Source organism: Oncorhynchus kisutch, linkage group LG3, assembly GCF_002021735.2.
Source record: "Oncorhynchus kisutch isolate 150728-3 linkage group LG3, Okis_V2, whole genome shotgun sequence".
NCBI lineage: Eukaryota > Metazoa > Chordata > Actinopteri > Salmoniformes > Salmonidae > Oncorhynchus > Oncorhynchus kisutch.
Window position 1 is genome coordinate 53,380,511 of NC_034176.2, and position 72,089 is coordinate 53,452,599.

General features: G+C 43.2%; 2 protein-coding genes across 2 annotated transcripts; both read right to left on the minus strand.

Moving 5' to 3' along the window:
- Window positions 1-3,285: 3,285 nt before the first annotated feature.
- Window positions 3,286-15,775, minus strand: LOC116358128 (TBC1 domain family member 10B-like). Its single transcript, XM_031808132.1, has 6 exons — window positions 15,625-15,775; window positions 10,490-10,584; window positions 9,967-10,032; window positions 5,600-5,699; window positions 4,901-5,053; window positions 3,286-4,594 (listed from the first exon to the last, which is right to left on the minus strand). Exons 1-6 carry the CDS (start codon window positions 15,737-15,739, stop codon window positions 3,999-4,001), a joined length of 1,125 nt encoding a protein of 374 aa, XP_031663992.1. The 5' UTR covers window positions 15,740-15,775; the 3' UTR covers window positions 3,286-3,998.
- A 1,318-nt stretch (window positions 15,776-17,093) lies between these two features.
- LOC109884748 (USP6 N-terminal-like protein) lies at window positions 17,094-55,569 on the minus strand. Its single transcript, XM_031808142.1, has 9 exons — window positions 55,340-55,569; window positions 51,234-51,307; window positions 32,629-32,714; window positions 32,509-32,548; window positions 31,756-31,836; window positions 31,412-31,519; window positions 20,453-20,562; window positions 17,514-17,562; window positions 17,094-17,302 (listed from the first exon to the last, which is right to left on the minus strand). Exons 2-9 carry the CDS (start codon window positions 51,297-51,299, stop codon window positions 17,147-17,149), a joined length of 696 nt encoding a protein of 231 aa, XP_031664002.1. The 5' UTR covers window positions 51,300-51,307; window positions 55,340-55,569; the 3' UTR covers window positions 17,094-17,146.
- Window positions 55,570-72,089: the final 16,520 nt, after the last annotated feature.

Sequence of the window (72,089 nt, forward strand, 5' to 3'; positions counted from 1 at the left end):
TCTCGACAAAGAAATCAAGAAACAATCAAAATTTAGAAACATGTATTTGACAAATCATTATTGAACAGTCTCAGGGGTTCATTGCATAGATTATACACTAATCATAATCACATCTGTTTTGCTTTGACTGTCAAAAACCTTACAACTAAGGCATATCAATGTACAAACATGAATGTAGAATTCACACAAAACCTTTCTCCCTTAGCCTGTTTTCCTGTAGATGAATAGCAAAGTGCAAAACATTACCGTTGGAATTGCTGTAAACCTAGACAGCTTAGTCTATAAATAACCTTTCAATTTCTTTAAAGGTAAATAAATAATGGGCTTCTAACAACAAGTTTATGAGTGATGATTATAATAGTTTAGCTTATGATGAATTGAGGGAACCTAAGTAAACTTTGTATTCATTTAACCAACCAACATCTGCCAGTGGACAAATGAAACACTATTACGCAAAATGTCCACTAGATGTCAGCAAAATAAGTAAATCACGTGGCGCTAAAGTACAATATACCACTAACCATTTTGAAAAAATGTTAAGGGCTACTTCAACATCATTATTAGGCTATTTACTACTACATAATCTCTACAGTCAGTATTTAGAACTTCAGTGTGTTTATTCTACAACACAATGACTACAAAATATCTACATATTGCTTTTCTTACAAATACAAATTACCAATAAGCTTTATAATACATTACAGCAAAGATCCAATAATCTTAAAATACATTTTTGCTAGATCAATGATAACAGAAAATATGTTTTAATTTTAAGCTTAAAAATTCCAAGTATAGAAAATGAGATTTAAATATGAATTATTGTTGCTAGATGACAAATCTAAGCCCAAAGTCACATACAGTTGAAGTCGGAAGTTTACATACACCTTAGCCAAATACATTTAAACTCAGTTTTTCACAATTCCTGAAATGTAAAAATTCCCTGTCTTAGGTCAGTTAGGATCACCATTTTATTTTAAGAATGTGAAATAGTAGATAATAATAGTAGAGAGAATTATTTATTTCAGCTTTTATTTCTTTCATCACATTCCCAGTGGGTCAGAAATGTACATACACTCAAATACTATTTGGTAGCTTTGGCTTTAAATTGTTTATTAACTTGGGTCAAACGTTTATGGTATCCTTCCACAAACTTCCCACAACAAGTTGGGTGAATGTTGGCCCATTCCTCTTGACAGAGCTGGTGTAACAGTCAGGTTTGTAGGCCTCCTTGCTCACACATGCCTTTTCCCACAAATGTCTTATGGGATTGAAGTCAGGGCTTTGTGATGGCCACTCCAATACCTTGACTTTGTAGTCCTTAAGCCATTTTGCCACACCTTTGGAAGTATGCTTGGGGTTTTGTCCACTTGGAAGACCCATTTGCAACCAAGCTTTAACTTCCTGACTTATGTCTTGAGATGTTGCTTCAATATATCCATGTAATTTTCCTTCCTCATAATGCCATATATTTTGTGAAGTGCACCAGTCCCTCCTGCAGCAAAGCACTCCCAGAACATGATGCTGTCACCCCTGTGCTTCACGGTTGGGATGGTGTTCTCCAGCTTGTAAGCATCCCCCCTTTTCCTTCAAACATAACAATGGTCATTATGACCAAACAGTATTTTTGTTTCATCAAACCAGAGGCCATTTCGACAAAAAGTATGATCTTTGTCCCCATGTGTAGTTGCAAACCGTAATCTGGCTTTTTTATGGCGGTTTTGGAGCAGTGGCTTCAGGTTATGTCGATTTCTGTGGATATAGATGCTTTTGTACCTGTTTCTGCCAGCATCTTCACAAGGTCCTTTGCTGTTGTTCTGGGATTGTACTTTTCTCACAAAAGTACGTTCACCTCTAGGAGACAGAACGCGTTTCCTTCCTGAGCGGTGTGACGGCTGCGTGGTCCCATGGTGTTTATACTTGCGTACTATTGTTTGCACAGATGAACGCGGTATCTTCAGGCATTTGGAAATTGATCCCAAGGATGAACCAGACTTGTGGAGGTCTACAATTTTTTTTCTGAGGTCTTGGCAGTTTACTTTTATTTTCCCATGATGTCAAGCAAAGAGGCACTGAGTTTGAAGGTAGGCCTTGAAATACATCCACAGGTACACCTCCTGTCAATTAGCCTATCAGAAGCTTCTAAAGCCATGACATCCTTTTCTGGAATTTTCCAAGCTGTTTAAAGGCACAGTCAACTTAGTGTATGTAAACTTCTGACCCACTGGAATTGTGATACAGTGAATTATAATTGAAATAATCTGTCTGTAAACAATTGTTTATATGCACAAAGTAGATGTCCTAACCGACTTGCCAAAACTATAGTTTGTTAACAAGACATTTGTGGGGTGGTTGAAAAACGAGTTTCCATGACTTCAACCTAAGTGTATGTAAACTTCCAACTTCATCTGTACAGTAGAACCAATTGCCTTCGCCTATGCTTGTTTAGTTTTTTTGTGGATGACCAATACAAAATCCATCTATACTAGGCCTTTGCCTAAAATATTGGGTATTTGGCCACAAGTGACCTCAAATGATGGACTAAGAGATGAGGCCCCTTGCTGCCTTCTGAAGTTCTGAACCCCTGGTATAATAACGCTAGAATGGGACTCTATCCTGTCGCGGATTTGGACAACTCACCATCTAAAAGGTCATTTCAGACTGAGCCTTTGCTCTAGAAATGAAGATACACTAAATGGCCAAAAGTATGTGGACACCCCTTTAACTTAGTGGATTTGGCTATATCAGACACACCAGTTGCTGACAGGTATATAAATTCGAGCACACAGCCATGCAATCTCCATAGCCAAACATTGGCAGTAGAATAGCCCGTATTGAAGAGCTCAGTGACTTTCAACGTGGCACCGTCATAGGATGCCAACTTTCCAACAAGTCAGTTTGTCAAATTTCTGCCCTGCTAGAGCTGTCTCAGTCAACTGTAAGTGCTGTTATTGTGAAGTGGAAACGTCTAGGAACAACAACGGCTCAGCTGCGAAGTGGTAGGCCACACATTCACACAGAACAGGACGGCCAAGTGCTGAAGTGTGTAGCGCATCTGTCCTCGTTTGCAACACTCACTACCGAGTTCCAAAATGCCTCTGGAAGCAACGTCAGCACAATAACTGTTCGTGGGGAGTTCATGAAATGTGTTTCCACGGCCCAGCATCGGCACACAACCCTAAAATCACCATGCGCAATGCCAAGCGTCAGTTGGAGTGGTGTAAAACTCGCCGCCATTGGACTCTGTAGCAGTGGAGTGATGAATCACGCTTCACCATCTGGTAATCCGACAGACGAATCTGGTTTTGGCGGATGCCAGGAGAACGCTTCCTGCCCAAATGCATAGTGCCAACTGTAAAGTTTGATGGAGGAGGAATAATGGTCTGGGGCCTTCCTGAAGATTGAAATGGAACAATTCACTTTCTAGCGGACCAAACTAATGCACAGTACACTGTGGCCTGAGCCAGTTATCACTTTGTTTTCTATTCTTTTTAAAAAGTTTTTTTTAAACACTCCCAGAAGAGTGGAGGCAAAGGGGGGACCAACTCCATATTAATGCTCATGATTTTGGAATGAGATGTTCGACAAGCAGGTGTCCACATACAAAAATAAAACTATACTAAAATAAGACTATACTAACAAATATTTTACAAAGGCTCTCTAAGCAAACATAATGTCCATTGTTAGAATATTACAAAACTACTAAAATGAAGTAAGCTGTAATGCTTTCACTATGATGGGAGAGAATGTGGCACTGTCATTGGCACTCCACTATGGCAGCTTCTCCTACAACATAACACTATGTTTCTGCAATGTCAGTCTTGTAGACAACAGGGGGTGACTTAGAATGCATTGCAATGCTCTAGAATCGAACTGGCCATTCTGGGTCTCCTGGCTCTCCTTTTTCTCCTGTCTGGGCCCTGTGTTTAGGCAGAGCCATGGCCTGCTCCAGAAGCCTGGCCAGGTACACATCCTCCGCCCTCTCCCCCACTGAACGGCTCTCACTCTGGGCCAGACTGAGTCCGGGGGACACTGCAGGGTGGCTGGGGAGGGCTAAGGGATGAAGGGGCAACTGGGGCAGTCAGGGTCGACTCCTCCATGGGGCTTTGTGGAGGTGTGTTTGTACCCTGTTGAACTACGACCTGTGTCTCTGGTAAAGCCACTGGACCAGAGGAGCTCTCAACATTTTTTTCTTTGTGGAGTACCATAAGAATGGCAGGTTGTCCCATAACATTGGGCTCATTACCCCCTGGTGGCTCATAAGGTGGTGGCCCAGCCCCAGCCTGGGGAGGCCCATCGGGGGTAACTTGAGCCTGGATGGTGTGGATGAGAATGGGGTCTGGAGATGGAAGAGAGACTTCCTCCTCATCCTCTTCCTCCATATTGAGAGCTTCCTTGTCCTTCCTGTCCTCCTTGGAAGGGCTGTCGTCTTGGGAGATGATGTCTGGCTGGTAGGTGATGATGTGGAGACCCAGACCCCCTGCTCCTGGTCGTTTGGATCCCTGGTCAGGGGAGACTCCCCTGGGGGGCTTGAGAGGGGTGAGCAGAACAGGTAGCTCCAAACCCAGGGCCTTCTGTGGCAGCTCATCTGGCTTGGCTAGAAATAAAACACAGGAACATTAAAACTGAGGTAAATATAGGAACTATGCTTTGCTTTACAGTTCTGTTTCAGTTGTTAAGTAGGTGTTTACCTGTTTTATGCTTAAATATTAAATTGTAATTATGGGTACTCTCTTTCAAAAATACCCCACAACTACCTAACCAGTATCAAACGGTCATTATATGACCTAATGTCTCTCCACAAGGGGGAGCTCATTGAAAAGCCCTCATGAGATGTTAGGTCTCTGCATTTTCTACTTTATCCTTGTCAAACAGTACATAAATCAGCTAAGCAGTGTGTTACCTGGGGGTGGAAGGTCCAGCTTCATCTTGCGTAGTTCCGCCATGGAGGCCTGCAGCTGATCGATGATGATATCATCGCTGTTGAGGAAAGACAGGGCGATCTTCTCCTGAAGAAACTCTCTCAGGTCCTCCAGATTCATCTTCAGGAGACGTTCTGTTGACACACAGATACAGAAAACAGGAAAGAAGTCAACATCATTGACATTATTACCCAAATGGTGAACATCTACACACTACTCACATCACGTTGCACCCCCCCCCCCCCCACCCCCACCCACACCACTGCCACTCTCTGTTGTCATCTGTGCATAGTCACTTTAATTAACTCTACCTACATACTCCCTCAACTGACCGGTGCCCCCGCACATTGACTCTGTACCGGCACCCCCCTGTATATATTGTTATTTTTTACAGCTCCTCTTTAATTACTTGTTACTTTTATCAGTATTTTTTGAAACTGCACTGTCAGTTAGGGGCTCGTAAGTAAGCTTTTCACTGTAAGGTGAAAATACTGTTGTATTCGGCACATGTGACTAATACAAATTGATTTGAACTGCTCTAACACAGACACAACACACAGGACAGGAGTCAAATATGCATAGCTGAGAGCAATATTGTATTAGCAAACAGTTACGTAATGAGTAGCTAATAGGCTAAAGTAGCTAAAAGGCTACTTGTCAAAGGTAGATGCACTCCTTACTCTTAAATATTCGAAGGATTGTGTAGGACATGGCAGTAAGAAGTTTCTCTCCTTCCAGAATGTAGATGTCCCACAAGCGTAGAGTCAGGGTGAACGGGGTCTATGAGGAGAAGGAAAAAAAGATCTCTGACTTCCAAGAAAAATGATTTCCCATTCACAAAGTGGTAAAAGTGTTCATAAAATCAGTGGTGTCCAAAAAGACCACAATATCACAAGTAATGAGTTCACATACTGTACATTAATAAGATTTTGCTATCTGTAAGCGTAGGCTTATCATCCCCCAAATTACAATTATCGATCAATGACATAATCATTGATTACTAGGCAAATTCTTTGTTTGTCTTCATCTTACTCTTTCTCTCCCTCTCTCCCTCCCTTCACCCTGCCTCCAGTCCATTGGTAGTGAGGGGGGCTTGGTGGCGCCCTGCCTAAAACACAGCCCCATCTCTGTGGTGGGCCCCAGCGGTACTGAGAAGCGCTGACAGCAGCATGTCTCTCTCCAAACCACCAAAGCCACAGGATTGTGTGTATGAACAGAGTCGAGTACACACAGAGTAGTTATTAATCCTCGTGATTATGCTTATGTTATGTTTCCTTTATACATAGTTAACAACGCTAATAAATGCTGAAATAAGTTATCTTATAAGTTCATCCTGCTTAGAGTTGTGAAATGAATGAACATCTATGAATACAATTGCAATTCTGCTATTTTAAGTTATTATTGTCAGTTGAATATGAGGCTCGGAGGATCAATTCTTTGACTACTTTCTCCTCTGCTAAAAGTTACAATATGTGACACGTTTCAGGAAACTAGAGGTATGTCGCGGGTCACTACTTCACAGGAGAGCCGTTTGAACGTAAACTTGAAAAAACTATCTAAAAGCGTTTTTGTTGTTGTTGCAGAAATGCCTTCTCAATCATGTGAACTTTTATGTGCCTTAATAACAAACTTGTATTCCATCTGTAAATACGAATACATCTTTTAAAAATACGAGCCTAGTTGGTTTAGCCACAGAAAAAGCGAGCAACCTTCCCGCTAGCCATGATTGGCTGAGATAATGAGTGGGCTGGATATACCGAGAGATGAGTTTGGATTGGTCTGCCATAGAGTACGCTTCTATCTATTTGAGCTGGTCAGTATGTCTAAGTAATCCTGTCTAACGCAATTTTGTTTTAGTGTATCACGTAGTAAAACTGCATAAGTGTTGCTCTCCACTTTCTGGAGGACCGAGTTTTGAAATAAGTGGAATTTGAGTATGATAGCTAAGGAGATGGAGAAAAACACCTGTCTTCGTATTACATCTTCAAACTAAGGGTAACCATGGCATCTGACAAGAGACGTGTCCCATCCATGAATGATGTAAAATAGTCTAGCTAGCTACATTCTCAGATATTGGTTAGCTACCTGCAGATTCATGCAGGGTAGTAACGTCATGAGTTGGGATTATGGTTCATTGTTTAGCTAGCTAACTAGTGACATGTCTGAACAAAAGACTTCTCTATGCAAGTATCCATTTCAATAGAATGTCACTGTGACAACTGTTGGTTAGCTACTGGCAGATTCATGCAGGGTAATAACGTCATGAGATGTGATTATGGTTAATTGTTTAGCTAGCTACAGGTCTTAACAATGTCATGCATGGTAGTTACATGTCTTAACAAAATACTCCACTATGCAAGTATCCATTTCAAAAGAATGTCAGTGCGACAACTGTTGATAGACGTTGGCTAGCTACCTTCAGATTTATGCAGGGTAGAAATGTCATGAGTTGGAATTATGGTTCATTATTTAGCTAGCTACTTGTCTTAACAAAAGACTCCACTATGTAAGTATCCATTTCAATAGAATGTCACTGCGACAACTGTTGGTTAGCTACCTGCAGATTCATGCAGTGTAATAACGTCATGAGTTGTGATTGTGGTTAATTGTTTAGCTAGCTACATGTCTTAACAAAAGATTCCACTATGCAAGTAACCATTTCGGGTGTGTTCGTAAATTCAGTCTGGCCATCTACTTCTGATTTCCGAGCCCTCTCGTCTGAGTGTGCCAGAGCGCAGAATAACTGATGAATTTACGTACGCTCAACACCCGTTGAATATGGTGTCAGTAAATGTCGGCAAAAAAGCGTAATTCAATTGTTGCCAGCAGCAGAGTTACAGTCACCAACGCTCTGGATGACATGAAAACAAGGTAAAAAAAATGGTCAGAGTTTGGGTGGGGGCTAAAGTTTAAGAGGGTGTGAATGATGCTGAATAAAACTGTGAAGGACCTCGGCGTTACTCTGGACCCTGATCTCTCTTTTGAAGAACATATCAAGACCATTTCGAGGACAGCTTTTTTCCATCTACGTAACATTGCAAAAATCGGAAACTTTCTGTCCAAAAATGATGCAGAAAAATTAATCCATGCTTTTGTCACTTCTAGGTTAGACTACTGCAATGCTCTATTTTCCGGCTACCCGGATAAAGCACTAAATAAACTTCAGCTAAATACGGCTGCTAGAATCCTGACTAGAACCAAAAAATTTGATCATATTACTCCAGTGCTAGCCTCTCTACACTGGCTTCCTGTCAAAGCAAGGGCTGATTTCAAGGTTTTACTGCTAACCTACAAAGCATTACATGGGCTTGCTCCTACCTATCTCTCTGATTTGGTCCTGCCGTACATACCTACACGTACGCTACGGTCACAAGACGCAGGCCTCCTAATTGTCCCTAGAATTTCTAAGCAAACAGCTGGAGGCAGGGCTTTCTCCTATAGAGCTCCATTTTTATGGAACGGTCTGCCTACCCATGTCAGAGACGCAAACTCGGTCTCAACCTTTAAGTCTTTACTGAAGACTCATCTCTTCAGTGGGTCATATGATTGAGTGTAGTCTGGCCCAGGAGTGGGAAGGTGAACGGAAAGGCTCTGGAGCAACGAACCGCCCTTGCTGTCTCTGCCTGGCCGGTTCCCCTCTTTCCACTGGGATTCTCTGCCTCTAACCCTATTACAGGGGCTGAGTCACTGGCTTGCTGGGGCTCTCTCATGCCGTCCCTGGAGGGGGTGCGTCACCTGAGTGGGTTGATTCACTGTTGTGGTCATCCTGTCTGGGTTGGCGCCCCCCCCTTGGGTTGTGCCGTGGCGGAGATCTTTGTGGGCTATACTCAGCCTTGTCTCAGGATGGTAAGTTGGTGGTTGAAGATATCCCTCTAGTGGTGTGGGGGCTGTGCTTTGGCAAAGTGGGTGGGGTTATATCCTTCCTGTTTGGCCCTGTCCGGGGGTGTCCTCGGATGGGGCCACAGTGTCTCCTGACCCCTCCTGTCTCAGCCTCCAGTATTTATGCTGCAGTAGTTTATGTGTCGGGGGGCTGGGGTCAGTTTGTTATATCTGGAGTACTTCTCCTGTCCTATTCGGTGTCCTGTGTGAATCTAAGTGTGCGTTCTCTAATTCTCTCCTTCTCTCTTTCTTTCTCTCTCTCGGAGGACCTGAGCCCTAGGACCATGCCCCAGGACTACCTGACATGATGACTCCTTGCTGTCCCCAGTCCACCTGGCCATGCTGCTGTTCCAGTTTCAACTGACCTGAGCCCTAGGACCATGCCCCAGGACTACCTGACATGATGACTCCTTGCTGTCCCCAGTCCAACTGGCCATGCTGCTGCTCCAGTTTCAACTTCCACCTGACTGTGCTGCTGCTCCAGTTTCAACTGTTCTGCCTTATTATTATTCGACCATGCTGGTCATTTATGAACATTTGAACATCTTGGCCATGTTCTGTTATAATCTCCACCCGGCACAGCCAGAAGAGGACTGGCCACCCCACATAGCCTGGTTCCTCTCTAGGTTTCTTCCTAGGTATTGGCCTTTCTAGGGAGTTTTTCCTAGCCACCGTGCTTCTACACCTGCATTGCTTGCTGTTTGGGGTTTTAGGCTGGGTTTCTGTACAGCACTTTGAGATATCAGCTGATGTACGAAGGGCTATATTAATAAATTTGATTTTATTTTTATTTTTTTTGTCAAAGAAGAGCTCTCCAGCAGGTACCAAAACATTCAAAGGACAGTTTCTCAAAAGTGAGGTTACAAGTAAAAAAAACTTTCAAACCAAATTACTTTCCCATTGTTCCTCAAATGCAGTGTATGATAAACCATTTTGTAGCTCTGAGTCTCTGCTTTTATCCAATGTAAAAAAACACAATTGCAAATTTTGCGACATAAGACTGAATCAAGGTGGTCGGTCACATATGGCAATCGTTGGTCAGCAACCCCAGATCCCAGATTGTACCTTTAAGGAGAGGAGTTCTTGTTTGTCACGGGTCAATAAAAATAAATAATTATTTAAATCAGCTAAAAATGGCACCGGTCCTTTAAAACACACTTTCTCTCACCCTGTCAATGAAACACTGCAGGAACCATTTAGTGCTGTAGATCCCACAGGACATCTGTTCCCTGTCCTAGAGAGACAGAGGGAGAGAGGGATGGAGGGAGAGAGAAAAAGAGAGGGAGAAAGAGAGGGAAGGGTAGAAAGAAAGAAAGATGGACAGTTCTACACAGTAACACACATTTCAATGTAACTATATGCAAATATTGTAATAACCTCACTATTATGAAACATAATAATGCCATTACGCAATGTGTGTGCACATGTATGTATGTGCATGTGTGTATGTGCGTGTGTGTATGTGCGTGTGTGTGCGTGTGTGTATGCATGTATGTGGTTGTGTGAGTGTGAGTGAAGGCAACCTAAACAATGATCTATGTAAAATGTGTATGAAAAATGTGTATGTACAATGTATGTACAGGTAGCAGAAAAGCTGTAAAAAACAAACAAGATATGTGTCCTCCGAAGAGGGGGGGGGGGTGATGGATGGATAAAAAAATATATATATATTTCAAAAACAGTGATCTAACCAAATGTTTCTTCAGCTTGGGGATGAGTTTGGAGAGAATCTGATCGTGGTGCGCCTGGAAGCGCTGCAGTTTGGGAAACCCAGGAATGAAGAAACCTTAGAGGGAGACGGAGAGTGTATGGTTAGACTGCTTCATTACCTTGTGGCTAGAAGTCCATAACAGAATGTACTTACTGGTCAATAACTGTAATTCCATGTCTTTATTAAGATTGTATTACATATTCATATATTATTCCACTGGTAATGTAGCTGATTCCTATTATTGTTTGGTCGGACCACAATGCATGACATATCTGTTTGGTTGAATCTGTCGGCCCCGTTGCCTAGTCAACGCCATTTTACCTGCTGTTTGTTGTGCTAGCTGATTAGCCTCGCCTACTGTTTTAGCTAGCTTTCCCAATTCAACACCTGTGATTACTGTTGTGACGACCCTCCCACTCTGTCTGCCGTATTCTGTCTTTGTTCTTGTTTCCTTATTAGGATGCCGTTGGGAGGGTCGTCAGCTTCATGGGAAACACCTGGGCCATGTGTCTCCCAGGATAAATAGACCTCTTCCACATTCATGGAAGAGACTCTCTCCATGCAGACACCTTTGTAGATTGTGTTGTGGTTCTTGGTGGCCTTTTGTTTGTTTGCTTTGGCACCTTTCAACACCCTGCATTATCACATTCATGCATGCAAAACATTCACTTACACTACTGATTACTGATTACACACACCATTGTATATTTTCCTTAGTTGCTTTAGTTAATAAATATATATTTTGTTACTCCTTATCTCCACGTTGTCTCCCTTTGTTACGGGCTTTGAGCCGGTTCGTGACAAGTGGGGGCTCATCCGGGATCTTTGAACTATTGGTTTGGGAGACCGTGGAGGTATGTGTTTGGTTTGCATATTGAGTTTGATAGGCCCAGTATTGGTTGCCTTTGTTGTTTGGTTTGTGTGCTGCATTGGAGAGAGAATGGTTAGTTTCCAGGCCCTGCCTAGCCTGGAAACTCTTGTTCTACTTTCTGTTGGGAAGTCAGTCTGAGGAGGTGAGTAAATCGGCTGTGTACCTCAGGAGATTTGTGTAGGGTAGTGGAACTTGCTACCCGGAGCTATAGCCTTTTTCCCCTGATAAGCTTAGCGACGTGTTTAAATTTTGGACATGTTGGGCATGGTTAAATGTTTGTTATTTTTGTGTGGTGTCTGTGGACTGAGCAGTTGTCTCGGGGGCACATCCGTGGCTTGGTGGAATTTGCCAGCATGCTGGGGAGTTCTATTTCCTTGCCAGCGGGCTACAGTGCGTAAATACCCACCGCAAATCTGCACGAAGACTAGGGTTGAGTTATTGTAGGTTTTGGGGAAGCTCCGTATCTCATCTCTCTTCTGTGGTGCTCAGGGTGATTGTCATTTCTCTGGTTGTGGTCTGATGTGCTCAGCAGAGGGGTTGAGCAAGATTATTTACTTATGACTATGGTGTCTCATGTATACAAGTTCATTCGCTTTCCATCAGAGGACCTGATAGAATTATGTACTAAAGAACAGCTGTTGAAGATCGCTGAACACTACAAGGTTAAATGATTGAAATTAGTGAAATTCTGTTTCGTTGGAAGTGACTATGAATCGTTGGAAGTGACTATGAATCGTTGGGAGTTGTAAAAATTAAGAAGGACCCTGATGTTCTTTTCGTTGGAGTTTGTAGCTGTTGGTCTTTTGTGCCATGTTTCTGAATGTTTACGTGACTGACCATTGTTTCGGGTTGTCATGTTCTATCTTTCCTGTCTGTTCCCTCCTGGTCTTGTGTTCTTCCCTCTTAAATATTGCTTCCTATGCACAAAGGTTGCTGAGGTCTGGGGAGGAGGTTGGTTGGTGCAGGTGGAGGTGTGAACACATAACCCCTCATAATGTCTGTTCCCTCCTGGTCGTGTGTTCTTCTTTCCTCTTAAATATTGCTTCCTATGCACAAAGGTTGCTGAGGTCTGGGGAGGAGGAGGTTGGTTGGTGCAGGTGGAGGTGTGAACACATAACCCCTCGTCAATTTGGGACGCAGAGGCTGTGTCAATTTGGGACGCAGAGGCTGTGTCAATTTGGGACGCAGAGGCTGTGTCAATTTGGGACGCAGAGGCTGTGTCAATTTGGGACGCAGAGGCTGTGTCAATTTGGGACGCAGAGGCTGTGTCAATTTGGGACGCAGAGGCTGTGTCAATTTGGGACGCAGAGGCTGGTATGATGTTCCGGGGTCCTTGTTGGTCCCCGGTTTTATGTGGGGGAATGTGACGACCCTCCCACTCTGTCTGCCGTATTCTGTCTTTGTTCTTGTTTCCTTATTAGGATGCCGTTGGGAGGGTCGTCAGCTTCATGGGAAACACCTGGGCCATGTGTCTCCCAGGATAAATAGACCTCTTCCACATTCATGGAAGAGACTCTCTCCATGCAGACACCTTTGTAGATTGTGTTGTGGTTCTTGGTGGCCTTTTGTTTGTTTGCTTTGGCACCTTTCAACACCCTGCATTATCACATTCATGCATGCAAAACATTCACTTACACTACTGATTACTGATTACACACACCATTGTATATTTTCCTTAGTTGCTTTAGTTAATAAATATATATTTTGTTACTCCTTATCTCCACGTTGTCTCCCTTTGTTACGGGCTTTGAGCCGGTTCGTGACACTGTATGCCTCGCTGTATGTCTCTCTCAAATGTCAATATGCCTTGTATACTGTTGTTCAGGTTAGTCATCATTGTTTTAGTTCACAATGGAGCCCCTAGTTCCACTCTTCATACCCCTGTTACCTCCTTTGTCCCACCTCCCACACATGCGGTGACCTCACCCATTACAACCAGCATGTCCAGAGATACAACCTCTCTCATCATCACCCAGTGCCTGGGCTTACCTCCGCTGTACCCGCACCCCACCATACCCCTGTCTGTGCATTATGCCCTGAATATATTCTACCATGTCCAGAAACCTGCTCCTCTTATTCTCTGACCCCAACGCTCTAGACGACCAGTTTTGATAGCCTTTAGCCGCACCCTCATACTACTCCTTCTCTGTTCCGCGGGTGACAGTTCGAACTACTAATTTTGAAAATTACTCTCTCCAGAAATAAGTCTCTCACTGTTGCCGCCTGCTACCGACCACCCTCAGCTCCCAGCTGTGCCCTGGACACCATTTGTGAATTGATCGCCCCCCATCTAGCTTCAGAGTTTGTTCTGTTAGGTGACCTAAACTGGGATATGCTTAACACCCCGGCAGTCCTACAATCTAAGCTAGATGCCCTCAATCTCACTCAAATCATCAAGGAACCCACCAGGTACAACCCTAACTCTGTAAACAAGGGCACCCTCATAGACGTCATCCTGACCAACTGGCCCTCCAAATACACCTCCGCTGTCTTCAACCAGGATCTCAGCGATCACTGCCTCATTGCCTGTATCCGCCACGGAGCCGCAGTCAAACGACCACCCCTCATCACTGTCAAACGCTCCCTAAAACACTTCTGTGAGCAGGCCTTTCTAATCGACCTGGCCCGGGTATCCTAGAAGGACATTGACCTCATCCCGTCAGTTGAGGATGCCTGGTCATTCTTTAAAAGTAACTTCCTCACCATTTTAGATAAGCATGCTCCGTTCAAAAAATGCAGAACCAAGAACAGATACAGCCCTTGGTTCACTCCAGACCTGACTGCCCTTGACCAGCACAAAAACATCCTGTGGCGGACTGCAATAGCATCGAATAGTCCCCGTGATATGCAACTGTTCAGGGAAGTCAGGAACCAATACACGCAGTCAGTCAGGAACGCTAAGGCCAGCTTCTTCAGGCAGAAGTTTGCATCCTGTAGCTCCAACTCCAAAAAGTTCTGGGACACTGTGAAGTCCATGGAGAACAAGAGCACCTCCTCCCAGCTGCCCACTGCACTGAGGCTAGGTAACACCGTCTCCACCGATATATCCATGATTATCGAAAACTTCAATAAGCATTTCTCAACGGCTGGCCATGCCTTCCGCCTGGCTACTCCAACCTCGGCCAACAGCTCCGCCCCCCCCGCAGCTCCTCGCCCAAGCCTCTCCAGGTTCTCCTTTACCCAAATCCAGATAGCAGATGTTCTGAAAGAGCTGCAAAACCTGGACCCGTACAAATCAGCTGGGCTTGACAATCTGGACCCTCTATTTCTGAAACTATCCGCCGCCATTGTCGCAACCCCTATTACCAGCCTGTTCAACCTCTCTTTCATATCGTCTGAGATCCCCAAGGATTGGAAAGCTGCCGCAGTCATCCCCCTCTTCAAAGGGGGAGACACCTTGGACCCAAACTGTTATAGACCTATATCCATCCTGCCCTGCCTATCTAAGGTCTTCGAAAGCCAAGTCAACAAACAGGTCACTGACCATCTCGAATCCCACCGTACCTTCTCCGCTGTGCAATCTGGTTTCCGAGCCGGTCACGGGTGCACCTCAGCCACACTCAAGGTACTAAACGATATCATAACCGCCATCGATAAAAGACAGTACTGTGCAGCCGTCTTCATCGACCTTGCCAAGGCTTTCGACTCTGTCAATCACCATATTCTTATCGGCAGACTCAGTAGCCTCGGTTTTTCGGATGACTGCCTTGCCTGGTTCACCAATTACTTTGCAGACAGAGTTCAGTGTGTCAAATCGGAGGGCATGCTGTCCCGTCCTCTGGCAGTCTCTATGGGGGTGCCACAGGGTTAAATTCTCGGGCCGACTCTTTTCTCTGTATATATCAATGATGTTGCTCTTGCTGCGGGCGCAGTAATTATTCGCCTACCTCCTCATTACTTTTCTGCTCTTTTGCACACCAATATCTCTACCTGTACATGACCATCTGATCATTTATCACTCCAGTGTTAATCTGCAAAATTGTAATTATTCGCCTACCTCCTCATGCCTTTTGCACACATTGTATATAGACTGCCCCTTTTTTTTCTCTACTGTGTTATTGACTTGTTAATTGTTTACTCCATGTGTAACTCTGTGTTGTCTGTTCACACTGCTATGCTTTATCTTGGCCAGGTCGCAGTTGCAAATGAGAACTTGTTCTCAACTAGCCTACCTGGTTAAATAAAGGTGAAATAAATAAATAAATCAAATCAATGTTTACGGGATATCTTATTGGTCAGCTCACCGTGCATGGCATGCTTCTGATTGGTCAGTAGCTGTGACAGGGCCCAGAAGGCGTCTTCCTCGTTCATGTACATCAGCTCTGAGATCCCCAAGGATTGGAAAGCTGCCGCAGTCATCCCCCTCTTCAAAGGGGGAGACACCTTGGACCCAAACTGTTATAGACCTATATCCATCCTGCCCTGCCTATCTAAGGTCTTCGAAAGCCAAGTCAACAAACAGGTCACTGACCATCTCGAATCCCACCGTACCTTCTCCGCTGTGCAATCTGGTTTCCGAGCCGGTCCTGATCCACCTCTACACAGACGACACCATTCTATATACTTTCGGCCCGTCATTGGACACTGTGCTATCTAACCTCCAAACGAGCTTCAATGCCATACAGCACTCCTTCCGTGGCCTCCAACTGCTCTTAAACGCTAGTAAAACCAAATGCATGCTTTTCAACCGATCGCTGCCTGCACCCGCATGCCCGACTAGCATCACCACCCTGGATGGTTCCGACCTTGAATATGTGGACATCTATAAGTACCTAGGTGTCTGGCTAGACTGCAAACTCTCCTTCCAGACTCATATCAAACATCTCCAATCGAAAATCAAATCAAGAGTCGGCTTTCTATTCCGCAACAAAGCCTCCTTCACTCACGCCGCCAAGCTTACCCTAGTAAAACTGACTATCCTACCGATCCTCGACTTCGGCGATGTCATCTACAAAATGGCTTCCAACACTCTACTCAGCAAACTGGATGCAGTCTATCACAGTGCCATCCGTTTTGTCACTAAAGCACCTTATACCACCCACCACTGCGACTTGTATGCTCTAGTCGGCTGGCCCTCGCTACATATTCGTCGCCAGACCCACTGGCTCCAGGTCATCTACAAGTCCATGCTAGGTAAAGCTCCGCCTTATCTCAGTTCACTGGTCACGATGGCAACACCCATCCGTAGCACGCGCTCCAGCAGGTGTATCTCACTGATCATCCCTAAAGCAACACCTCATTTGGCCGCCTTTCGTTCCAGTACTCTGCTGCCTGTGACTGGAACGAACTGCAAAAATCGCTGAAGTTGGAGACTTTTATCTCCCTCACCAACTTCAAACATCAGCTATCTGAGCAGCTAACCAATCGCTGCAGCTGTACATAGTCTATTGGTAAATAGCCCACCGATTTTCACCTACCTCATTCCCATACTGTTTTTATACTGTTTTTATTTATTTACTTTTCTGCTCTTTTGCACACCAATATCTCTACCTGTACATGACCATCTGATCATTTATCACTCCAGTGTTAATCTGCAAAATTGTAATTATTCGCCTACCTCCTCATGCCTTTTGCACACATTGTATATAGACTGCCCCTTTTTTTTTCTCTACTGTGTTATTGACTTGTTAATTGTTTACTCCATGTGTAACTCTGTGTTGTCTGTTCACACTGCTATGCTTTATCTTGGCCAGGTCGCAGTTGCAAATGAGAACTTGTTCTCAACTAGCCTACCTGGTTAAATAAAGGTGAAATAAATAAATCAAATCAATGTTTACGGGATATCTTATTGGTCAGCTCACCGTGCATGGCATGCTTCTGATTGGTCAGTAGCTGTGACAGGGCCCAGAAGGCGTCTTCCTCGTTCATGTACATCAGCAGCAAGGCGGCGACCTGGCTCATGCCCTGGCAGTAGCTCACCTCCTATAGGGTCAGAGGTCAAACTATGTCACATTGATCACCAGGCTACATTTGTCCTGATGTAGCTTTTGTCTCCATAAAGTTAGAGACAGCTCAGTTGCCACTAGTTTTAGTGTTACAAAGCAGTTAATTGCTGAAAATTGGGCTGAATCCTGATGCAAACATGTAAATATTGACATTATTTATGACTGAGGGAAGACTAACACAAACTCACCGTGTTGTAGACTGAATAGGCAGACAGGACATGAAATAAAGACTGCTGTCTGTGTAGACACAGAGAGGAGAGAGAGAGGGCAGTCATTCAGAGACAGAGAGGGGTAATTGCCATGGTTCAGGCAACATTCACTTCATACCTTATTATACTATACATGTAGGATCTGAATTTGATCACTCTTTTGTTGCTGAGAATTTTCCTGCACCAGAGTAAAGGCAGATGAACTTCATGATTTAAATCAATTAACTGAAAAGATGAGGGGGTAGGGGTGTGCCTCTTTGTTAACAACAGCTGGTGCACGATCTCTAATGTTAAGGAGGTCCTGAGTTTTTGCTCGCCTGAGTTGAAAATATCTCATGATAAGCTGCAGACCTTACTATTTACCAAGACAATTTTCATCTATATTTTTTGTAGCTGTCTATTTACTAATAATAATAAATACTAATAAGTATTTATTCCTTGTGTTAAAATGTATTTCTATTAAAAAATATATCTTTCTCTCTACATTGTTGGCAAGGGCCCGTAATTAAGCATTTCACTGTTAGTCTACACCTGTTGTTTGCAAAGCACGTGACAAATAACATTTAATTTAATTTGTTCGGAATGATGATGAAAAAATAACATTAAATTGCTAATTAGACTGCGTGTCTGTGGGTCTTTCTCGATATGCATACTCCAAGGGCATTCTCTTGAGTACGTTCTTATTAGGACAAGAGTGTGGGGAACGCATACATTTTACATTTGAGAAGCACTGCGCACTCCCATGCAACTGCATTACCTTTGACCTTTGAAAGTAAATTGCATCATCAACATGTCAGCTGTTCATCTATGCTGGACTTTCAACGAGTACCCTCTGTAACTAATGAATTACACATCCCTTTTTACCTCAGATTGATGATGTCAGTATAAAGGTTAATCAGCACAATGTCACAAGATCAATTGCTTAAAACAGATCAATATCGTTGGTTTTGTAGTGTTGACTTTGTCATACACGCTGTGGACCGCAGTACCTAGAACGCAGCTATCATTTGATACCTCAAATCGCAGTGGATAATTCAGGGGGGGGGGGGGGGGGGGTCTCTTAATAAAAGTCGCTGGCCACGCACCAATACACGGACTAGACAGTCAAACTATCACATAAAATAGCAGCCAACCGTTGATAACCTATGGCGGGTCGTGATTCGTTGAAGTTATCTGACAGAAAAGTGGTTTGTTCCCTTTTCCACGATGGCAGCCTCCCGAAATTAACATCCTTCTTTCCAAAATATAATATCCAAGTTTCTGTGTGCCCTTTGCATCGTCTTCGTTTAAACAGCTCTACACCCCAAGTGTTTTGTCCCTGTTCTATTGATTTCAGAGTGATATCGATAGAAGTGATTCATAAAAAAAAAGTGTTGCTTTACACTTATCATGTTAGCGACCCACTTGAATCAAAATGCAACACTTCAAAATGTAGCTAGCCATCTTCTACAAATTCTGCTCTAACCAGTGATGTACACATTATTTCCAGAATCCGTGTGTTTTTTTTGAGCTGTGTTAGTTTAACAGGACTCGCAACCTCAGCTCCCCCTCTCGCGCAATCGATTTCAATGTGATAATCGATAGGAGTGATTGACAACACAGTGTTGCGTTTCTCTTTTTATTTTGGTGACTCCTGTATCAAAATCTAGCTGATTGTGTTCTGCATTGTCCTCTAACCAGTGATGTAAACATATCCAGTTTCAATGTGTTTTCTAAAATCCAGTTTCAAAACAGGGTTTTTGGTGCATGTGCAGTTTATAAGCTGTTTGTTTTACAAAATAAAAGTAATATGATTACTATTTTTATTATTGATTTGGGCACTTTAAAACTGTGTTTTGACATTGGGCTACCGAGTGCTGAAAAGCATAGCTACCGAGTCTGTCCTCGGTTGCAGCACTCACAACTGAGTTCCAAATTGCCCCTGGAAGCAATGTTAGCATAGCAACTGTTCGTCGGGAGCTTCATGAAATGGGTTACCATGGCTGAGCATCCGCACACAAGCCTAAGATCACCATGCGCAATGACAAGCGTCGGCTGGAGTGGTGTAAAGCTCGCCACCATTGGACTCCAGAGCAGTGGAAAGGCGTTCTCTGGAGTGATGAATCACGTTTCACCGTCTGGCAGTCCAACGGATGAAGAACGCTACCCGCCCCAATGCATAGTGCCAACTAATGCTTTTGTGGCTGAGTGGAAAGCCTTCCCAGAAGAGTGAATGCTGTTATGGCAGCAACGGGGTGACCAACTCCATATAAATGCCCATGCTTTCAGAATGAGATGTTCGACGAGCAGGTGTCCACATACTTTTGGCCACGTGGTGTACTTGCCTAATAACATGAAATAGACTGCTTTTGTGTTGTGCTTATGTTTGTAATACTGTTACAACAGACAACACAGTTTTTACGAACGTGTCGATCATGTATTTTGTGTACAACATGAAGTTTCACCCTCCATGTAAATGAGGGGGAAGCAGCAGCGGAGCTACGAGCAGGCAGCAGAACAGGCAGCAGAGCAGGCAGCAGAGCAGGCAGCAGAACAGGCAGCAGAGCAGGCAGCAGAGCAGGCAGCAGAACAGGCAGCAGAGCAGGCAGCAGAACAGGCAGCAGAACAGGCAGCAGAACAGGCAGCAGAGCAGGCAGCAGAACAGGCAGCAGAACAGGCAGCAGAGCAGGCAGCAGAACAGGCAGCAGAACAGGCAGCAGAGCAGGCAGCAGAACAGGCAGCAGAGCAGGCAGCAGAACAGGCAGCAGAGCAGACAGCAGCTACGTAAACATCTACCTACCAATAGCAACACGGGTTCCAGAAAATCCAAAACCGCAGCCACTCTAATATATAATAGACTGGGGGATCTGATCCTAGATCAGCACTAAGACATACACGAACACCCGCCCTTACCGTAGAATATACGGCTGCTGACTTACTTGAATCCGAATCGATCCATGAACATGATGTGGTTTCTAAACGTCCGGTTCACGTCCAGATCGATCTGTTTGATTTCCTGGGAGAACACTTTGGCCTGTTCCTTCATCCTCTGAAAAAATGTAATTAAAACAATATATACATTTTCTAAATCCCTTGCACACTTCAAAAGCTTATTAGAAAGAAATGAACGGCAAAAGTACACATGATTAATGCAACAAAAAAAATCTAGAATATATATCTTTTTTTCAAAATCATAGATTCTATAATATTTAGGCAACATCTTTTTATATTGACTTAATATCAAAAGCCATAATCCCCTGTCAGTAAACCTCTGTTATTGTGTGATGTGTGTGTGATCTTTGTAACTCCATGTCAACACCATCTGCCTGTTTTCATCTCACATACAGTAACATAATCCTCTCTCTTTTTGGAGCCGCAACCAACAAACAATCAAAAACAATGTAGCGACGGGTGGGTGGGAGTTGGGGTAGTTGTGAAAAGTAATGGTGCTATAAACATGAAATGGTCTTGGTGTATAACATGACAATAATTTTGTGTTCAGCACTCTGGCTTCTGGCTGCAATATGTGGGGGAAGATCAGAATACTCCTACGTATGTTCACGTACTGTATGTCTTAGTGCCTTCAGAAAGTATTCACACCCCTTGACTTTTTGCACATTTTGCTGTGTTACAGCCTGAAGTTAAAAGGGATTACAGTTTTATTTTGTGTCACTGATCTGCACACAATAACCCATAATGTCAAAGTGGAATTATGATTTTAGAAATGTATAAAAAAAAATAAAAAAGCTGAAAATGTCTTGAGTCAATAAGTATTCAACCCCTTTGTGAAGCCTAAATTACTTTGGGAGTAAAAATGTGCTTAAAAAGTCAGATAACAAGATGCATGGACTAACTCTGTACGCAATAATGGTGTTTAACATGATTGTTTTCATGACTAACCCCACCTTTGGGATAGTCAAACACAAATTCAACTACAAACACCAGGGATGTTTTCCAATGCCTCGCAAAGAAAGTGACCTACTGGTAGATGGGTAAAACAAAAAGAAGCAGACATTGAATATCCCTTTGAGCATGTTGAAATGGTTAATTACACTATGTACAGTATGGTGTATCAATACACCCAGTCACTATAAAGATACAGGCGTCCCTTTTAACTTAGTTGACGGAGAGGAAGGAAACCGCTTAGGGATTTCACCATGGGGCCAATAGTGGTTTTAACCAGTTACAGAGTTAAATGGCTATGATAGGAGAAAACTGAGGATAGATAACCAACATTGTAGTTACTGCACAATACCAACCTAAATGACAGAGTGAAAAGAAGGAAGCCTGTACAGAATAAAAACATACCAAAACATGCATTCTGTTTGCAATAAGGAACTAAAGTAATACTGCAAAGAATATGGCAAAGAAATTACGTTTTTGTTCTGAATACAAATCTTTAAAGTGGTTGCTCAACTAAAAGGTTTTGAGATTATGCTCCGGGACTTAAAGGTAATTTGTGGTTTAGTACGGTACCCTGCGTCACTGCTTCATTGCTCCAGACCACAGCAAGGGGGAGTTAGAGCACTGATTATGCTTTTGGGTGCCACGGCGCTAATGTGTCTCTACCTGACAATGAATGGGCGACATAAACCAAATAGGAACTGATAATTGTGCACGACTTCAAAATTGAATTTCAATTCACTGAATGATGAAGATAAAGGTGATTGAATTTAGAACAATAGTGTAAGAATTTCTATTCCTCTGTCCTGCATGCGCACATCCTGAAAAATACACATATTTTTTTGTATTTCTACTCGTCAGTATTACTTGCTAAAACTTTTGTTACACAAAGCTTTTTATTCTAGACAAACGAAAATGTTCAATTATATTCCATGATATTCTTAAGATATATGTGTTGACTGGATATGATGTCTGCTAAATAATCAAGTTGATGGCTCAGTCATATTGTAACGGGTTTCTTCTTTCTCCTCTGAGGAGGAGTAGTAGGAAGGATCGGAGGACCAAAATGCAGCGTGGTATGTATCCATAATGTGATTTAATGGAAAATGAATACAAAACACAAAAGAACAAGAGAATCAAAATGAAAACAGAAACAGTCCCGAATGGTGCAAACACTGAAATGGAAAAATAATTTACCCACAAATCAAGAGTGAAAACAGGCTGCCTCAGTATGGTTCTCAATCAGGGACAACGATTGACAGCTGCCTCTCATTGAGAACCATACCAGGCCAAACACAGAAATACCAACTCATAGAAAAACAAACATAGACAACCCACCCAACTCACGCCCTGACCATACTAAAACAAAGATATAACAAAAGAACTAAGGTCAGAACGTGACACACATAACCTCAGCACCTACATAAAGCTGAGCGAGTCACTCATTCATGGCTTTGGATCAATATAATTATGTACCAACATTCATTCTGATAATATTTAATAAAGAAATGTTTTGGTTATCCTGACCTGGACACCATGTATTATAATAGCCCATTATGGGCTGTTAGCAGGATAATAGACTGTTGCCAACACCTCTCTGTATTTTGATACAAGGCAATTGATCAGCATTAAAAACTTTGTGGATGGGGCCTCCCGAGTGGCGTAGCGGTCCAAGACACTTGGACCGCTACGGATGCTGGTTCGATACCCGTATCGGCCGCGACCGGGAGACCCATGAGGCGATGGTGGGCTTTTGGTTTCTCTCCCTCTAAAAACAGAAATAAATCATTCTAAATAACAAACTGGCTTTATTTACAAATTAGTAAGAATGTCTCACCCCATGTTCAAGAATGGCCTTTTTCTCGCTCCCTTTAGGTTAGTTGAAAAAGTAATCTCCAAAATAACATAGTTTTTTTTTTAAACAAAGCGATTATTATTATTATTGATTCATTTAGAATGATTTAAAAGCCCCTTAGATATTCTCACAGATCAGATTTGCCCTAATGAAAAATGCCCCATAGATATTCATTTAGAATCCTCCAATTCTCTAATTCTAATTATACTGTAGGCCTACTGTAGGCGACATGAGTCTCACTAGTGTTGAGTAATGTGCTGTTAAAAGTGGTGTAGGTCTTATTTATTTAAAAAAGCATATTGAAGTTAGAAGCAATAGGATTTGAAGCAATAGCCTACTTGCTGTGGTTAACTATTTCAGCACAGTTTCCCGCTGCTCTGAGAAAAGCATAGGGACTGGTCTTGATAAAGCAATGAGATTTTTTGTTTTTCTTGGAATAGAAACACCATAATATTAATCAAATTAATTAAGCTACATTTCTTAAAATCAATCCCATTCACTATGTTCTTGCAAAAAAAGGTTTTAAATTCTCTCGTACAGCCAATATTGAAGGCTATCAAATGCTTCTCAAAGATGCACTCGTGGTCAAACTAGCACTAAATGGTATTAATGGTAACAATGGCTGACAATTCAATAACGTGTAGAATTCGGCAGCCCGCAAAGTGTGCTGCAGTATGACGCAACTAGAAAATCAAAATCAAAATTCAGACAGCTGATGTTCCGATAGAGCTGCAAAATATGGATCCCTACAAATCAGCTGAGATAGACAATCTGAACCATCTCTTCTTAAAATTATCCACGCCATTGTTGCAACACCTATTACTAGACTGTTCAACCTCTTTTTCGTATCGTCTGAGATCCCTAAAGACTGGAAAGCGGCCGCGGTCATCCCCCTGTTCAAAGGGGGAGACACTCTAGACCCAAACTGTTACAGACCTAAATCCATCCTGCCCTGCATTTCTAAAGTCTTTGAAAGCCAAGTGAACAAACAGATCACTGACCATTTCAAATCCCACCGTACCTTCTCCTCTATGCAATCCGGTTTCCGAGCTGGTCATGCATGGGTGCACCTCAGCCAAGCTCAAGTTCCTAAACAATATCATAACCGCCATCGATTTAAGACAGTACTATGCAGCCGTCTCCATCGACCTGGCCAAGGTTTTCTATCGTAATCTATCGGCAGACTCAACAGCCTTGGTTTCTCAAATGACTGCCTCGCCTGGTTCATTAACTACTTCTCAGAGTTCAGTGTGTCAAATCGGAGTGCCTGTTGTCCGGACCTCTGGCAGCCTCTATGGGGGTGCCACAGGGTTCAATTCTCGGGCTGACTCTTTTCTCTGTATATACAGTGCCTTGCGAAAGTATTCGGCCCCCTTGAACTGTGCGACCTTTTGCCACATTTCAGGCTTCAAACATAAAGACATAAAACTGTATTTTTTTGTGAAGAATCAACAACAAGTGGGACACAATCATGAAGTGGAATGACATTTATTGGATATTTCAAACTTTTTTAACAAATCAAAAACAGAAAAATTGGGCATGCAAAATTATTCAGCCCCCTTAAGTTAATACTTTGTAGCGCCACCTTTTGCTGTGATTACAGATGTAAGTCGCTTGGGGTATGTCTCTATCAGTTTTGCACATCGAGAGACTGACATTTTTTCCCATTCCTCCTTGCAAAACAGCTCGAGCTCAGTGAGGTTGGATGGAGAGCATTTGTGAACAGCAGTTTTCAGTTCTTTCCACAGATTCTCGATTGGATTCAGGTCTGGACTTTGACTTGGCCATTCTAACACCTGGATATGTTTATTTTTGAACCATTCCATTGTAGATTTTGCTTTATGTTTTGGATCATTGTCTTGTTGGAAGACAAATCTCCGTCCCAGTCTCAGGTCTTTTGCAGACTACATCAGGTTTTCTTCCAGAATGGTCCTGTATTTGGCTCCATCCATCTTCCCATCCATTTTAACCATCTTCCCTGTCCTTGCTGAAGAAAAGCAGGCCCAAACCATGATGCTGCCACCACCATGTTTGACAGTGGGGATGGTGTGTTCAGGGTGATGAGCTGTGTTGCTTTTAAACCAAACATAACATTTTGCATTGTTGCCAAAAAGTTCAATTTTGGTTTCATCTGACCAGAGCACCTTCTTCCACATGTTTGGTGTGTCTCCCAGGTGGCTTGTGGCAAACCTTAAACGACACTTTTTATGGATATCTTTAGGAAATGGCTTTCTTCTTGCCACTCTTCCATAAAGCACAGATTTGTGCAATATACGACTGATTGTTGTCCTATGGACAGAGTCTCCCACCTCAGCTGTCGATCTCTGCAGTTCATCCAGAGTGATCATGGGCCTCTTGGCTGCATCTCTGATCAGTCTTCTCCTTGTATGAGCTGAAAGTTTAGAGGGACGGCCTGGTCTTGGTAGATTTGCAGTGGTCTGATACTCCTTCCATTTCAATATCATCGCTTGCACAGTGCTCCTTGGGATGTTTAAAGCTTGGGAAATGTTTTTGTATCCAAATCCGGCTTTAAACTTCTTCACAACAGTATCTCGGACCTGCCTGGTGTGTTCCTTGTTCTTCATGATGCTCTCTGCGCTTTTAACGGACCTCTGAGACTATCACAGTGCAGGTGCATTTATACGGAGACTTGATTACACACAGGTGGATTGTATTTATCATCATTAGTCATTTAGGTCAACATTGGATCATTCAGAGATCCTCACTGAACTTCTGGAGAGAGTTTGCTGCACTGAAAGTAAAGGGGCTGAATAATTTTGCACGCCCAATTTTTCAGTTTTTGATTTGTTAAAAAAGTTTGAAATATCCAATAAATGTCGTTCCACTTCATGATTGTGTCCCACTTGTTGTTGATTCTTCACAAAAAAATACAGTTTTATATCTTTATGTTTGAAGCCTGAAATGTGGCAAAAGGTCGCAAAGTTCAAGGGGGCCGAATACTTTCGCAAGGCACTGTTATCAATGATGTCGCTCTTGCTGCGGGTGATTCTTTGATCCATCTCTACGCAGATGACACAATTCTGTATATATCTGGACACTGTGTTAACAAATCTCCAAACGAGCTTCAATGCCATACAACACTCCTTCCGTGGCCTTCAACTGCTCTTAAATGCTAGTAAAATGCATGCTTTTCAACCGGTCGCTGCCCACACCTGCCCGCCCGACTAGCATCACTACTCTGGACGGTTCTGACTTAGAATATGTGGACAACTATAAATTCCTAGGTGTCTGGCTAGACTGTAAACTCTCCTTCCAGACTCATATTAAGCATCTCCAGTCTGAAGTCTTTGCTAGGTAAAGCTCCACCTTATCTCAGCTCACTGGTCACCATAGCAACAACCACCCGTAGCACGTGCTCCAGCAGGTATATTTCACTGGTCATCCCCAAAGCCAACACCTCCTTTGGCCACATTTCCTTCTGTTCTCTGCTGCCAATGACTGGAACGAATTGCAATAATCACTGAAGTTGGAGACTTACATCTCCCTCACTAACTTTAAGCATCAGCTGTCAGAGCAGCATACCTGTCACGCCCTGACCTTAGAGAGCCATTTTATTTCTCTATTTGGTTAGGTCAGGGTGTGATGTGGGGTGGGCATTCTATGTTTTGTGTTTTCTATGTTTTCTATTTCTTTGTTTTTGGCCAGGTGTGGTTCTCAATCAGAGGCAGCTGTCTATCGTTGTCTCTGATTGGGAATCATACCTAGGCAGCCTTTTTCCCACCTGTGTTTGTGGGTGATTATTTTCTGTCTAGCTGTTTTGTTTGCCTGACAGAACTGTTCGCTTTCGTTCTCCTATTTGTTGTTTTGTTCGAGTGTTTTTAAAATAAATATCATGAACACTCACCACGCTGCCCTTTGGTACACTCCTTTCATTGATGACGAGAATCGTTACATTACCGATTGCTGCAGCTGTACACAGCCCATCTGTAAATAGCCCACCCAACAAACTACCTACCTCATCCCATATTTGTTTTAGTTTTTCTGCTCTTTGCACACCTGTATTTCTACTTGCACATCCTTATCTGCACATCTATCACTCCAGTGTTAATTGCTAAATTGTAATGACTTCGCCACTATGACCTATTGTTTGCCTTACCTCCTTACTTAATGTGCACACACTGCATACAGATTTTTCTATTGTGTTATTGACTGTACGTTTGTTTATCCCATGTGTAACTCTGTGCTGTTGTTTTTGTCACACTGATTTGCTTTATCTTGGTCAGGTTGCAGTTGTAAATGAGAACTTGTTCTCAAGTGGCCTACCTGGTTAAATAAAAGTGAAATATATATATATATATATTTTTAAGAACCACTGTATGTTTGGGGCCAATCCAACACAACACATCACTGAGTTCCACTTCATATTTTCAAGCATGGTGGTGGCTGCATCATGTTATGGGTATGCTTGTCATTGGAAAGGACTAGTGATTTTTCTGTTTTGGATACAAATAAACGGAATAGAGCTAAGCACAGGCAAAGCCTTAGAGGAAAACCTGGTTCAGTCTGCTTTTCAACAGACACTGGCAGACAAATCCACCTTTCAGAAGGACAATAACCTAAAACGCAACGCCAAATATAGACTGCAGTTACTTACCAATACGACATTGAATGTTCCTGAATGGCCTAGTTACAGTTTTGACTTAAATCGGCTTGAAAATCTATGGCAAGACATAAAAATAGCTGAACACCAATGATCAACAACAAACCTGACAGAGCTTGAAGAAAATTGTACAGAGACTTACCCAGAAAGATTCACAGCTCTAATCACTGCCAAAGGTGATTCTAACATGTATTGAATACTTATCTAATTTAAAATATATTAGTGTTTTATGTTCCATTACTACTTTGACATTACAGAGAATTGTGTGTAGATTGTTGACAATTTAAAAAAAAACTAAATCAACTTGAATCCCACTTTGTACAAATGTAGGGGGAAGACAGGGACATTACTGTATCATACCATTACTGTAACGGCGTTCTTCGTTTGTAGAAAGAGAGTCGGACCGAAATGCAGCGTGGTGGTTACTCATGTTCTTTAATGAAGAAAAAGTGACGATACATGAAATAACTTAATAAATACAAAAACAACAAACGGAGAACGCCGTTACAGAATCACCCACCACACACGGACCGAGCAGCGTGGTAACAGGCAGCGATAGCAGGAGCAGCGAAAGGAGGACGTTATGGACAGCAATGGCATGGAGTACACGACGTGGGAAGAAATCGACAGGTGGGCGGCAGACCCAGAGAGAATGCCTGAGCCCGCATGGGATTCGCTAGAGCAGTGCGAAGAAGGCTATAGGCGAATGGAGTTGGAGAAAAGAAAGACACGGCGGCGCAGAGCGAAGCCCGAAAAGCAGCCCCAAAAATGTATTGGGGGGGGGCTCAGAGGGAGAGTGGCTGAGTCAGGAGATAGACCTGAGCCAACTCTCCCTGTTTATCGTGAAGAGCCAAGGAGGAGACCAGAACCAGAGCCGGTGTTGGAGGTGAGCGAAACAGAGACTGTGAAGGAGTTAATGGGGAAATTGGAGGAGAGAGAAATGAGGGAGTTGCTGTGTTGGTGCTTTTTGCATGGAATTCGCCCGACGGAACGTGTTGGGGATTTGATGGCACCTGGGTTAGCGCTCCATACTCGTCCTGAGGTGCGTGTTAGTCGGCTGGTGAAGTTGGTGCCAGCCTCACGCACCAGGCCTCCTGTACACATCCCTAGCCTTGCACGTCCTGTGCCAACACTGCTCTCAAGATCTCCAGTACGCCTTCACGGTCTAGCCCATCCTGTGCCACCTCCACACTCCAGTCCTCCGGTAGCAGCTCCCCGCACCAGGCTTCCTGTGCGTGTCCTCGATCCAGTACCACCAGTTCCAGCACCACGCATCAGGCCTACAGTGCGCCTCGCCTCTCCTGCGCTGCTGGAGTCTCCCGCCTGTTTAGCGCAGCCAGAGTCTTTCTCCTCTACAGCGCTGCCCGGAGTCTCCCGCCTGTTTAGCGCAGACAGAGCTGCCAGCCTGCATGGAGCAGCCAGAGCTGTCAGTCTGCATGGATCAGCCAGAGCTGCCAGTCTGCATGAAGCAGCCAGTCTACATGGAGCAGCCAGAGCTGTCAGTCTGTATGAAGCAGCCAGAGCTGTCAGTCAGCCAGGATCCACCAGTCTTCCAGGATCCGCCAGAAGTGCCAGTCAGCCAGGATCCGCCAGAAGTGCCAGTCAGCCAGGATCCGCCAGTAGTGCCAGTCGGCCAGGATCTGCCAGTCGGCCAGGATCTGCCAGTCGGCCAGGATCTGCCAGTCGGCCAAGATCCGCCAGTCAGCCAGGATCCACCAGTCAGCCAGGATCCACCAGTCTTCCAGGATCCGCCAGAAGTGCCAGTCAGCCAGGATCCGCCAGAAGTGCCAGTCGGCCAGGATCCGCCAGTAGTGCCAGTCGGCCAGGATCTGTCAGTCGGCCAGGATTCGCCAGTCAGCCAGGATCCACCAGTCAGCCAGGATCCACCAGTCTTCCAGGATCCGCCAGAAGTGCCAGTCAGCCAGGATCCGCCAGAAGTGCCAGTCGGCCAGGATCCGCCAGTAGTGCCAGTCGGCCAGGATCTGTCAGTCGGCCAGGATCTGCCAGTCGGCCAGGATCCGCCAGTCAGCCAGGATTCGCCAGTCAGCCAGGATCCACCAGTCAGCCAGACTCTTCCAGATCTGCCAGTCAGCCAGACTCTTCCAGATCTGCCAGTCAGCCAGACTCTTCCAGATCTGCCAGTCAGCCAGACTCTTCCAGATCTGCCAGTCAGCCAGACTCTTCCAGATCAGCCTGCCAACCAGTCTCTTCCAGATCTGCCAGTCAACCAGTCTCTTCCAGATCTGCTAGTCAACCAGTCTCTTCCAGATCTGCTAGTCAACCAGAATCTTCCAGATCTGCTAGTCAACCAGAATCTTCCAGATCTGCTGGTCAACCTGAATCTTCCAGATCCACCAGCCAGCCAGGATCTACCGGAGCCTACTACCTACCTGAGCTTCCTCTCAGTACTGGGCTTCCTCTCAGTACTGGGCTTCCTCTCAGTACTGGGCTTCCCCTCAGTCCCAAGCTGCCTCAGTCCTGAGCTGCCCCTCAGCCACGAGCTGCCCCTCAGTCCAGTGGGGTTCTGGGTGAGGACTATTAGGCCATGGTCAGCGGCGAGGGTGGATTATCCCAGGACGCGAAGGGGAGGAACTAGGACATTTATGAAGTGGGGTCCACGTCCCGAGCCGGAGCCGCCACCATGGACAGACGCCCACCCGGACCCTCCCTATATGGTTTTGAGGTGCGTCTGGGAGTCCGCACCTTAGGGGGGGGGTTCTGTCACGCCTTGGTCATAGTGTTTTGTGTTTTCGTTATATATTTTGGTCAGGCCAGGGTGTGACATGGGTTTATGTTTTTGTATTTCGTATTGGGGTTTGTAGTATTTGGGATCGCGGCTGATTAGGGGTGTTGTATAGGCTTGGCTGCCTGAGGCGGTTCTCAATCAGGAGTCAGGTGATTCACGTTGTCTCTGATTGGGAACCGTATTTAGGTAGCCTGAGTTCGCTTTGTATTTCGTGGGTGACTGTTCCTGTCTCTGTGTAGTTTCACCAGATAGGCTGTAGTTAGGTTTCACGTTCCGTTTGTAGTTTTTCGTATTTGTATAGTTATTTCATGTATCGTCATTTTTCTCATTAAACTATCATGATTAACCACCACGCTGCATTTCGGTCCGACTCTCCTTCAACAAACGAAGAACGCCGTTACAATTACCATACGAATCACAGGGTATTTATCTCTGGCCGGGTATTCAGTATTGTTGAATAGGTTGTTTTTCATTGACTAACCATGTAGTGAACCTGGTTTCTGATAGCAGAGCCTTGCACAATGACATCACTTTTCCTGAGACCTGAAGTAGCAGTCACCTTCAAATCATAACAGCAGAGATTTCATGGTTTAGTGGTCCTGAGTGACCACTGGCTTTAGACTGCATTGCGCTGGTTGGAGCATGGTATCAAATCCCTATGTGTTGGTAAATGCTGGGTACACCTATACACTGTTTAGAGTAGATGCTTGATGAATCAACAGTGCGTGTGTGTGTGTGTGTGTGCGCGTGTTAGAAACTGGATACTCTTTTACCTCATACTTCCCCTCGTTCTCATTCTTCAACTTCTCCACATCCAGCATCAGAGCCCAGGCCTGGCCTCTCAGCTGCAGGGGGAGACCCTTATACACACGCTTTACCATCTGAGAGGAGAGCAGGGTAGACACAGGAGAGACAGGGGTTAGACAGGGGGAGAATGGGGAAAAACAAAATGGCAGGAGTTGAGGCAGAAGTGTAAATGTTCAATGAGCATTTAAGACTAATATAAACATTTATAAACACAAGTGAAGGGTGTGGTGTGTGTCTGTGTAAGCGAGAGAGAGAGAGCGAGAGAGCGCGAGAGAGAGAGAGCGCAAGAGAGAGAGAGAGTTATTCTCACCCTGTCACTGTTCCAGTATTTATCCCATTTTTTCACCATTTTCAGCCATTTTTCTACCCTTTCAATTTCCAGGTTCTTTTTCTGTCAGGGCGAAACCCGAAAATACATTTGAAACTAGGCAAAATGTTATGTATGCAAAATGAAGACACATTAACAAGACGCATTTACACAGAGTATAGTACAGTACAGAACCCAGTATTTACAATGTTTCTTCTAAAACTACAACCAAATTAACTCTCTTTGTGGGATCATATAAAAGATCACTTGACGTGAGAACCTGGTGTCCTGCCCCCACTGCCATGACTGGCATGTGTTGGTTTGTACTGTATTGACATGTAACATTGAGGAGAGCGTATAAAGTTCTGCCCAAGGTTAAATGTGGTATTAATTGAATCATTCACAGCCACATGACCGGTTCTAAGGTGTGAGGAAGCAGAGCTCCCATTCCAGAAGTGTGTGAGATGCCTAAGGATCGGCTTCACCTTAGATGGATGCCTGGGGCATGTGGCCCTGCTACAGGGTTTCACTAGCGGAAGGTCATGGATTGGCTAATACATACACATCGAGCTCGCACTAAGCATTGACATATTTCCACGGACACACACACACTACAGCTGGACCTGGAACATTACACCTCTATATGTTAGAGGTCACACCTGAAAGGTTAGTTAGTAGATTCTGTACACCACTTAACGGAAACTGTCGTGTGTCTCTTGACTCTTTTGATGCACATATTGCATTTCCACTTCTTACCTTCTCCTCATGTGCACTAGGGGCTGGCAGATCCTCGTCACTGTGGAAAAAGAAAGGACAACATCAGTAAGATTCAAGTAATGTGTACAATACTGTACACAGAAACCCAGTTTGACTTACTGCAGAAACCCGAAACGGTCAGTGACTCTGTAAATACTGTAATCTGCATCCTCCCAGGGGTCAATCTCCACCCCCTCCTGTCTGCCCTGGAATAACACACAGACACAGACACATCAGAAACAGCACACAGCCCAGGGAAAACATGCAGTACGTTGGCCTGTTGCTTTAAAATGGTTAAATCAAGTCAGGCATTAGGGCCTTTGAATTTGAGCCATTGGGAAAAACACAACACACGCTGTTCTCTAGAGAACAATACACTTGATTTTAGTACAAACGCATCACATCGCTGTGCCTGTCTCAAAGACGACACAAATGGATGCATTGTGTCTTTCTATGCTGTGTTAAATCGTGGCCAATATAAAAGACAATCTCATTGCCTTATGTGCATCGTGGCGCAGATATTGCCCAAGGGGCAGAGGACAATTTTCTTTCAGGACTAGTCAATGGACTACATAGATGTAGAGAGACACATAGAGAGACACATGGTCAGAGAACCTGCATGGACTTTCCAATATTCCTCCAAGCATACCTATGTCCGTGGCCTGGTGGATACCTGACTCTTTCTGCAATCAACAACACAATCAGAAAAACGGCCAGTCGGCTGCTTTGTTAAGGGACAATGTGGACCACCCAGACTTTCAATGTAGCAACTGTTTGCTTGTAGAGGACTACAAGATCAAAGTGACTACTCTTGGCAAAAAAGTGTCGAATCTATACAAGCTACTGGGGAATCCACACCCGCTTAGTTTTTCTCTCTTTACCCCAGTAGCAGGACGCCGCTCTGGCCTGATGGAAGTGTTGTTGCAGTGTCGGCTCTCCACAGCCGACTGGCCGGTACTCTGCAGGGATCCCTCACATGAGGAGGCGGCAGTGTAGCCTAGTGGTTAGAGCATTGGACTAGTAACCGAAAGGTTGCAAGTTCAAATCCCCGAGCTGACAAGGTACAAAATCTGTCGTTCTGCCCTTGAACAGGCAGTTAACCCACTGTTCCTAGGCTGTCATTGAAAATAAGAATTTGTTCTTAACTGACTTGCCTAGTAAAATATACAATTTTTAAACAATTACAAAAATGAAGAGGTATCCCCCTTCCCTGGAGAATGGAGCTAGTAGGATGCTCCTGGATGACATGGGGGATGTTCCTGTTCTCAATATTGCCAACCAGCCATGGAGATACGTCACTCGCCATGGAAGTCGAAAACAGCGTCCTCTGGTAACGGGAGCCTCATTGGAGATATTAAGCCCGGACCGGACACAGACCAGAAACAGCTTTAATGCCCTGGATCTAGAGGGTTCCGGCACGATCTTCCCTGGGGGATTGTGGTACGAGATCGGATCCGGATGTACTCCGGCCTATTCATCATCCACGATGGATACTACAACTGGCTCGGGTCCATCGGGCCCCACCACCCTTCGGTCCTCGAGGGGTTTGTGAAACCACTTGAGGCGAAAGAATGAACGGACTTCCTCAGCCATTGCACCAGCTGTCATCATCGACAGTTCTATTGTAAGAAACACCTTGGTTCCCAGGGCAAAATCCCTGTGCTATCCTGGAGCACAAGTACAGGACATTACAAGGCTGCTTCTGACCGTTCTACGACAGATGCCATGAGCTGATGCTGTCGTAGTCCATGTGGGGTCAAACGATATCAGGAGGGCTAGATCGGAATTTCTGAAAATGGATTTTAAAGAACTGATTCTAGCACTGAAAGATTCCAAAGAGCAGCCAATTATTTCAGGTCCTGTACCATCGTTGGGCCGCGGGTGTGAAAGTTTCAGCAGGCTACTGGCATTACACACTTGGCTAAAAGATTGCAGTATCTCTGTTCGAATCACTTTTTAAAATAACTTTGACACTTTCTGGAAACAGATAATTCTCTACAGGAATGACGGAGTCTATCCAAATCATCTTGGCTCTTGGACTCTGTCCACACATTTCAAGGCTGCATTGAGACAATTACTTATTAATGACCCAAGACCAGCTCAATTAATCCCTACCATTGTGTCGGCGAGTTGTCAAAATGTTGCAGAAAATGTACATTATCCCAGGAGAGTTGCCAGACACAATGTAAGTAACTTACTTTATTCCACCCTGCCCTGAATGTCTCTGTTGATCCTAGAGATATTGTATACAGTAATCATGTTGCTATGAACCAGAGTTATACTGTTAGCACTGAGGCGTTGTGCCCAAGTAGGTAGTCGACTGTGTGCAGATCACCCTGCACTATTGGCTCAAATATAATGTCTACTTCTGATAAGCTTCCCAATAAAGCAATAAAAACAATCAAGTATCCCAGAAAAATGCTAAAAATAGCTCACCTTAACATACAGAGTCAAAAGTTAGGACATTTTTTACTATTTTCTACCTTGTAGAATAATAGTGAAGACATCAAAACTATTAAATAACACATACGGAATCATGTAGTAACCAAAAAGGTATTAAGGAAATCTAAATATATTTTCTATTTTAGATTCTTCAAAGTAGCCACCCTTTGCCTTGATGACAGCGTTGCCCACTCTTGGCATTCTCTCAACCAGCTTCATGAGGTAGTCACCTGGAATGCATTTCAATTAACAAGTGGGCCTTGTTAAAAGATAATTTGTGGAATTTCTTTCCTTCTTAATGCGTTTGAGCCTATCAGTTGTGTTGTGACCAGGTAGGGGTGGTATACAGAAGATATCCCTATTAGGTAAAAAAACAAGTCTATATTATGGCAAGAACAGCTCAGCAAGAACAGCTCAAATAAGCAAAGAGAAGCAACAGTCCATCATTACTTTAAACACATGGTTAGTCAATCCAGACAATTTTGAGAACTAAAGTTTCGAGTGCAGTCGCAAAAACCATCAAGTGCTATGATGAAACTGACTCTCATGAGGACCGTCACAAGAAAGGAAGACCCAGAGTTACCGCTGCTGCAGAGGATAAATTCATAAGAGTTAACTGCCTCAAAAATTGAAGCCCAAATAAATGCTTCACAGAGTTCAAGTAACAGACATCTCAAAATCAACTGTTCAGAGGAGACTGCGTGAATCAGGCCTTCATGGTAGAACTGATGCAAAGAAACCACTACTAAATGACACTAACAATAAGAAGAGACTTGCTTGGGCCAACAAACATGAGCAATGTACATTAGACCTGTGGAAATCTGTGAGTCAAATTTGAGATTTGTGGTTCCAACCACCGTTTCGATTTCGACTTTTTTTGGTTACTACATGATTCCATATGTGTTATTTCATAGTTCTGATGTCTTCACTAATATTCTACAATTTAGAATATAGCAAAAATAAAGAAAAACCCTTGAATGTGTAGGTGTGTCCAAACTTTTGACTGGTATTATACCTAGCCTGTGAGAGAAAAATTACATATTTACCTGATTTGTTTGATATTAATCGTTAGCAAGTAAAATACTTAACAAATAGTAGGATATTTCTGTTCAGTTTAATTCAGTGTTTCTGCAAAGAGATGCTTTCCACTCTAGCTTCCTGCAGGTAGTCTGGGCGTATGGTCAAGTAAAACGGGTTTTGGTAGAGATACAAGTTGAAGACAGAAGTTTACATATACCTTAGCCAAATACATTTAAAGTCAGTTTTTCACAATTCCTGACATTTAATCCTAGCAAACATTCCCTGTCTTAGGTCAGTTAGGGTCACCAGTTTATTTTAAGAATGTGAAATGTCTGAATAATAGTAGAGAATGATTTATTCCAGCTTTTTCTTTCATCACATTCCCAGTGGGTAAGAAGTTTACATACACTCAATTAGTATTTGGCAGCATTGCCTTTAACTTGTTTATCTTGGGTCAAACGTTCCACAAGCTTCCCACAATAAGTTGGGTGAATTTTGGCACATTCCTGCTGACAGAGCTGGTGTAACTGAGTCAGGTTTGTAGGCCTGCTTGCTCGCACATGCTTTTTCAGTTCTGCCCACAAATTGTCTATGGGATTTATGTCAGGGCTTTGTGATGGCCACTCCAATACCTTGACTTTGTTGTCCTTAAGCCATTGGAATTATGCTTGGTGTCATTGTCCATTTGGAAGACCCATTTGGCAACAAGCTTTAACTAAGACTGATGTCTTGAGATGTTGCTTCAATATATCCACATAATTTTCCTGCCTCATGATGCCATATATTTTGTGAAGTGGGCAAAGTGCACCTCCTGCAGCAAAGCACCCCCACAACATGATTCTGCCATCCCCGTGCTTCACGGTTGGGATGGTGTTCTTTGGCTTGCAAGCCTCTCCCTTTTTCCTCCAAACATAATGATGGTAATTATGGCCAAACAGTTTCATCAGACCAGAGGACATTTCTCCAGAAAGTACGATCTTTGTCCCCATGTGCAGTTGCAAACCGTAGTCTGGCTTTTTTATGGCGGTTTTGGAATAGTGGCTTCTTCCTTGCTGAGCGGCCTTTCAGGTTATGTCGATATAGGACTCGTTTTACTGTGGATATAGATACTTTTGTACCTGTTCCTCCAGTATCTTCACAAGGTCCTTTGCTGTTGTTCTGGGATCGATTTGCACGTTTTGCACCTAAGTATGTTCAAATCTAGGAGACAGAACGAGTCTCCTTTCTGAGCGGTATGACGGCTGCGTGGTCCCATGGTGTTTATACTTGCGTACTACTGTTTGTTCAGATGAACATGGTACCTTCAGGCATTTGGAAATTGCTCACAAGGATGAACCAGACTTGTAGAGGTCTACACTTGATTTCAAGCACAGAGGCAGTGACTTTGAAGGTAGGTCTTGAAATACATCAACAGGTACAACTCCAGTTGACTCAAATGATGTAAATTAGTCTATCAGATGCTTCTAAAGCCATGACATAATTTTCTGACATTTTCCAAGCTATTTAAAGGCACAGTCAACTTACTGTGTGTAAACTTCTGACCCACTGGAATTGTGATACAGTTAATTATTAGTGAAATAATCTGTCTGTAAACAATTGTTGGAAAAATTACTTGTGTAAAATTGATGATCAAAAGATTGTGGGGACTGTTTTGTGTTAGACTTCAGTGTGGATTTTAACATTATCAATCAGTCTGCTGCTGAAAAAACATGTGTTATGGTTTTATACCCCCTGCTTTATTGTTGATAAAGAGTTACATAATAGAACACAGAGGGTGTTTTTTAATGGAAGGATCTCCAACATAATCCATGTAGAATCAGGAATTCTCCAGGGCAGCTACAGTGGGGCAAAAAAGTATTTAGTCAGCCACCAATTGTGCAAGTTCTCCCACTTAAAAAGATGAGAGAGGCCTGTAATTTTCATCATAGGTACACTTCAACTATGACAGACAAAATGAGAAAACAAATCCAGAAAATCACATTGTAGGATTTTTATGGTGGAAAATAAGTATTTGGTCAATAACAAAAGTTTCTCAATACTTTGTTATATACCCTTTGTTGGCAATGACAGAGGTCAAACAAGGTTCACAAGGTTTTCACACACTGGTATTTTGGCCCATTCCTCCATGCAGATCTCCTCTAGAGCAGTGATGTTTTGGGGCTGTTGCTGGGCAACACGGACTTTCAACTCCCTCCAAAGATTTTCTATGGCGTTGAGATCTGGAGACTGGCTAGGCCACTCCAGGACCTTGAAACGCTTCTTACGAAGCCACTCCTTCATTGCCCGGGCGGTGTGTTTGGGATCATTGTCATGCTGAAAGACCCAGCCACGTTTCATCTTCAATGCCCTTGTTGATGGAAGGAGGTTTTCACTCAAAATCTCACGATACATGGCCCCATTCATTCTTTCCTTTACACGGATCAGTCGTCCTGGTCCCTTTGCAGAAAAACAGCCCCAAAGCATGATGTTTCCCCCCCATGCTTCACAGTAGGTATGGTGTTCTTTGGATGCAGCTCAGCATTCTTTGTCCTCCAAACACGACGAGTTGAGTTTTTACCAAAAGGTTGTATTTTGGTTTCATCTGACCATATGACATTCTCCCAATCTTCTTCTGGATCATTCAAATGCTCTCTAGCAAACTTCAGACGGGCCTGGACATGTACTGGCTTGAGCAGGGGGACACGTCTGGCACTGCAGGATTTGAGTCCCTGGAAGCGTAGTGTGTTACTGATGGTAGGCTTTGTTACTTTGGTCCCAGCTCTCTGCAGGTCATTCACTAGGTCCCCCCGTGTGGTTCTGGGATTTTTGCTCACCGTTCTTGTGATCATTTTGACCCCACGGGGTGAGATCTTGCGTGGAGCCCCAGATCGAGGGAGATTATCAATGGTCTTTTATGTCTTCCATTTCCTAATAATTGCTCCCACAGTTGATTTCTTCAAACCAAGTTGCTTACCTATTGCAGATTCAGTCTTCCCAGCCTGGTGCAGGTCTACAATTTTGTTTCTGGTGTCCTTTGACAGCTCTTTGGTCTTGGCGATAGTGGAGTTTGGAGTGTGACTGTTTGAGGTTGTGGACAGGTGTGTTTTATACTGATAACAAGTTCAACAGGTGCCATTAATACAGGTAACGAGTGGAGGACAGAGGAGCCTCTTAAAGAAGAAGTTACAGGTCTGTGAAAGTCAGAAATCTTGCTTGTTTGTAGGTGACCAAATACTTATTTTCCACCATAATTTGCAAATAAATTCATTAAAATTCCTACATTGTGATTTTCTGGATTTTCTTCCCTCATTTTGTCTGTCATAGTTGAAGTGTACGATGAAAATTACAGGCCTCTCTCATCTTTTTAAGTAGGAGAACATGCACAATTGGTGGCTGACTAAATACTTTTTTGCCCCACTGCATATAGGCCCCTTACTTTTTTCAATCTTTACTTTGAGTAAAGTCTATGTATGCGGATGACTCAGCACTATACACGTCAGCTACTACAACAATTGAAACGACTGCAACACTTAACAAAGCGTTGCGGTTAGTTCCAGAATGTGTGGCAAGGAATAAGTTAGTCCTAAATATTTCAAAAACTGAAAGCATTGTTTTAGTAAAGTTGAGGTGACTAAACTGCTTGGAGTAACCATGGATCGTAAACTGTCCTGGTCAAAACACGTTGATACAACAGTAGCTAAGATGGGGAGAAGTCTGTTCATAATAAAGTGTTACTCTACCTTCTTAACAACACTATCAATAAGGCAGGTCCTACAGGCCCGAGTTTTGTCGCACCTGGAATACTAGCACACAGCTCGGACACCCATGCATAACCCACAAGACATGCCACCAGAGTTCTCTTTACAATCCCCAAGTCCAGAACAGACTATGGGAGGCGCACAGTGCTACACAGAGCCATGACTAAATAGAACTCTATTCCGCATCAGGTAAATGATGCAAGCAGTAGATGAGAATCAGATTTTAAAAAACAGATAAAATACACCTTATGGAACAGCAGGTACTGTGAAGAGACACACAGGTACAGACACGGATATACACCAACGTTAGCATACACACACTTTGTAATATTGTTGTATGGTGGTATTATACATTTTGTATTTTACTGTAGATATGTAGTGGTGTAATAATATTATATGATGTAGTGTTTTATCTTTTGTTTTATGTGTGATGTAAGTGCCTCAATGTGTTTGAACCCCAGGTACAGTAGCTGCTGCCTTGGCAGCATCTAAATATGGATCGCTAATAAATACAAATACAAATTGATGTTCACTAATGTCATGAGCTCAAACACATTCTCAGGTTAAGCCACTCTTTTTGCTTTTTAAGTTGCTTTTAAGTTTTCTGTTATTCTTTGTTTAGCGTACTAGTACACTTGAAAGAATATAAATACCAAGACCATATGACTTGCACATAATTCAAGAATGCATGCACAGTATATTTTATGCAGTATATGTATTAACACATGGCTAAATGTACAAGAATGTTGAAGAATACATTGTCTTTATTATCATTTATTGCCCTACTGTTTTATCTGTGTCTGAAAAAAACATGATAAAAAATAAATTAAAAATTAACACTTACTGTAAGTGATTCTGCCCGAGAAGCTGGTGATTGGGGGATAAATGAGCATGGGTATGCCAAACCGTGCCAATATATCCACCAAACACCCGATTCGATGGCAGTATCAACATAGTAAAATAATGATTTACATATTTGCATTAAAAACGTTATTTTGATTAATTGATTCATACTATTTCATCCTTCCACAAGATATAGTCCCGACACAAATCTAGCTCCCCAAACTTGCCTGCCGTTCGTTCTATCGGTTTGGTTTGGTTTCCAGAGATGCGACCCAGTCGTTCAGTCTTTTTGTTTTGTATCTATGGACGCGACCTAGTCGTTCATTCTAAATGTTCTATTGCCATACTGGCTGTCAACGTTCTTATCCCTTACTAGCTAGCTAGCCAACTACGGCTGACTTACAGTCACGTCAAACACTGCAGTCAAAATAAACTGAAGGTGAGAGAGCTGCATGTGAACTCTCACATTTTTTAACATGTTTTTTAGAAAAAGATAGATGGAGTTAGATAAACTTGGATTTTTCAGCAGGGAAATATGCAGGATGCTACCCTCCACAGCAAGGCCTTCACTCCAGATCAAAACTCCAAACCTACAACCAAAATTTGGGCCAAAATTAACTGGAGAGATTACTGCTACCCATGTTTCCTTTATCCAAGCTATACGGCTCTAGCAAACAAACAGCAGAGACCTAAGGACACCATCCAACTGAGTGAGTAGTGTTTGGTCTGATGCTATTTTGAAAGCCAAGAAGAAAAATAAAATGAAAAGTACATTACAATGATATATTTTACTTGAAGAGTTAACCTTTCTGGGATTTGTGGGAAGCCTGGTCAAAAGCCAGGGAAAATGCAGAGCGCCAAATTCAAATAAATGACTATAAAAATCTAACTTTCATTAAATCACACATGCAAGATAGCAAATTAAAGCTACACTTGATGTGAATCCAGCCAACATGTCAGATTTCAAAAAGACTTTTCGGCGAAAGCAAAATATGCTATTATCTGAGGATAGCACCTCCGTAAACAAAGAGAGAAAAGCATATTTCAACCCTGCAGGCACGACACAAAACGCAGAAATAAAAATATAATTCATGACTTACTTTTGACGAGCTACTTTTGTTGGCACTCCGAGTATGTCCCATAAACATCACAAATAGTCCTTTTGTCTGATTAATTCCGTCGATATATATCCAAAATGTCAATTTATTTGGCGCGTTTGATCCAGAAAAACCTTGGTTCCAACTTGCGCAACGTGACTACAAAATATCTCAAAAGTTACCTGTAAACTTTGCCAAAACATTTCAAACTACTTTAGTAATACAACTTTAGGTATTTTTTAATGCAAATAATCAATAAAATTGAAGACGGGATGATCTGTGTTCAATACCGGAGGAAAACAAACTGTAGCTAGCTTTCTGGTCACGCTCCTCTATCTAACAGTACACTACAAGTGACCCTCGTTCTGAACAGGGCTACTTCTTCATTACACAAAGGAAAAACCTCAACCAATTTCTAAAGACTGGTGACATCCAGTGGAAGCGGTAGGAACTGCAAGAAGGTCCCTTAGAAATCTGGATTCCCAATGAAAAACCTATTGAAAAGAGAGTGACCTAAAAAAAAAGAAATCTGAATGGTTTGTCCTCGGGGTTTCGCCTGCTAAATAAGTTATGTTATACTCACAGACATGATTCAAACAGTTTTAGAAACAGAGTGTTTTCTATCCAAATCTACTAATAATATGCATATCTTATCTTTTGGGAATGAGAAGCAGGCAGTTGAATTTTGGCATGCATTTCATCCAGACGTGAAAATACTGCCCCCTGTCACCAAGAAGTTAAGGCTGCCAGGCTTGCTAGGACATACCTGAAACATCTTCAATTAGCACGGAGGTGTGAAGTGAAAGGTGTTGAGGCCTCTGGGCCCAACAAGTGGCAGGAGTCTTTGAAGCCCACTCCTGCTGTTCAAATACCATCCACTGGCATTTTCTACAAGAAATCTGCCTCCAGAAATAAAGGTTTCTCCCGTTGCCTGCTGCTTGGATTCCACCTGGCGATCTGTTCACCGTCTGCCCTGAATTTGTCCTGCCAGGTGACCTAAACTGGGACATGCTTAAACCACCTGACCAAGTACTAAAGCAATGGGACTCCCTAAATCTTTCTCAGATTATTACCAATCCCACAAGGACTACAAACACCCAGAAAAGGCTACTCTCCTCGATGTTATCCTCACAAATAATCCTGATAAATCAAATCAAATCAAATGTTATTTGTCACATACACATGGTTAGCAGATGTTAATGCGAGTGTAGCGAAATGCTTGTGCATTTAGGTATAGGTATCAGTCTGGTGTTCTCTGTAATGACCTTAGTGATCACTGTTTTACAGCCTGTGTTCGTAATGGCTGCTCAGTGAAACGACCTGTCCTGATTTGTCATAGATGCTTGCTAATAAACGTTAATGAATATAGAAAATGGTATAGAGTCAGCTTGATCCCCTCTATCGAAGACGCTTGGACGTTCTTTTTTTATATTTTCAGTGCCATTGTTAATAAACACTCCCCCATAGAGAAATTGAGAATTAAAAACAGGTTCAGCCCCCCTCAAGAATACCATTTGGCGAAAGGCTTGGCACACACATACTCAGGCTGACTGGCTCTCGTTCAGGCAAATGAGAATAAGTGCACTCGTGGCTGACATGAGTAAGACATTAATGTGTGTTAACCCTTGCAAGGCTGTCGGCCCAGACACCATTCCTAGCTGCGTCCTCAGAGCATGCGCAGACCAGCTGGCTGGAGTGTTTACGGACATATTGAATCTCTCCCTATCCCTGTCTGCTGTCCTCACTTGCTTCAAGATGTCCAGCACTGTTCCTGTAACAAAGAAAGCAAAGGTAACTGAACTAAATGACTATCGCCCTGTAGCCTCACTTCTGTCATCATGAAGTGATTTGAGAGGCTAGTTAAGGATCATGTCACCTCCACCTTACCTGACGCCCTAGACCCATTTAAATTTGCATACCACACTAATAGATCCACAGATGATGCAATCGCCATCACACTGCACACAGCCCTATCCCATCTGGACAAGAGGAATAACTATCTAAGAATATTGTTCATTATTGTTCAGCCTTCAACACCGTAGTACCCTCCAAGCTCATCATTAAGCTCAGGGCCCTGGGTCTGAACCCTGTCCTGTGCAACTGGGTCCTGGACTTTCTGACGGGACACCCCCAGGTGGTGAAGGTAGGAAACAACACCTACACTATGCTGATCCCCACGAGGATGCGTGCTCAGCCCCCTCCTGTACTCCCTGTTCAGTCATGACTGCGTGGCCACACACACCTCCAACTCAATCATCAAGTTTGTAGATGACACAACAGTAGCAGGCCTGATTGCCAACAATGATGAGACAGCCTACAGGGAGGAGGTGAGGGCCCTGGTGGAGAGGTGCCGGGAAAATAACCTCTCCCTCAACGTCAACAAAACTAAGGAACTGATCATAGACTTCAGGAGACAGCAGAGGGATCACGCTCCCACCCATATCAACGGGACAGCAGTGGAGAAGGTGAAAGGCTTCAAAGTTCCTCTGCGTACACATCACTGACAATCTAAAATGGTCCACCCACACAGACTGTGTGGCGAATAAGGCGCAACAGCCCCTCAGGAGCCTCAAGAAATTAGTCTTGGCTCCCAAGATCCTCACAAACTTTTACAGATGAACAATTGAGAGCAACCTGTTGGGTTGTATTACTGCCTGGTACGGCAACTGCACCATCCGCAAATGCAGGGCTCTCCAGAGAGTGGTGCAGTCTGCCCAATTCATCACCCGGGGGCACACTGCCTGCTCTTCAGGACAGCTACAGCACCCAATGTCACATGAATGACAAAAAGATCATCATTGACATCAACCACCCGAGCCACTGCTTGTTCACCCCCGCTATCATCCAGAAGGCGAGGTCAGTACAGGTGCATCAAAGCTGAGACCGAGAGGCTGAAAAACAGCTTCTATCTCAAGGCCATCAGACTGTTAACTTCTCTAGGGTAGGGGGCAGCATTTGGAATTTTGGATGAAAAGCATGCCCAAATTAAACTGCCTCCTACTCGGGCCCAGAAGATAGGATATGCATATATTAGTAGATTTGGATAGAAAACACTCTAAAGTTTCCAAAACTGTTAAAATAATGTCTGTGAGTATAACATAACTGATTTGGCAGGCAAAAACCTGAGAAAAATTCATTCAGGAAGTAGGAATTTGTTGTTATTGTAGTTTTCTATTCAATTCCATTACAGTATCCATTGACTTAGGACTCAAATTGCAGTTCAACAGTTTCAACAGTCTTTAGAAATTGTTTCAGGCTTGTATTCTGAAAAATGAGGGAGTAAGAGCAGTCTGATTGAGTGGACGCTGCCATGTCACATAGCTTTTTCATGCACGCAACCAGAGGGAGTGCATTTATTGTTTACCTTTTACATTGACAACGTTATTGTCCGGTTGAAATATTATAGATCATTTAGGCTAAAAACAACCTGAGGATTGAATATAAACATCGTTTGACATGTTTCCATGAACTTTACGGATACAATTTGGATTTTTTTGTCTGCCTGTTGTGACTGCGTTTGAGCCTGTGGATTACTGAAGAAAACGCACAAACAAAAGGTTAGTTTGCGGATATAAAGGTTTGCGGATATAAAGAGAGACTTTATCGAACAAAAGGAACATTTATTGAATAAATGAATGTCTTCTGAGTGCAAATATATGAAGATCATCAAAGGTAAGGGATTCATTTAACTCTATTTCTGACTTTTTAACTCTATTTCTGCTGGGTTATGTTCTCAAATAATTGTAAGGTATGCTTTCGCCGTAAAGCATTTTTGAAATCTGACACCATGGTTGGATTCACAAGAAGTTCATCTTTAAACCTGTGTTTAATATTTGTATCTTTTCAGAATTTTTATGAGTATTTCTGTATTTGAATTTGGCGCTCTGCAATCTCACTGGATGTTGGCCAGGTGGCACGCTAGCCCTAGAGAGGTTAACAGAACTGTGGGAAATCAGTGAATAGCCATCACTAGCCGGCTACCACCCTGCACCTTAGAGGCTGCTGACCTATGAACATAGAGATGGAATCACTGGTTACTTAAATAATGGAACACTAGTCTCAGCAAAAAAAGAAACGTCCTCTCACTTTCAACCACGTTTATTTTCAGCAAACTTAACATGTGTAAATATTTGTATGAATATCACAAGATTCAACAACTGAGACATAAACTGAACAAGTTCCACAGACATGCGACTAACAGAAAATGAATAATGTGTCCCTGAACAAAAGGGGGGGTCAAAATCAAAAGTAACAGTCGGTATCTGGTGTGGCCACCAGCTGCATTAAGTACTGCAGTGCATCTCCTCCTCATGGACTGCACCAGATTTGCCTGTTCTTGCTGTGATATGTTACCCCACTCTTTCACCAAGGCACCTGCAAGTTTCCTGACATTTCGGGGGGGAATGGCCCTAGCCCTCTGATCCAACAGTTCCCAGACGTGCTCAAACGTTGAGATCGTCTGCAATGACAACAAGCTATGTCTGATGATGCTGTGACACCCCGCCCCAGACCATGATGGACCCTCCACCTCCAAATCGATCCTGCTCCAGAGTACAGGCCTCGGTGGAACGCTCATTCATTCGACGATAAACGCAAATCTGACCATCACCCCTGGTGAGACAAAACCGCGACTCGTCAGTACTTTTTGCCAGTCCTGTCTGGTCCAGCGACGGTGGGTTTGTGCCCATAGGCGACGTTGTTGCCAGTGATGTCTGGTGAGGACCTGCCTTACAACAGCCTTACAAGCCCTCAGTCCAGCCTCTCTCAGCCTATTGCGGGCAGTCTGAGCACTGACGTCTGGATTGTGCGTTCCTGGTGTAACTCGGGCAGTTGTTGTTGCCATCCTGTACCTGTCCTGCAGGTGTGATGTTCGAATGTACCGATCCTGTGCAGGTGTTGTTACACGTGGTCTGCCACTGCGAGGACAATCAGCTGTCCGTCCTGTCTCCCTGTAGCACTGTCTTAGTACGGGCATTGCAATTTATTGGCCTGGCCACATCTGCAGTGCTCATGCCTCCTTGCAGCATGCCTAAGGCACGTTCACACAGATGAGCAGGGACCCCGGGCATCTTTCTTTTGGTGTTTTTCAGATTCAGTAGAAAGGCCTCTTTAGTGTCCTAAGTTTTCATAACTGTGACCTTAATTGCCTACCGTCTGTAAGCTGTTAGTGTCTTATCGATCGTTACATATGTGCATGTTCATTAATTGTTTATGGTTCATTGAACAAGCATGGGGAACAGTGTTTAAACCCTTTACAATGAGGATGTGTGAAGTTATTTGGATTTTTACGAATTATCTTTGAATGACAGGGTCCTGAAAAAGGGGCGCATCTTTTTTTTGCAGAGTTTATATACAACAGCCTACAGTATTCTAGTCAATGCCACTCGTCCTAATATTTATAAATTCCATTATTTTACTTGTAGATTTGTGTGTATTGTTAGAAACTACTGCACTGTTGGAGCTAGGAACTCAAGCATTTCGCTACACCCGCAATAACATCTGCTAAATATGTGTATGTGACCAATAACATTTTATTAGCTTGAGCTGTTTTCTTGTGACAAATATTTGATACATCCATAACAATGAGCTAATGATGCACTCTGATCAGGACACTGTTGTTCACTGGAGCTAGACAACAACACAGCTAACACAATCACTTCAAACTGAAGCTGGAAAGACTGCAATCTAGCTGTTATTTTTTCATTTTACCATTTTTGTATCGATTTTTATTTGTATATGTCCATAAAAAATTATGCCGACACATGAATTCGAGAAACACTGCCTGCCTGTCTGTCTCAACCCGACTCCCGACACGTTCATTACTATGTGACAGCTGGAGATCGAATTTTGAATATTAAAACAATGTTGCAAATTTTGGAGAGACAGACAGCGAGGTTTATACAAATCTCTGCTGTTGAAAACTAAGTGTCAGTCTTAAAGAGATAATGCCTAGATGCTTGTTATAGTGGAGATGGCTGGGCTAATGAGACAGTGGATTTCGCAGTCAGATGGAACAGAGTAAATAGGCATTTTAACGTCAAAGATTTAACTCGTGGAATAGACACCGGCTGGAAAGCAGTTTCAACCAATAAGCATTCAGGATTAGACCCACCCATTGTATAATAAGTCATAACCTTGTTGACAACATCAAAGGGCAGCCAAGTTGTTGTCTTTGCCAAACAGAAACAGAAATGGCACACTGACTAAGCCATCTGCACATCACATTAAACAGAACACCCATGGTGAATTGTGCTAAAAACATGGTGTCTGTTCTGTTCTCAGACCTGAGGTCTGAGACAGTGTGTGCTTCTTCTGTTCTTCTGTTCAAAGTCAAACACCCCATAGACAGTAGTATTCTACAGACAGACACCTGATTTCTGGTTCAGTAGCGTTAATTCACCTTTATTTAACCAGGTAGGCTAGTTGAGAACAAGTTCTCATTTGCAACTGCGACCTGGCCAAGATGAAGCATAGCAGTGTGAACAGACAACACAGAGTTACACATGGAGTAAACAATTAACAAGTCAATAACACAGTAGAAAAAAAGGGGGAGTCTATATACAATGTGTGCAAAAGGCATGAGGAGGTAGGCGAATGATTACAATTTTGCAGATTAACACTGGAGTGATAAATGATCAGATGGTCATGTACAGGTAGAGGTATTGGTGTGCAAAAGAGCAGAAAAGTAAATAAATAAAAACAGTATGGGGATGAGGTAGGTGAAAATGGGTGGGCTATTTACCAATAGACTATGTACAGCTGCAGCGATCGGTGAGCTGCTCAGATAGCTGATGTTTGAAGTTGGTGAGGGAGATAAAAGTCTCCAACTTCAGCGATTTTTGCAATTCGTTCCAGTCACAGGCAGAGTACTGGAACGAAAGGCGGCCAAATGAGGTGTTGGCTTTAGGGATGATCAGTGAGATACACCTGCTGGAGCGTGTGCTACGGATGGGTGTTGCCATCGTGACCAGTGAACTGAGATAAGGCGGAGCTTTACCTAGCATGGACTTGTAGATGACCTGGAGCCAGTGGGTCTGGCGACGAATATGTAGCGAGGGCCAGCCGACTAGAGCATACAAGTCGCAGTGGTGGGTGGTATAAGGTGCTTTAGTGACAAAACTCTTGATTTGATTTTCGATTGGAGATGTTTGATATGAGTCTGGAAGGAGAGTTTGCAGTCTAGCCAGACACCTAGGTACTTATAGATGTCCACATATTGAAGGTCGGAACCATCCAGGGTGGTGATGCTGGTTGGGCATGCGGGTGCAGGCAGCGATCGGTTGAAAAGCATGCATTTGGTTTTACTAGCGTTTAAGAGCAGTTGGAGGCCACGGAAGGAGTGTTGTATGGCATTGAAGCTCGTTTGGAGGTTAGATAGCACAGTGTCCAATGACGGGCCGGAAGTATATAGAATGGTGTCGTCTGCGTAGAGGTGGATCAGGGAATCGCCCGCAGCAAGAGCAACATCATTGATATATACAGAGAAAAGAGTCGGCCCGAGAATTGAACCCTGTGGCACCCCCATAGAGACTGCCAGAGGACCGGACAGCATGCCCTCCGATTTGACACACTGAACTCTGTCTGCAAAGTAATTGGTGAACCAGGCAAGGCAGTCATCCGAAAAACCGAGGCTACTGAGTCTGACGATAAGAATATGGTGATTGACAGAGTCAAAGCCTTGGCAAGGTCGATGAAGACGGCTGCACAGTACTGTCTTTTATCGATGGCGGTTATGATATCGTTTAGTACCTTGAGTGTGGCTGAGGTGCACCCGTGACCGGCTCGGAAACCAGATTGCACAGCGGAGAAGGTACGGTGGGATTCGAGATGGTCAGTGACCTGTTTGTTGACTTGGCTTTCGAAGACCTTAGATAGGCAGGGCAGGATGGATATAGGTCTGTAACAGTTTGGGTCCAGGGTGTCTTCCCCTTTGAAGAGGGGGATGACTGCGGCAGCTTTCCAGTCCTTGGGGATCTCAGACGATATGAAAGAGAGGTTGTAAGAGACCATGGTGTAATCTATTGCTATGGTCTAGCTATGGCCGTTGTCACAGGTGTTGCTAAGGCCAGACATGTTCCCCTCTACAGATGTAGGATCTTAATATGATCACCCAATTGCAGGATAACTTTCCTGCAATGCAGCAAATGTTTTACTTTGTAGTGTATTTAGGGTTCAAAAAGGCTTGTAAAGTTTGTCATTTCAACTTTGAACTATCAGACTTAATTTTCCCTTACAAAAAGTGTATCAAACTCTACAAAAAGGTCCATTAATTACAATATTTGTAATTAATTATCAAACTCACATTTGTTGATGCTGCAGGATTATTTTCCTGCTGTAGAAACAGTATGTTCTCATGTCTCGTTGCCTGTGAGCTAAATTCAACTCTGTCTCATTCCTACTCGCTCTCTCTTGCTATTTCGAGAGTCAACCGTCTCATTCGCTGTAGTTCTCTCTCTCGCACTCCCTCCCTCTTGCTCTTTCCAGTGTCAGTGTGTCTGCTGACCCCAATTTGAAGAGGGAACACTGTCAGACAGATATTGCTAGGGCAATTGGGTCGCTTGAAGTTCACGTCCTCTAGTTTGTACTAAATAGACTGCATAACCTTTCATTTTAGAATGTACACTTCTCCAGGTTTTATAGAATTAACAACATACTCTTACAGTATGATTGTGTTTTCCTGGCAACTGTGACCATTTTAGATGCTTATGTATGTCTAAATCTCCTCAACATCATATTATATAATAATTTCCTGTTACACAACAAACCACAAGCATGCTATTAGGCTTCTTCATAAACCCACACAGACAATGCTTAGCAACACACACACACACACACACACACACACACACACACACACACACACACACACACTCACACTCACACTCGGTTTCTCTTTCTTATCCCTCTTAGAGCGACGGTCGTGCTTTTTAACGACACGCTCAAACAAGTGTGAACTCTTCCTCCTGTGTGAACAGATGGACAACACACAGGCAGAGAGGACATGTGGTACAGTCAGACGGGATAACTCCATGACATGTTCTGAAAATGGAATGCATGTTGTTTGAAGTACAAACTCAGGCCAAGTGAATCAACATCTGATCATCAAGGATATGCATTAGAAAATGCACTTGCTTATGTGTGGACATAACAAGACCTTTGCTGTTTGGTTTTGACTGGTGTGGTTGATCTATTTCCTTGTTTATGGAAGGTGGTGCAGTCTACCTACATAAGTAGACCGGTCTTAGACTAACTTATATATGGATACATCAATGCAGGCCTGGAGCTAAACAGCACTATTGCTATGCTATGCTATGCTATGCTATGCTATGCTATGCTATGCTATGCTATGCTATGCTATGCTATGCTATGCTCTGTAACTAATATGACTGTTACTGGAACTAAGTAAGAACTGAACTGATGTCTATGAACTATCAAACCTTATCTAGGAGTTCTCCAAACTGTAGAAGCCTTTGTTGGACAGGTCGCTTGGGTTATTTTGGTCATCGGTTAAACGAGAAATAACTAATACAACAGTTTACAGCGTCCTGAAAGCCTCTGAATGCCGTATTTGATGAACGCCACCCACCGTATCATATGTCAAGATGATGTCAGCGCGTTCCTCTGCTATCAGTGTCTCAATGTCTTTCTTCATGTCAATATCTGAAAAGGCAAATAAAGAACAAACCATGTCAAATCAGAGATGCTTTGGCTTTTGCACGGTTGTGGCCAAATGTGTTGGCGAAAGTATAACAGACATGCTCTTAATTTTACGTCGGCCTAACTGGCTACTGTATACACATCGGTGATTCATTTTTTTAAAAGCAATGGTCTGTATAAAGAGGAGGTGATATTGTTTTTGTCCATTCAGTTGGTTAATTCACTATTGTTGATCATAAGCCTTTAACCGGCTCCACTACAGAGCTCTGACCAGCATGTGTCCACTCCTCAGCTAAGTGTTGACACAGTGTCACACTACAGCTGAATGCACTTCACATGCCCTTAGTGGTGACATAGTTTAAAACCTGGTTGGCCACTGTGTGTGTCTATTGACTAAGATAATAAAACCATAGTAAAAACTGCAGATTTTAACGTGTGAAAGCTAAACAGAACACAGGTTTGAGAAGCAGAGAGCAATGTGGATGTATAATATGTTGGCAGTGTGTGAAGGGGATGTCAGTGTGTGTCTGTCTGTTCTGTGGATCAGTAATATAAGCCCCCTGGGATCCAAGAGTCCTGCCAGTGTTTGGCTGACAGTACCCGCTAACCCCCATCTTCCTCCTCCTCCCTTCCCCACTCTCTCTGCACCCTCCTACACAGGAATCTACCTCGCGCACGCACGCACACACACACACACACACACACACAATGTAATTAGGTAATGCCAATCATCCAAAAAGTATGAAGGCAATCATTTCAAGGGCCCTCAGATGTACGTTGTGTGGGCCTGTTTGAGAAGATGGATAGCCAGTGTCGGCCTACAGCAGTATGCGTTTGACTGAGAGGTGAATATTGATTTCACGGCCCTCCAACCTGTTACAAAGCATTCTGACGTCACTGAGTTGACCTTTCCACACATGACAGAGTGTAGCATATGTATTCCTATGCCTCTGTGGTGCTACACTCCAGCAAGCACAGGTTTTTCTCTCAATCCATCATATGAACAGACCTTATCAGTGGGATCCCGACAGCACAAGAATGTTTATAGTGTACTCTCCAAAACAAAACAGCGGGATGGGCCTAATCCCAGTTAATCCACACTTTCCATGGGCTGCATCATTACCAGTGTCCTGGTTCCAGATCAGTCATAATCTGGACCACAGCAGGACACGTCCAACATCTGGATCTTATCACTATCTTTGGGGGCAGGATGACACAACCAATGGTTGTTATTTTCCAACTTGATTGCAAAGGCAGCTTCGGGACAAAGGAAATGTAATTCCATCACTCTGGTATCTCTTAACTGAAGTTATGTGACTGGCTTTCAACTAGAGGTCGACCGATGAATCGGAATGACCGATTAATTAGGGTCGATTTCAAGTTTTCATAACAATCGGAAATTGGTATTTTTGGACGCCGATTTTGCAGATTTTTTAAAATTATTTTTTTATAACTTTATTTAACGAGGGAAGTCAGTTAAAAACACATTCTTATTTTCAATGACGGCCTAGGAACGGTGGGTTAACTACCTTGTTCAGGGGCAGAACGACAGATTTTTACCTTGTCAGCTCAGGGATTCAATCTTGCAACCTTACGGTTAACTAGTCCATCGCTCTAAACCACCTGCCTCACGAGGAGCCTGTCTGTTACGCGAATGCAATAAGAAGCCAAGGTAAGTTGCTAGCTAGCATTCAACTTATCTTAGAAAAAACAATCAATCAATCATAATCAGTAGTTATAACTACACATGGTTGATGATATTACTAGTTTATCTAGCGTGTCCTGCGTTGCATACAATGCGGTGGGCATTCGCGAAAAAGGACTGTTGTTGCTCCAATGTATACCTAACCATAAACATCAATGCCTTTCTTAAAATCAATACACAGAATGATATATTTTTAAACCTGCATATTTAGCTCAAAGAAAGGTTAGCAGGCAATATTAACCAGGTGAAATTGTGTCACTTCTCTTGAAATCATTGCACGTAGAGTCAGGGTATATGCAACAGTTTGGGCCGCCTGGCTAGTTGCGAACTAATTTGGCAGGATTTTACATAATTATGACATAACATTAAAGGTTGTGCAATGTAACAGCAATATTTAGACTTAGGGATGCCATCCGTTAGATAAAATACGGAACAGTTCCGGATTTCACTGAAAGAATAAACGTTTTGTTTCCGGATTCGACCATATGAATGACCTAAGGCTCGTATTTCTGTGTGTTTTTATGTTATAATTAAGTCTATGATTTGATAGAGCAGTTTGACTGAGCGATGGTAGGCACCAGCATGCTCGTAAGCATTCATTCAAAAAGCACTTTCGTGCGTTTTGCCAGCAGCTCTTCGCTGTGCTTCAAGCATTACACTGTTTATGACTTCAAGCCTATCAACTCCCGAGATTTGGCTGGTGTAACTGTTGTGAAATGGCTCGCTAGTTAGCGGGGTGTGCGCTAATAGCGTTTCAAACGTCACTCGCTGTTCAGGTGGGATGGAACATTTGGACCACATCATGACATCACAATGTGATCTGATTATAATACACCAATGACTGTTCATCTGGGTAAGGAGTGAGCTCTAGAACATCCTATCAACCAATCAGGGATGTGTATGTAAATATCTTCACATTTGCTTCCTAAACGCCCACAGGATCCGACTGACCATTTCAAGACCAAAAGAAAGCTCAGGGAAATAAAGTGTAAAAAAAATATTTTGGAGTTATTTTCATTAATATAAAACACACACACAGTGTTATTAGACATAAAGTTATGATTTGAAAATATAATTACAACGACTGCATGGATGCTTTAACTTACCAGACAGGACTGGATGTCTAGAATGTGAATCAGTCTAGACCTACTGAATAATTCAGTAAGGTAGAGAATGTAGCACATGTCTGCCAGACAGACAGTGGTCCCTCATTGGCACAAATAAAACAGAGCAGAGGAGATGACTGAGGCTGATGTCTGCACAGTACAGTACACCTGGAACTACATGGTCAGCAGATACTGATATGTGTGACTACAAGGAGAAAGACATTTGACCCTCCTGGCCTCCACCTTTGTAAGCCTAACATTTGTTAGTTTATCTTAATGGCCAGAAAGAAAAAAAGTGACAACACACCCGTCCTAACCAAAGAAACTCAGGTCGGGAGACATCAATACCAATATGGTAGGCTGCTGATGGTCAGGAACAGCTTCACCTCTTTATCTCTGGTCTTACTTTCAGAACAACAAACTCAGAAGAGGGAACACGGGCGATGGCGATCCTCGCTATAAAGCTCTGAATGTGCTGCATACTTTTCAAAGCATCTGGCAGAATCTGCCATGTGGTCAGTGGTCTGAAATCATAGCAGGCATATGAGTTACTGAGAATGTCTCTGTTGGCAGGGCAGAGGCCAGAAGAGAGACCAGAAGAGAGGCCAGAAGAGAGACCAGAGAGGGTTTACGTGGCTGGTCGTGCACCCAACTGATTGACTTGACTTGACTTGCCCGGAGGAAGTTGTCCCACACATACACAGGTGCAAATGGAATGAGTTAGGAACACATGCACAGGAACACACAAACATGCATGAAAAACACACACACACATTCATTCATTACACAACGAACTGTGCATTACCACAACGACAGATAGTGCATATATAATATTGCAAAACAATAAATACTTATTTTTTTAAAGGGAGGAAAAATGTGTTCCTGTGTATTTTACGCTGGGCAACCTATGCAAATCCATCTATTGAATCCTATCCTAAGCAGGAAATCAAGTTACTGATGTGTTTCTGTTTAGAAGCATATTCGCCATGCTACAGAGAAAGGCTACATTGATACCAAGGGGATTATATTAATTGGGTGGTGTCAGCAAAACTGTAGCCTGTAGAAAAGCAATACAGGCAACGCACAAAAGGCTAAACACGACCGCACAAGCGAGTGTTGTTGCATTCATCCGCATTTTCATAACCTATAATGTAGCATTATGTCATCAGGGGAATTACACACAAATGGCGAAACAATAATGGAAATACATGTATTATTAGTTACCTTTTATTGTGGGTCTCTCTCTGCGCTATCCGTGCAGTAGAAATATTGTAAATCCCTCTTCTCATTATTCGGTTGCTCCTGGAATTTTTTGATCCACTGGAGCTGTCACCCAGATCGCGGAATCACAACAATAGCCGCCAAGTCTACAGTGGGTATACACTGGAGCACACGGGGCTTCCTACATCTAACGGGATAGTGGTACATTTGTCACTGAACCGTCTGTGGTAAACTGAGCAGGCGCAGCAGCGTGTCATGCGTGACCGAAATATGTATGTCGTATGATGATGATGACTTAAAGGTACAGTCCTCCTGCATTTACAGTCCTATTTTGTTTCTACGAACCGATTCACCTCATGTACACTACAGTGGTGGCTGATGTGAAGTCTATTATGTGCTTTGGCGCCCTCTGCCGGCTGTGCGGATGCTTTACACCAACCACGGTGTAGTGTTGTACTCATGTGGAGAACGGAGCCCTCTCTAGCAAGTTCTTCAGGACTATAAAATAAATCAAATATAACATTTGTGTCAATAGACCTATAACCATTCACCCGGAGTGTTTATTAGCATCATTGATCAGTGATTGCAATATACCTTGTATTTTAGGCCATGGCATGATATGGCATGATGTTCAGCATACCACCTGAGTACAACAGGAGCAAGTGTGAATAGTTTTCAAAATAGAAAATCAGACATAAAAGACAAGTGATTATCATTGTACACATTACAGTGGTGGTACTACATCAGAATTGATCAATGACTGATAAGGCAACCTGGTCTCAGAGCATTTCATATTATTCTGTATGTAAATCAGGGTCAATCCATTTAGGGTGATATGTGTTCATTTGTGGATGTCCATCACCCATTTCGAATTTTATGTTTTGTATGATATGCACAAGTGGAATATCGCGGGCACCATGTGAATGAGGCGATGGGCAAATAAGCTCTGGATGGACGCCGGGCTCCAGATTGCTCATTGCTAACTGGGCTAAAGCATTTATTCACATAAGTCAGATTGATAAATGTTATTTATTATTACACTGAACAAAAATATAAACGCAACATGTTTCATGAGCTGAAATAAAAGATCCCAGAAATGTTCCATACGAACAAAAAGCTTATTTCTCTCAAATGTTGTGCCCACATTTGTTTACATCCCTGTTAGTGAGCATTTCTCCTTTGCCAAAATAATCCATCCACCTGACAGGTGTGGCATATCAATAAGCTGATTAAACAGCATGATCATTACACAGGTGCACCTTGTGCTGGAGACAATAAAAAGCCACTCTAAAATGTGCAGTTTTGTCACATAACACAATGACACAGATGTCTCAATTTGAGGGACCGTGCAATGGCATGCTGAATGCAGGCATGTCCACCAGAGCTGTTGCCAGAAAACTGAATGCGCTAACATAAGCCGTCTCCAATGTTTTTGAGAAATTGGCAGTATGTCCAACCACAGACCATGTGTATGGCGTTGTGTGGACAAGCCGTTTGCTGATGTCAACATTGTGAACAGAGTGCCATATGGTGGTGGGGTTATGGTATGGGCAGGCTTAAGCTACAGACTATGAACAGAATTGCATTTTATCGATGACAATTTGAATGCACAGAAATAACGTGATGAGATCCTGAGGTTCATTGTCATGCCATTCATCCATCACCATCTCCTCATGTTTTAGCATGATAATGCACAATCCCATGTCGCAAGGATCTGTACACAATTCCTGGAAGCTGAAAATGTCCCCGTTCTTCCATGACAAGGGACAGAATCATTAGATGACTTGTTTTGGTACTGCACATACATTATGTAGCTTGTTTTTGGTCTCAGGTTCAGGAATGGCTGAAGAAATCCACCATTTACCTGGAACTAACTCTGCAGATAGCACTGCTGGGTGATTTGAAAAGTCAAAGTCAATCGATCAATAATTGAACAATGCTCTCAGCAAAAAATGTGTATCTTTAATTTGCAATCTGTGTAAACTATAAGAACAGAAAGGTTCAGAGGTTTTGTGAGACATCCCAGCACAGTTGAAAGATATATGGCAAATAGAAATCAAAAAGGATGGTGTTCAGACATAGATGGGAGGGGTTGAGGGGAGCTGAAGGGTGGAACAAAAAATAACAAATAAACAAGATAACTAATGTGAACTATATTGTGTCTGTAAACATTTTTATAGTATGTAGAAGCCTAACTATTGTTGTCCATTACTTTATTCCAATTAGAGGAGGTGACTGTAATTCAGGGTAAAATAATGAAGAAGGAAAAAAATATATATATATAGTATACACTACCGTTAAAATTGATCAGAAATACAGTGTAGACATTGTTAATGTTGGAAATGACTACTGTAGCTGGAAACGGCAGATTTTTTAATGGAATATCTACATAGGCGAAAAGAGGCCCATTACCAGAAATCATCACTTCTGTGTACACTTCTGTGTTGTTTTAGCTAATCCAAGTTTACCAATATAAAAGGCTAATCAATCATTAGAAAACCCTTTTGCAATTATGTTAACACAGCTGCAAACTTTTGTCCTGATTAAAGAAGCAATAAAACTAACCTTATTAAGACTAGTTGAGAATCTGGAGCATCATCATTTGTAGGTTCGATTGCAGGCTCAAAATGGCCAGAAACAAAGTCGTTTTTAAATGTTGTTCTGAGAAATGAAGGCTATTCCGTGTGAAAAATTGTTAAAAACCTGAAAATCTTGTACAACGCTGTGTACTACTTTCTTCACAGAACAGTGCAAACTGGCCCTAACCAGAATAGAAAGAGGAGTGGGTAAGTATGAATGCTCTGACTTCTGTTGGGGCTGCATTGCAGTCAATGCTGTATGACCACTGTTGAAGTTGAAGTTGAATTGACCATGCAGAGCCTTTTATGACATTTGGGAGGCACACAGCCATATGGTACGGAGCTCGATTTGGCCTCTGCAAGTCTCCCGAAGCTCCGCAATTGCATCACACCCTCTTGACAGAGCCTCCTGTCACGGCTGTTGAAAGAACTGGACCAAGGCGCAGCGTGGTGAGCGTACATTTTATTTTTATTTGAAAAGACGCCGAACAACCCTCGTTGCGGGCCCCGGACTGGGCGCCCTCATTGCGGTCCCCGTACTGGGCACCCTCGCTGCGGGCCCCGGACTGGAGGCCGTCTCTGGAGGCTCCGGACTGAAGGACGTCGCTGGAGGCTCCATACTGGAGTCCGTCACCGGAGACTCCGGATTGGAGGCCGTCGTTGGAGGCTTCGTGCCATGACTCCTCACTGGAGGCTTAGTGCCATGACTACTCACTGGAGGCTTCGTGCCATGGATCATCACTGGAGGCTTCTTGCCATGGATCATCACTGGAGACTTCTTGCCATGGATCATCACTGGAGACTTCTTGCCATGGATCATCACTGGAGGCTCCTTGCCATGGATCATCACTGGAGGCTTCGTGCCATGGATCATCACTAGAGGCTTCTTGCCATGGATCATCACTGGAGGCTTCTTGCCATGGATCATCACTGGAGGCTTCGTGCCATGGATCACTGGATTGGAGAGACACACAGAAGACCTGGCTCTGGGAGCAGGCACAGGACTCACCAGGCTGGGGAGACATACAGGAGGCTTAGTTCTTGGCAAAGGCACCGGATACACTGGGCCGTGGAGGCGCACTGGCGGACTCGAGCGCAGAGCTGGCACAACCCGTTCTGGCTGGATGCCCACTTCCACCCTGGAAATGTGGGACGCTGACACAGAGCACACCGGCCTGTGAATGCTCACTCGAGACACCGTACGCATCCACCCCATAGCACGGTGCCTGACCAGTCACATGCTCGCCACGGTAAGCACGGGGAGTTGGCTCAGGTCTGAATCCTGACTCTGCCACACTCCCCGTGTGCCCACTCCCAAAAATTTTTTGGAGTGGCCTCCCGGTCTTTAGTGCCAGCCGTGACCCTGTGTAAACCTGGGCCCTCTTTCTTGCTGCCTACAACTTCCTCTCTGCTTCCAGCAGTTTAAGATTCCATTATTACTCACCTGAAGTCAGTCTCCTGCTCTGTGCTTCCTATTAGGAATGGAACATCATGGTAGTCACCTCCTTTCCTCCGCGTTTTTAAGGGAGGGGCGTGGAGAACGTGACCGTCCACCACCAAGCGCCCCTTTGTTGGCAGGTGTACTAGGTCAACTGGCCTCCATGATGGTTACTCCTTCCATGGAATGGCCTGGCAGGAACAGAGAAAGAGAGCGAGATAATGATAGTTACTCTCTATTCTATTGTATCAAAATATGTTGAACTGTGCACAGTTGCCATCTGGTGGCAAGATAATGCCAAGAAAAGAATACAGGTAACTGGCTGTAAATTTAAATAAAACACAAGTAAATGAGGGATACAATGATATGTTCTGGATTAGATTTGCTCAACTCCTGCGTCCTCTCTACTCTGTACCCTCTCGAGGATGTCGACTAAAATGAGCTTGTATGAAATGAGAAGCTCCTTCTCCACTCGAGCATCATCAGGCAAATTGTGTTTACAAGGGTGGATCCCAAAGTAAATGTGTAAATATCTGATTAAAACAAATCAAGCTAGTTGTGCAAGACATTCTATGCTGTAGGATTACACTCCTCGACAGGAGGTTATCAATGAGGGGAGGACTGTCTTCCGTTTGCCGAGTAACGAATTGACACACTTATGGGAGATTCTGGAGCGGCGCCTGAGACAGCGTTTTTCACCACCCTTAACGAGAAATGATGGAATTCGAATGAAGAATGGTGTCACATCCCACCTGCATTGCTTGCTGTTTGGGGTTTTAGACTGGGTTTCTGTACAGCACTTTGAGATATCAGCTGATGTAAGAAGGGCTATATAAATAGATTTGATTTGATTTGAATAGGGTTCCAGACACCTGTAAAATCTATGCCAAGGTGCCTTGAAGCTGTTCTGGCACCCTATTAAGACACTGTTAATGTTAGTGTTAGTGTTTCCTCTATTTTGGCAGTTACCTGAAAGTTTGGCACGGTTGACTTTAAAATCATCGTGTGAATCCAGTATACCCATAGTATCTGTCTGGTGGACTGTGTATGTGTGCAAGTTTGTGTGTGAGAGGGTGTACATGTGTGTTTATCCGTAGTATCTGACTGATGGAGAGTTTTCGGAGGCAGGTCAGGTTGTCTGACTCCACCCTCTCCAGTGATGCGTTATACAGGTAGGAGCCTATCATATCCACACTGTGGAACAGACCTTTCGCCAGCGGTGACATCATCAGGGTCCACACAGACATCCCATCTATGGGGGTAGAGTAGATTAGAATAGGACAGAAGTTTATTGGTCCATCTTGTGAAGGAAATGCATATTTTGCTCACCCCCAGATAACACAGAGATGCCACAAAGATATTTTTTTTACCAACCATAAAAATCTAAATCTCTGAAATGACTCAACCAAACTCTACATGTATGTCTCACAGATAAAAGAGAATTCTTTAACACCCCGTGTGACTTGAGCTCCGCCCAAATATGGTGACCTGATTGGGGTCTCCTCCAAACAGATGGATGTTCCTCTGGACCCAATTCAGCTCTGCTATCTGGTCCATGAAGCCGTAGTTTCCTGGGGGACAATTGTGACAATTGGGACACCAATTAGAGATGAGAGAAGCCTGGCTCAATCCCGTTCTGACATGGCCTCATTTTCTATGTTCCATATCCTTGTTCCGATTTCAGAATCTCCATCTAACCTAGAGTACCTGAAAGCTTATGCCAATACCCAACACTTTTAGATCAGGATACGGATATAGGACATGGGACAGGGGATTTGGATCACCTCTTTTGTGTGCGTGTGTGCACATATGGCTTCCTTAAGTGTTAAAACTGTTGCACCCTGAAAAAGCTACACAAAAGCTACACCATGAAAAAGCTCCCATCACACGTGTGTGTGTGTGTGTGTGTGTGTGTGTGTGTGTGTGTGTGTGTGTGTGTGTGTGTGTGTGTGTGTGTGTGTGTGTGTGTGTGTGTGTGTGTGTGTGTGTGTGTGTGTGTGTGTGTGTGTGTGTGTGTGAAAGAATGGGCTAGCGTGCCGAGAAAGAAAACCTTTTCTCCTAGCATCTGTAGCAAGACAAGGCACCTCCAGTTAGCCAAATCGCATTAAAGGACATTAAATATTCACATCTTAATGGGTAGGTATACACACTTTAAAATATTCAGGGTGATGGAAGTACAAACATAAATACCATGAATATTTTAAAGCTCTGTTAAGTACGGTAAATAGTTTGTTATATGCCTACATCGCCTCCACTGTCATACTTGAACACACCCATGAACTACCTGCTAGAAAACTGCATTAGACATTGATAGCTTGCAATACTAACTTGGTGCTAACTTCTTTGGGCCAGGAGTTTGCAGTTATGCATGCTCATCACCTTAAACTGTGGCGAGGGCAGGGATGAGGGAATCTGATGAGGAAAGACTCATTGTAGACTAATCATCTTTGTTAATGTCTCAATCACAAGGGTTATTTGCACATTACCTGCCAGCAAAATACCAAGAGGAAGAGGAACTTGGCTGAAAAACAAATACATTTTTTCTTCATGTTTGCACTTTGTCATGTTGACACATGGGACTAAGAATTTATGGATTGGCATCTTCTGCTCTACTGTTGAAGGTCATTATATAACCTACAACAGTATATTCCAGTTCATCAAATGGAAGCAAAAAGGGCGAAAACGGGGAGGGACTACCCGAACTTATAAGTGTTAGTAGGTGAGCCCTCTCCCAGCAGCTTCAGAGCCAGGAAGCCCAGGAGGTTGAGCCTTTAGTTGAAGAGGATGTACACCACCTCATTCCTGGCTGCCAGCTCCTCTCTCGGGTAGCCCCCATGGATCTACACCATCACAGGTGGCCCAGCCTCAGGCTTCAGGGTGGGGGTCTACACATTGAGGAACAGGCAGTTCTCCTGGCCTATGACCCAGCTCATGTCGGACCCAAGCGCCGGGGTTTGGCCTCGGGTGCCCAGCGTTGCTCGCCCACAGGGGTGGGGGGGGGGGGGGGGGCGGCGTAGATGGTGGCCTTGAAGGAGTAGGTCCCGCGTTCCTTTGGAAGGAGAATGAATAGCATTTATGACACTGTTTGTTATATTGATTATATGATCTCACTATAAGATGATCCCATACATGCTGAGCACCTGTACAGTATGTGTAAGACACTGAAACAATCCATCCTATAGAGTACTGCAGACCTCCTTCAACGCCATATATTACGTCACTCTGATGTAGGTTTTTGACCAAATCGCGGTCCATTTTGGACAATACAAGTGAGTTTTCAACGATGTTATATTACAGACAACATTATGTCTTATGACAGAGGGTACAAATAAAATATGCTGTATATACATAATAATATATGCCATTTAGCAGACGCTTTTATCCTATAGGTAGCCCCGGGAAACAAACCCACAACCCTGGCATGGCTAGCGCCATGCTCAACAGACTGAGCCATACAGTAATACCAAAATATGTGCTACTCCAATGCGTACCAACTAGTACGTACCTATCTTCCCCGGAGCGCACCATAATTAGTAGTAATCTCCGCTACACCAGGGGGCAGTGTCTGGGTCACATAGGCCAGGTCCCCGGGCAGGTATCATAAGAGTGTGCACTTATAATGAGCATCAATGCTAGTTTCCCATGTTGTGTTGCCGTACCTCCATAATCACCTTGTTGTCACGCCTCCCGTGGAGGTCTGGACAATTTTTGTATTGCAAAAATTGTTTGAATGGTCCACTGGCTCCCAGAGGCAAGATTTTGTTTGGCTGTTACATTTCAAGAACCCTCCCCCTCACGCCCGTAGAAGAGGAGAGCTGTGTGTTTTGTGTATCACGGTTTTCCGTCTGGGTCGTTGTTACCTACGCTAGTTTCAAGTGCTAGTTTTCAAATGATCAAGTGTGGACGACAGTCTGCGATTTATGTTTATTGAATTTGAAAATGGATTACGCTGATAAAGTCAAAATGTCACAACGCGCTCTAAACAGCTCTGGTGACACACTTTTTTCCTTGTCTCCATTCATCCACGTGGCTGCTGGCTGCCCTTTTCTACCACCGAAAATATTGTGAAGATTGTAAGGACATATCACAATCCTGCAATAAAGAGGGGAAGGGGTTCTGTCTATAATGTGTCTGTGTTTTCTGTGTTGTGTTCTCAAATATACATTTCCTTTTTTGTCTAGTTGTCAGATCTCCAATCTGTTTTGTTTGATTGTCACCCTTTCTCAGTATATCAACTGTGTTAATCCATTTTGCATCACCAATGCAGCCACGGGACAACATTACTGGCCATATGGGCATCTTTCATCTGAAGCATGGACTAACTAAACTCATACATTGTTTACATGCTGAGCTATACACTGAGTGTACAAAATATTAAGGAAACCTTCCCAATATTGAGTTACTAGCTAGACATCTTACGACTTCGTTAACAATGTCCATTGAGAATGCACAACGACTATACAACTTAGCTAAGCTAAGAATTATGTGATTAATCAAGTCAATACATGTTGGGTAGTTAGTTAGATAGCACATAGTTAATATACTGGCAAGTTCGATGTATTAGTATCCAACTAACTTTCGGTAGCTAACTGTACATACACGCAACTGCTTTAATGATATGCTGTGCGGTTCGTAAGCCTAGCACAGCTAACAAATTGTCAGCCAACATGACCTGTAATGTAACTTACATTACTTTATTACGTTGCTCAACATTTTCTTAATATTTGTCATAATATGTTACAGCAATGTGCTCTCGTCGGATTTTGGCTGCATATTTTCTGCCATTTTCTTCAAATCAGAAAATGTTGTGAAGCCCCACCCATTTTCTAAATAATTGCATTATGGGCCTTAAAAGCACGGAAATAGTGTCCATTGCTTCTATACTTCGTATTTTGGCGAACATTTGGAACATTTGAAACTCTATTTCCATACTATGGACCAATAAGCATGCTCATTTTACATCACAAATAGTATGGTTAGTGTGGTTTGTATGATTATTCGAACACAGCTCATGTCTCAATTGTCTCAAGGCTTAAAAATCCTTCTTTAATTTTAACCTGTCTCCTCACCTTCATCTACACTGATTGAAGTGGATTTAATAAGTGACATCAATAAGGGATCATAGCTTTCACCTGGATTCACCTGGTCAGTCGATGCCATGGAAAGAGCAGGTGTCCTTAATGTTTTGTACACTCAGTGTACAGTATGTTCTCAATTTAAAAGGATACCAGTAGACAATGAATATGAGGCAAAACATATACCAGATTTTGTACATGCCTTTTAAGTGCTGACATATAAAATAGTTTAGTGCATATACAACCCTTGAAATGTAGGTAAAGTATGACAATAAGGAGTTGCTACAATTAGGCTACAGGAGATGAGCATTACTGGTAACATTTTACGAGGTTCATTTTATTTCATTAATTTTGTCAATGTTGCTTGCAAACTGATTACAGTTGTTCCCATAGATAGACAGCACATGATTGCTCTATGTATCACTGACACTGGATAAGCTAGCGACTGGGCTAACACAGCTAACCTTTCAGATCAATAATATGCTGTTTTCTATATAACATTTTTTGGCTTTATAAGCGTGAGAGAAATGTAACTAGCTATTAGCTAGCTCAGGGATGGGCAACTGCTGGCCCCTCTTTTATAGGCCCGCGAATTCCCTTTTATAGGCCCGCGAATTCCCTTTTATAGGCCCACGGATGCCCTTTTATAGGCCCGCGGATTCCCTTTTATAGGCCCGCGGATTCCCTTTTGTAGGCCTGCTGGTTTTTTTTTTTTTTGGGGGGGGGGGGGGGGGTGAGCTCAGTCGAGGTTTCAACTTACTGTTGAGAGTTAGAATAATACAATATTTGGTTATGCATCAGCAGTCACTCAATTAGTCCATGTCAGCTACATTTATTTAGATAGCTGGTCGCTAGACTAATTTATCTATCTCAGCATTACCAACCGGGGTGTGACCCATTGATCATCAGTTATCATATTAAAAACTGCAAACATTTGCTTCCATCCTATGGCAAAATGTGCAGAATTGCAAAGAAATTAGCTGTAAAACTGCAAATCATTCTCTACACCCCATGGCAAAAGGAGAAGAATTGCAGAATTGCTTTAAAACGGCAACATTTTCTCTACACCACATGGCAAAATGTGCAGAATTAGCGGAAATTCACTTGAAACTATTTTTTTTCTCTCTCTTTGCTGTCAAGAGGGGGGCTGCTAAAATGTTTTGCTTGCAAGGGGGGCAGGGGGAGATTTGAGTATGCAGATCGACAAGCTATTGCGGCCACCCATTATGAGTTAAAAAAAATTGTGGCCCCACCCCTATCAAAGTGGTCCATTCCTGCATTAGAAGAATTCATACAGGTCAATGCCTACAGGGCACTAATTGATTGATTGGGTTAATGGACTGACTGATAATCCCAGACATCTGAGTTCCTGCATGCACAGGCTTTCACAGATTGATCTGCATTGATTGAGAGGGTCGCTTTGGTACATGGAGGGAGGGAATGGTATTCTAGCAAGGAGCTAGAGGTATCATATGGACAGGGTTGGGGAGTAACAAATGACATGTAATCTGTTACATGTAAGGGATTACAAAAAAACGGTAACTGTAATCTGGTACGTTACCAGCAAAAATACTTTTGAACACTAGATGATTACTTTGATGATTACTTTTAAATTCAGAAAGGATGTTTGCGAGAAAAAAAATCTTTGACACCTCTGTTTTCTCAATTACATTCAAATCAGCATTGAAAAAAGGTGCAAGTTTAAGTTTGTTCCACCTGAGCAAGTCTGACCACAAGTCAGAGACCACTTTGATGACACCCCAAATGTGTTTGATGGATCGCAGGAAAAGAGCAGGAATAGGCTTTTGTAGGCTACAGTCCAAGCTATATCTCCTAATGGTGCGACTGCTGTCGGCATCCAAAGATTATCCAACTTGAATAAACGCTTGGAGGTATGGATGATCGAGTGGTGTAGTCTATGACAATACGGATATCACTTATTATTGATATCTACATAGCGCATTGATGATGTGATCTTCCTGTCTGGGTTGGCGCACCCCCTTGGGTTGTGCCGTGGCGGAGATCTTTGTGGCCTATACTCGGTCTTGTCTCAGGATGGTAAGTTGGTAGTTGAAGATATCCCTCTAGTGGTGTGGGGGCTGTGCTTTGGCAAAGTGGGTGGGGTTATATCCTTCCTGTTTGGACCTGTCCGGGGGTATCATCAGCTGGGGCCACAGTGTCTCCTGAACCCTCCTGTCTCAGCCTCCAGTATTTATGCTGCAGTAGTTTATGTGTTGGGGGGCCAGGGTCAGTTTGTTATATCTGGAGTACTTCTCCTGTCTTATCCGTCCTGTGTGAATTTAAGTATGCTCTTTCTAATTCTCTAATTCTCTTTTTCTTTCTCTCTCTCTCTCTCTCGGAGGACCTGATCCCTAGAACCATGCCTCAGGACTACCTGGCATGATGACTCCTTGCTGTCCCCAGTCCACCTGGCCGTGCTGCTGCTCCAGTTTCAACTGTTCTGCCTGTGATTATTATTATTTGACCATGCTGGTCATTTATGAACATTTTAACATCTTGGCCATGTTCTGTTATAATCTCCCGGAACAGCCAGAAGAGGACTGGCCTAGAGAGAAACCTAGAGAGGAACCAGGCTTTGAGGGGTCATAGCCTGGTTCCTCTCTAAGATTCTTCCTAGGTTTCGGCCTTTCTAGGGAGTTTTTCCTTGCCACCGTGCTACTACACCTGCATTGCTTGCTGTTTGGGGTTTTAGGCTGGGTTTCTGTACAGCACTTTGAGATATCAGCTGATGTACGAAGGGCTATATAAATAAATGTGATTTGAACCACACTGCTGCTCTCTTATTTAGCTATTTGCACCTTATGGATTGTGGTCGTTGTGGATGGCTGTTCAACAATCTAAATGTGTATTTGAACCCTATAATGGTTGAATTCAAAAAGTTGAAGCTGCCTGTCAATCATTGTATTTGAAACCAGTGGACAGCCAGTGAAAAATGCGCTCTTGCAACAGCTGCTTAGTGGGGATCCAAGCCTATGGAATAAAAGTGGGGCTTTTATTGCTCAATCAATACACCTAATGGACACATGCTCAAAGTAGTACACTTTTGATAAACTTAAAGGGACCATCTGTACTTGCTACATCCATTTCTGGATTTATATAGATATCCAATTGATTCTTGAATAATATAACTTGTAAACGCCTCATGAGCTTAGTTCAACTTTCACACCCCATGAGAGCCCAAAACATGAGCTTGTTTTTCTCCAATGTTTGTAAACATTGTCAATTTAAACAAACACTGTATAGTCTCATAACAAGGTTAAAATAATCATTTTGATATCATGGATGGCCAGTCCTTGTATCCATAGCTCTGTCTATTAATCTGAGAGTGGTTACATTTCTCCAGGCCCATCCCTCAGCTTTTTTTACCCAAAACAGATGTTCGGCAACCATTTTGTTATTGTTTCATCTGTGAATTTGCCCTTCAAAACAGCTGCATCTTATCAAGATATCAAAGTGTCCCCAACAAAAAGGTAAACAATAGGCCTATAGCAATTGCAGCATATGGCATTCGTTTTTCACATGTAAATAGCATTTTGCAGTAGTGCTCAAATCATGCCATTCCATGAGTGCAGCGTTTATCTTTCAACTCAAGTCAATGAGCCCAATCAGTTCTCCATGACAACACAATCATAAACAACAGAGTAGGGCTGGCTAATAAGTCCTTAGTTTTTGGGGTTAGGCTCAGGTAAAACAATTAGGCTAATCTGTACTTCCATATCTCCAAGTCCTATTCTTGAAGATCAAGGGGTATAGCAATTATTGGAATGACTGGAATTCTGATAGACTTTGTTTTTGAATGACAATACATAGTTTAATGGTATTATTATATGTAGTAGAAAGCAATGGGTTAGAAGAAGCCTACAAAAATAAAAATGTAACATCCATATATGGACATCTAGGTACACTTTAACATTGATTTATCCTGCAATAGATGTCGTTAAATTGGTAACATACATTTTTTGTCTTCTTCTAATGCCTCTTAAGGGGTAAAGTCATCTAAAAGTGACTGAATGTAATCAGATTACATTACTGAGTTTGGGTAATCCAAAAGTGACTTTACTGATTACAATTTTGGACAGGTAACTAGTAACTGTAACAGATTACATTTAGAAAGTTAACCCACCCAGGTAGCAGTAACCTTTTCACAAGGACTCTGAACATAGCGCACACTAGGAAGGGTTGGGCTTATTTCCCTCTATCCCTCCATCCTTCCCTCCATTCTTTCACCGTTCCTTCCCTCGCTCTCTCTCTACCCAAAGCTAGTGTCCCTCTCGGGGGTCGATTCTCTATTTTTTTGCATTCTTTCGCCTTCTCGCACACTATCCATTTAGCACAGCAATAACATTACCCTCCACAATGCTATGAAACAGAAATGAGAAGAAGGAAAAATGCCCAGAAGTCATTGGTTTCAGTTCCAGCTGGCTGGGTAATATTAACACAGCCTAGGAATCTTATTTACTCTCAGAGCAGTGACATTCATTTCAACCAGGGAGAGAGCTGAACCGAAATCACACTGTGACTTATGAACGGCTGGGGACTCCCGTGTGTGTGTGTATTGTCACGTGAAACTTTTGTCTAAATAAACTCCCTGCTACAGTTGATTATTTGTGCAGCATTTTGATGAATTATGGAGTATAATAGCTGCATCAGTCTTGATGGTGTGAGGGACAGAGCGGTGAGGATGGGGTTAATGGTCAGGGGGAGGACAGAGGGGTATCACAGCTGCTCTAATGTTTACTGAATCCCAGCTGATCCTATCCAGATCCAAAACTGCATGGAAGTGCATTAGTAAGTGCATTAACAATGTCCAAGGATAGTACAACACATTTCTTCATGTCCTCCTAAAATCATTGAACCAATCACGTATTACATGCTTGGCTTTGAGGTAGGCCTAGGCCAGGCTCTGTGTGTGTCAGCAGAGTGAGATAGAATAAGTAGAAAGCAGGTGTGGCCTATAGAATCAAATCAACTTCTGAATAACTCAGAGAACTTTCAGTTTAGTCTCGTAAAGCCTCTCCATGGAAACCAGAAGCCTATCTACTGGGGCTAATGTTGGCTAACTGTGTCTAGCTCAGTCTTCCTGTTCCCTGAAGCCTGTTACTTTATTGCTGCAGTAAAGAGGCAGACCGACAGTGGTCTAAACATGTTAGGGCCCGGCTTTGTCTCCAACTCTGGGACTGCTAGGTGATGGTGAATGGGACTCAGGGGGAAAATTATTAACAGAGATTGATCTACCCAAAAATAAAACCGTAAAATCTCTCACCACCAGTGGAAAAGGCCTGGAAGATTTGGGAAGTTATTGTGGGGGGTGGTAACGGTACACACCTACACACAGGCATGCAAGCATGTGTGCACACACATGCATGTATACAAACACACACACACACGCACGCACACACACACACACACACACACACACGGATGGATTTGTGGGCTGTCCAATGCCAGTATGAAGGGGGTGGGATGTGGGGAGTGACCAGAATCCCTGTCTCACAATAACAAATCATCCACTCTCTGCTGTGTGTGTTTGTGTGAGAGCGAGCATGTTTACAATGCACAGATACATTACAGAATGCCTGAGCAGCGTTTCAACCTGGTCCTGACAAGGAGAAAATAAATTTTGGGGGGGGAGATTCTCTTCTACACTGTTCAACCAATCCAGTAAATGTGGAGGAGTTAAGATTGAGTGTCACCTTGTTAACGTCAAGAAGAGGAAGTCGCATCACAGGCTCTCTTTCTATTTCCCCTGAAAAACGGATTCCAGCTTAGGAAACTTTGCAGTAACTTGTTTTATTATGTGTTATTTCTTACATTATTAGCCGCATACATTTTTGGTGGTATTACATATAGCAGGGAAGAACTTCTGGATATCAGAGTGACGGTAACTCACCAGCATTGTCAGCATTACTACCAGGAATACTACTTTCCCGAATTGGATCCTTTGTTCGTACCCTCCAGGGCAATTTAACTGATTCCAGAGGCTGAAAAGAGATACTCCGAGTGGACTTTTAGTCCGACTCAGGAGGTGCACACACCACCCACCTCTTCCGAGTATATTACTCGCTAATGTTCAGTCTCTGGATTAAAAAGTTGACGAGCTCAAGGTAATGATTTCCATCCAGAGAGACATCAGGAATTGTAACATACTCTGTTTCACAGAAACATGGCTCTCTCAGGATATAATGTCTCAGTCGGTCCAGTCAATTGGGTTCTCAGTTCATCGCACAGACAGGAATAAATATCTCTCTGGAAAGAAGAAGGGTGGGGTTGTATGTTTCATGATTAACTACTCATAGTGTGATTGTGATAACATACAGGAATTCAAGTCCTTTTGTTCACCCGATCTAGAATACCCCACAATCAAATGCCGACCATATTACCTCCCAAGAGAATTATAGCCACAGCTGTGTATATTCCCCCTCAAGCCGATACCATGACGGCCCTCAAAGAATTTCACAGGACTTTACATAAACTGGAAACCATATAGCCTTATTTATTATAGCATGGGATTTTAACACAGCAAATTTGATGAAAACGGTACCTAAGTTCTATCAACACATTGACTGCAGTACTCGGGCTGCTGAAACACTCAACCACTGCTACTCCAACTTCCGGGATGCCGACAAGGCCCTCACCCGACCCCCCTTCGGCAAATCAGATCACAACGGCATTTTGCTATAGGCAGAAACTCAAAGAGGAAGTACCCGTACTTAGGACTATTCAACACTGGTCTGACCAATCAGAATCCCCGCTTCAAGATTGTTTTGATCACCCGGACCGGGATATGTTCTGGGCAGTTTCCGAGAACAACATAGACAAATATACTGATACGGTGACTGAGTTTATCAGGAAGTGTATAGGAGATGTTGTACCCACTGTGGCTATAAAAAACCTACTCTAACCAGAAACCGTGGATAGATGCCAACATTCCCGCAAAACTAAAAGCGCGAATCATCGCATTTAACCATAGCAAGGTTACTGGGAATATGGCTGTATAATAACTACAATGTTTGTCTCTCAGTAAGACAATCAAACAGGCAAAATGTCAGTATAGAGACAAAGTGGAGTCGCAATTTAACGGCTCAGACACGAGATGTATGTGGCTGGGTCACAGACAATCACAGACCACAAAGGGAAAACCAGCCACGTTGCACACACTGACGTCTTGCTTCCGGACAAGCTAAACACCTTATTCGCCCGCTTTGAGGATAACACAGTGCCACCAACGCGGCCTGGACTGGTGGCTGTGCTTCTCCGTGGCTGACGTGAGTAAGATGTTTAAGCGTGTTAACCCTTGCAAGTCTGGCGGCCCAGACAGCATCCCTAGCTGTGTCCTCATAGCATGCACTGACCAGCTGGCTGGAGTGTGTCACGACTTCCGCGTTCGGCGGGCGACGTCACCGGCTTTCAAGCCACCTCCGATCCACTTTTTATTTTCCATTTGTTCTGTATTTGTCTTATTACACCTGGCTTCACTCAATCAATTGCTGGGGTGGCAGAGTAGCCTAGTGGTTAGAGCATTGGACTATTAACCAGAAGGTTGCAAGTTCAAATCCCTGAGGTACAAATCTGTAATTCTTCCCCTGAACAGGCAGTTAACCCACTCATTGAAAATAAGAATTTGTTCTTAACTGACTTGC

Excerpts from the sequence above, each read along its gene's own strand:
- LOC116358128 (XM_031808132.1), bottom strand. The coding sequence starts at position 15,739 with ATGACTGCGGCAGCTTTCCAATCCTTGGGGATCTCAGAGCTGATGTAC. Across the intron at positions 10,585-15,624 it reads TCAGAAGCATGCCATGCACG|GTTTCTTCATTCCTGGGTTT; the intron begins GTGAGCTGACCA and ends TCTCCCTCTAAG. Across the intron at positions 10,033-10,489 it reads CCAAGCTGAAGAAACATTTG|GACAGGGAACAGATGTCCTG; the intron begins GTTAGATCACTG and ends CTGTCTCTCTAG.
- LOC109884748 (XM_031808142.1), bottom strand. The coding sequence starts at position 51,299 with ATGAAGAAAGACATTGAGACACTGATAGCAGAGGAACGCGCTGACATC. Across the intron at positions 31,837-32,508 it reads CTAGTGCACATGAGGAGAAG|AAAAAGAACCTGGAAATTGA; the intron begins GTAAGAAGTGGA and ends TCGCCCTGACAG. Across the intron at positions 17,303-17,513 it reads CCTATTCAGTCTACAACACG|GAGGTGAGCTACTGCCAGGG; the intron begins GTGAGTTTGTGT and ends CTGACCCTATAG.